This window comes from Ambystoma mexicanum, chromosome 6p, assembly GCF_040938575.1.
Source record: "Ambystoma mexicanum isolate Mex_15411 chromosome 6p, UKY_AmexF1_1, whole genome shotgun sequence".
NCBI classification, from domain to species: Eukaryota; Metazoa; Chordata; class Amphibia; order Caudata; family Ambystomatidae; genus Ambystoma; species Ambystoma mexicanum.
Window position 1 is genome coordinate 426744748 of NC_090935.1, and position 72089 is coordinate 426816836.

Below are 72089 nucleotides of genomic sequence, written 5' to 3' on the forward strand. Positions count from 1 at the left end.
CAATTTCTATAAAAGTAAGAGAATCAGATCAGGGAATTTGGCCAATCAAGAATTACTTCCTGGACATTAGGGATTTCCGGTAGAAGTGGAATATGGACAAAATAAAAAGAGCCCAGTTGCTCAAGGACTAGCAGAGTTGCATGATTGTGCACCCATATGTGCATCTGATGACACAGAGCTAGAAACAAGTTTGAATGAATGTGAGCAATCCCCACATAAAGCATTCAATGAAGAAATATGTTGGGATTTACCAACTGTGTATGTAGATGGATGCGCATACCATGTAGAAAATAATGCAGAAAAAGAGTTTTTAGCAGTAATAGGACACATTTGGTTCAAAGGTGATAACATTCCAAGGTTAAGCATGATGATAGGTCCCAGAAGTAGTCCCGTGGCAGAATTGGCCCCTATTTATAAGGCAATATCTACAGCAGTAGAATATAAACTCAAAGAAATAGTTCTAGTAACTGATTCTTATTATGCGCTGAATAGCTCTGCAGAATCTTTACCTGCTGGAAAGTGAAAGGCATGTTCACCTAAAACAAGGAACCACTTAAACATGGCAAGATGATTCAAGCCATAGATAAACGTGCGTCAGAAAATGATTTGATAATACATTGGAGAAAAATACGTGGTAATTTGAAAACGCCAGGTGAGGACATAGAAGGGAATGACAAGGCAGATCAGTTTGCCAATATTGGAGCTGTAATGGCAGAGTTATATCCTATTGAACAGGCAGATGTAATACCACGCTCCAAGATTCCAAAAGCAGTTGAGCAGCCTGTGGCACAATGGCGTTTTGATACTCCAGATCATGATCTAATCAAAGCACAAAATGAGGCCCTTATTCTAGGCCTATTTTATAACCTTTTGTTAGATGCAGAACAAAATCCTCTGACTGAAGACAACTGCAAAGGGAAACAGGAATTGAGAGTGTTACTAAAAATCAAAAAGAACATTAAGTTACAAGATGGACTGATGATTAGAGAATCAGTGACAGGCCAAATTCAATGGGTAGTACCTTTATCATTTTGGGAATTGATGTCCACAATGCCATAACTGCAGGACACAGAGCTTCACATAAAACTTTGGACATTTTAAAACATTATGCTTATTGGCCACACATGTCCCAAGATCTTGAGCTATACACCAGACGGTGTCTAGTATGTGCACAGTTTCAACCTGTGTCACCTGCTCATATAGTAGCATTGATGAAAAGGGGTTTGACACTCCCATGGTCTGATTTGCAAATAAATCGACTATGTTGGGCCTGTAAAAAGATCAGCAAGGGCAAACAGGTACATGTTAACAGTAACTTGTCTAATGTCCAAATGGGTGGAGTGGATTCCAGCCCCGGATTGCAGTGCACAAACCGCAGCCACTTTACCGGTAAATCATATTTTTTCAAGATCTGGTTTACCTAAAAGAATAGAGTCAGACCCTGGAAGTCATTTCACTAGTGCATTCATGACATAAATATGGCTAATTTTGGGTGTGAAGGGGAAACTACATATTTTTTGCTGGCTGTCTTCTTCAAGGGGAGTGGAACGGTGTAACAGATCAATTGTTGATATGTTACAAAAGTTTGTAGCTAAAACAGGTTCTAGTTGGGATTTGTGGCTCCCATTGGTACTAATGGCTATCAGGTCGACACCCGCTAAATCGACAAATCTCAGCCCTCATGAAATATTGACAGGAAGACACTTACTTTACAAAGCAAATGAACAAGTCCTTGTAAATGCGTCCACAATCTATGAATATGTGGAAGAGTTGAGGAAGCATTTACAACATGTATTTGCATTTGTGCTGTGGAATTTGGAAAAGGCAGCTGATGGTGCAAAAACATATTATGATAGGAAGGCATCTGTGAAGAAATATGAAATAGGTAACTAGGTATATAAATGTAACTTCGGGAAGGGGAAACAAAACAGAAAATTGCTAAATTTCTTGCACATGGCAAGGGCCATATAGAATTTTAGATAAGGCTTCACCTGTGGTCTACAGAATTCCTAAAAAGGAGGGTGATCTAACAGTGCAACAGTGTGTCCATTTTAATCAAATCAAATCTGTTCACTTGAAAAATTAGATTAAAAGGTTAGCGCAAGTTGAAACTAACTGAACTAACTGAGAGTAAGAAAATTAGAATCGCCATAGCAAATGGTTAGGGGTAGATAATGCTATTGCACAAAAGTACAAAGGGGCTCGTAACTGAAAAATACTATGGCCCTCATTACGACCCTGGCGGAAATCGAAAAACGATGGCGGAAATGCAATACCGCCATCGAATAGCGCTCGGTGCGATTATGACCCGTCACCGTAAAGTACGATGCCATTAGCGACACCGTAGTGAATGCCAACGCTAACTGCACCAAGTACGCCCACGCGCGCCATGCCAAACCGTAATTACCACCATGGCGCAACGGTACGCGAATTCTGACCCTAGCGGACATGTACCCAACGCCATCAAGCATGGCGGAAAGTACCATTCCGCCATGGTGAGAAGTACGGCATCGCGAATCAACTGTAAACGGCCCTACTGAGTGCCTGTACACCACTCCCTGGCCACATTGCACAACTCCTCGTAGGTGCAATGAAGTCACACAATGCAACCAGTGAAATGTACAAGTCACCCATGCATGCCAACAAACAAATGAATCTAGGGGCTCCAAGTGCCTTGTGAGTGGCCATCCATATTTGCCATGGCACCATTGCCGCACTGATGCAGCACAGGCATGTGAAGGTTCAAGTACAGCAACATGAGCAGAAAAATGAGACAAACAAAAACAGGCCCCCCCCATCGACTGACACCAGTGTAAGGCAACATTCAAAGCAGTATCCTGAGGGAGACTGCACCAGCCCTGTACTCCTGCCAGTAAACAAACCAACCATCAGCATAAGCATGTACCACACAAGTTGGCAGAGTGACTGAGCAGCCAGGCTCATCTCAAGAGGGGCCAATGGGAGCTGCAGGGCACAGATGGCACGAATACAGAAGCTATTCCAATGGACATGACCTCAGTCTCCCTCCAAGAAACGCACGCAAACACAGGCACCTGTGACCAGCCATATTCTGATAATCACATCATTCCACCAATCCACCTGGCTGACCGGCATCTGTTACACAAAAGCTAATCCCCCGCCCCAGAGCATGACATCATTAAAACAGTCATAATGGTAGCCCCTATCCCTGACCACACTGGGCTTCGTAGGCAAACGCGCCCAGTACAGTACCACGCAACTATACTCAGAAGCCGGAACCCAATGCAGATCTTCTCACAATACATCGCTCCACAAATAGGGATATGCTACATTACTTGCAAAGAAGAACGCTACACGGTTAATATCAGAATAGAAATTTAATGCACCACAAAATCACCAAGCCCATACAGCCATTAGGTCATGAACTCCAAAATATATTTCATTATTGTGGGCTGCATCCGCAATAAATGACCAGCTTCTTCTTGTGTGACGCCCTGTTCCTTCATGGTACACAGGGGCTACATTCACGTTCAAAAAGCCAACATGGAAGCGCCTAGAACCGCAGGGCCGTCCCATTAGGTAGGCACTAGTCCAGCTGAAAGGTCGAAATGTTGCCACTAGTACTGCGTAAGGGCATGTGGCCCATTGGCGATCGTCCCATAAGATCGTAATGGTGCTCCACTGATTAACTCGGAGCAGCAGGTGTCGGGAGTAAAAGCCATCTGCAGGAGTGGCATACAGATGGCAGCGGCAAAAGGGGAGGAGATACCTGTCACCCAAATGAAATGAAAAAGAATAGTATGGCCATCAGAACTTGATTTGTATTACTCACTTCAATGATCACACTAAATCTACAGCCATATGCATGCTAGCCCACTCCAAAGGATTATTCCCACCCAAAAATCACTTGCGAATCATAACTATAAAAATCGAGGTGAAAACACTATTACAAACGAGTGTTTGTGTGCATGCGTCTGTCAAAACAGAATCCATTCGATGGGATTAGTAACGTGCATAGACACAAGTTTTTGAAGGCGCGTCGAGACAGGGAGGGTTCAACAAGGGCAGATAGACGATGGTCCCACTATGGCAGCTCTGCATCACATAGCGCAGGGGAGGTGGATAGATTCCAAAAAGCCCTGTACATGGCAAACTCTCCATCAAATCATCTGTCCATGCATCCATACATCATTCCCTCATCCCGGTATGAAAACGCTGGATTATTTACTCACATAACATGTGAAATTTCCATTGAGTCTGTGCGTAATGCAGTCTGCAAAATCCACTGTGCTCCTGCCCGGAATTCCAGTGTTGTGAAGTAACATGTATTTGGGAACGTCCTGCCTTATCGTCCACTACGCTATTGCGCATCCCATACTATTCATATCAATCATTGCATTCTCGCCATGGCCCCTGTCTCAAGGACATTAAACAATAGAACGTAATATTTGCAGTCAGACCTGTGGGCGTCTCCTCGCCGCTAGCTGAAGACCGAAAGCGCCGTCCTTCGAATTCCTCATTTGCAACATCACGTCGAAAAGGCATCTGTGACTGCTTGAAATCACAAATTCATCCATGTAGTGCGGCAATGTGTGAAAATGCAAACTGGCTTCACTCACAAATGGGACGCCCCGCCCGTCGGTGAACCGAGGTACAGTGCTGCATGAGGGTCCACCGTTAATCGAGTACTACATTCCACTGACCCTTCACAAGTTTGTTTGCGACTGCAAAGATAGTATGTGAAACAATGGGACCATAGCAGAATGAACATATGAACCAATATTTCACTGCCATCGGGATCAAATACATGATTGTAATAGCAAGATGGCATGCGTCAAATTGCAGCGTTGTGTGCGGGACGTCCTCGCCCAAAGGGGATTGCAGCTTGCACAGGTGGAATGAATCACCACAGGTGGAGGCAATACAGCTTGAAAACACATAAATTGCACACCCAACCCCCTCCCACAACCACACCCACTCCAAAATGCTACCGGCAGGACTAGCGATGTTGGCCCTGGGGGACCTGATAGCACTGCAAGTACTCCAACTTCAAGAAGAAGACGAACACCAACTACTACAACAACCGGCCGCACAGAGGAGACGCAGGAGGAGGAGGAGGGCAAGGCAGGGCCAGCAAGGCCCGCCAGCACAGCCACTACCACCACGCAGGCAGCCCGCAATCCCACGCCTCAGAGCTCATCCGTTCAACCTCACTGATGAGCAGATCCACACCCTCTACCGTTTGGACCGGGACACCATAACCGCCATTGTGGACATGACACAGGCTGACCTTGTCAGCATGATAGATAGCCCAACCGCCATCCCACCCCTACTGAAGGTGGTGTCTGTACTCCACTTCCTGGCCACAGGCACCTACCAGCACACAGTCGGACAGTTGCATGGCATTTCACAGCCAGTGTTCTCACGGACACTAGTGCTCGATGCCCTCCTGAAGCACGCAGACGACTACATCTCTCTACCACGCTCGGAGCAGGAAATTACGAACACAAAAGTGGGATTCCATGCACTTGGCGGCATACCGGGTTGCATTGGTGCCATCGACTGCACCCATGTGGAATTGGTTGTCCCACAAGCCATGGAGGCCCAGTACCGCAACCGAAAACAATTTCATTCCCTCAATGTACAAATGGTGTGTGACTCCAACAGGATCATTACACATTGTTGTGCCCGATTTCCTGGACCAACCCATGATTCTATGGTCTTGAGGAACTCTACAATACCACGCTACATGGAGCGACATGCAGGGAACAGATCCTGGCTACTCGGTGAGTCTCATTTCATGCATGATAATGTGGGGTATGTGATGCGGCAATGACCTGGCAGGAAGGGGGGGGGTGCGTATGTAGCAATGTCATTCCACAAACATCCTTTATTGTCCACATACAGGTGATGCCGGGTATCCACTGAAGAGATGGCTCCTTACACCACTCAGGAACCCAGAGAACCAGCATGAGGAGGACTACAACCATGCCCACTCACGTACCCGTGTAGTCATAGAACAGGCATTCGGCCTACTGAAGACTCGTTTCCGCTGCCTCAGCAGGTCTGGCAGGGCACTCCTGTACCGCCATGAGAAGGTTGCAAAGATGGTCATGGCATGTGTCATGCTACACAACATGTGCGTACGTAGAAATGTGCCCATGCCCCCTGACGCAGAACTGCAAGCACCTGAAGATGGTCATGATGAGGGTGGGGATGTGGCAGCACCTCAAGGAGTCTGCGAGGCACAGGAGGGCCGTGACATTCGTCAGATTCTCATAGATTCATGCTTCTAGCACTCACGCCTGGTGGCTGATACATGGACACGGGACTTGTGGCACTGTGTGTGTCTGGAACATGCACAATATGGACTGTACGCCTATAAAGGCCTCGTACACAAAGATCAATGTCCACACATCTCATTGGATGATTGTGCAATGTTTATAGCATATGTGAAATTATGTTAAACACCCCATCGACCCGCCACCCAAGTGAGCCCAACACACCCCCTCCACCCTCCTACCTCCCCCCGAACACCAGTGTCCAAAGATGCTCATTGTCAGTGGGCAGACACTATTGCAAGCCCCCTCTCCGGGTATCAGGGGCACCCCTGCCTGTGGAGCACAGGTTCCTCCCAGATCTACGTTGGGGGCTGCCCTGGATGGAACTTGCAACGGATGATGTCTCTGCCTGCTCACGTCCATGCATGTCCCTAAGGGTTTGTGAGAGCTCAGTGAGCACACGGCGCACAGCGGCAAGTTCAGCACATACGTCTTTGGACGTCGCATGCAGTTCCCCCCTCAGGCTCTCGGTGCTTCTCTCCATTTGTACTCTCAGGCTCTCGGTGCTTCTCTCCATTTGTACTCTCAGGCTCTCGGTGCTTCTCTCCATTTCTGCCCTAAGTGTCTCAGTTGATGTTTCTATGGCTGCCTTAGTACCCCCACATTCATCAGCATGGTCCTTGAGGAGCGTGGCCAGTTGCTGCTGTTGCACGATCACCTGGTCGAGGGACTGTTGCCTCTGCTGTGCCATGGCCATTTGCGGTGGTGTCACAGAGGGGCTGGTCACCTCATGTTGCCTTGCCACAGGGCTTGTGGGGGATGGCCAGTCGTCGTCTTGTGGGTGCCCCTGCGTGGTATCCTCATGGTGTACGGGATGAAACAAACAGGGGGATTGAGACAGGTCATGGATGGATCTTACTTCGACATCCCCGTTTTCTGTGTCGGAGCATGCTGCCATTAATGCAGTGTCACCTATGGTGCTGCTGCCACCAGAAGCAGTGCCTTCTGTGGCATCCATTGGGGGGACCTGTAGTGGTGCTGTTGTGGGCATGCTGGCTGCTGGGGTGCCTGTTGAAGTTCCCTCCTGTGTGCTGCCACTTGATTTGTGCTGCTGCCGTGTCTTGATGCGTGCAGCTGAGGCGGAGGGTCTTTGGCCGTTGGTCTTGGCCCTCTTTGCAGGTGTGCTGGTAGGGGTGTCCTGGAGCTCGTCGTTTGAATCGGACCCTGTGGTGGAGTAAAGGAGGGCGAGCGTTATTACTGGGTCTGTGGAAATTGGAATGGCAATGTATCACATGCATTGGGGTGGTACCTGAGGGTGATTTGGGTCGGGGCCTTGGAGGTGGTTTCATTTTTGTGTGGATTGAGGATGCAGTTGTTTTGCAGCCTGCAGTTAGGGTGTGCCTGCTGCACGTGTAGAGGGTGTTTTTAGGATTTTTAATTATTTATGTATTTAATGTGAGTTTTAAAGTGCGCTATCAGGCTAAAGTATGTGGACGTTCTCCTGGACATGTGTTACTGTTGCACTATGTGGACACATGGTTCTTCACATGATTGGACATTGTGGATTTATCATTGTTTTATTTGGGCCACCTACCTGATTTTTCGGATGTCTGCACTCCTTTCTCCATCCCTCCGACTCCCTCTATACTCTCCATTCCAATGGTGGAGGCACAGATTTCTTCCCAGGGGGTCAACTTGATGGGTGATTCCGATCCTCCCCCGGTAGCTGTGGCAATGTTACGGTTGGCGGATAGTATGCTCCGTACGCGTATCCGCAGGTCGTCCCATCGCTTTCTGCATTGCTGTGGGTTGTGGGTTGCGGGGTTACCGCACTTACCCGCTGTGCCACCAGGGCCCATATGGCCTTCTTGTTCACAAGTGCCATCCTGGTCATTTGCGTCGAGAAGACGACGGCAGCATTCTCCTGGAGGGTCTCTGTGAGCACAGTGAGTTCCTCACGGGAGAAGTGGACCTGCCGCTTGCGGTCGCACGCTTTTTTCGCTACTTTTCCCATTTTTATTGCTTTCACTAGGGTGGATGACGGGTTGGGATGTGTCTCAGGGTAGTATTTTTTATGGTTGTGTGGGAATTCTGATTTTATAGGTGTACGGCGTGCTGTTTCCCGTTCCGGGACCATGTTTTTACTTCCGTTTCCGTATATTTACGGTCACCGTACTTTCCGATTGCCGCTCATTACGGTGACCGCTAAGATGGGTGGCGGAATTGCACCTAGGGCGCCGTACGACGGCGGTGAGGGGCGTTTTGGGGACATTTCCGCCATCGCGGACTTTGCACTTCCGCCATGGCGTAGTGCTCGTGCCCGATGGGTCGGAATTAGCCGCACTTTGCTCCGTCGTGCAATGGCGGAAACACTATTTACGCTATGGCGGTCAGGTCAGTCACTTTCCGCCAGGGTCGTAATGAGGGCCTATGTGATTGTTGTGTTTTATTTCTATAAGTTGTATTTGTGTACATAATCAAATTTGGTTTCAGATGCTCCAGTGGAAAAGGAAATTAAAGGTTTAATGTTTTTGATACTTAAAGTGTCTTTTCTTTTTAATCTAGAAAAATGATTGTTTCCCTCGTCAGCACTGGATCCTTGGAGTGCTGGACACCTGAAGGATACACTGTATTGGAGTCCCCTGAAAAGCCTCCTGTAACAAAGAAGGGGGTGAAGGTGAGGACCCCAAAAGATATGGAGATGACACTAAAAGACACTAAAAGATATGATAAAGAGATGACACTAAAAGATATGGAGATGACGACCCCGAAGCAGGTCCCATGGAGTCCCGGAATTGAGGAATTCCACCAACAAAGGTTTCCTGAGTTTTTTTTTTACCATGAACTGCTATTTACAAAGTCTATTTCTATTAGAGACTGGTTTACTATTCCTGTCACAAACTATTTATTGCAGGAGGTATTTATTGCAGACTATTCCTCACAGACTGATTTATATTTTGATTTTTACTGGTTTTGCATTAGATTAAATGACACCGTTGTGTTGGATGTATATTCTCTGAAAATGTTAATGATTTGATTTTTGCTTTAAAAAAGAAATTGGATCACCAATTAAAATAGATCAAAAGACTCAAAGGTGATCCAAAATTTTTTTAAAAAATAAGATCTAAATAAATCTAAACAAATCCAAAGAAACAAAAAAATTAAAATGAAAATAATATTAAAAAGAAATAGATCACCAATCAAAGAAAAAAACAAGCAAAAGGGAAAAAGATGAAGAGATAAAAGTGATAGAGATAAAAAGGAAAAGCGATTCAAAAAAAGATATACATTCTTCTTTTTAATTCCTTTTCAAAGATACTGCTGTTTATTATTGTGATTAAGAGTCATTATTTTACTCAAGACTGGAGATATGTACATAATGTTCTCATACCTGGATTTCCATTTATGTGTTAATAATTTTCAAGAACAGAAGAATATTCAATTGGGAGCAGCACATGCATTATAGAACATATATTTTCATTTTTTTCTACAGTGATTTTGGGTTGTATCCCAGCAGTAAAAAAAAGGAGGGAGTGTAGGAGTAGCTGGGGGCTTATCGTTCTAGTGTGGTAGTGCACATGTAGCTTATGTAGCTGTAGGACGAGTCTCAGACAGAAATGCAGAAATGTGGAAGGCACATGGTTGCCAATGCATAAGACGCATGATGGAAAATGCACAGAGCACAGAAATGCAGAGCACATGCTTATAAATGCATATTATTTCAGGATGGTATTTCAGTTGACTGACTTTAACAGACTAATGCTAATATATCAACATATTAATCCAACCCTAGAAACAGCTCCCCTTAATAACATATATTGCAAATTAGTCTATGTGGAAAGTTTTGGAAAATGCAAGATGCTTTGTAAAATTGATTTTTGTGCAGACTGAGTTGTTTGCAGTAAGTTAAACAAATAACAAGTTCTGCTCTACACAGGTGAAGCATTGTGTAATCAGGACACAGAAAAATAAACGTAACATTTATTTTTCAGAAATGAAGTTAGTACAATGGGGAAAATACGCACAGCAGATTGGGTGATGTGGGTGGATCTAGATGGGGAGGTGTTGCATTGACTAACAGAAGAACCTATGAAAAAGGCTGTGAATGGGTGTAATCAGATCAGACATCCTCAGACACTGCACTGAGAGAGAGACAGTGAAACAGGGGGATGACTGGAGAATAGAGTTCAGTGCTGGCAAGCTGCCTGGTGCCGTAGTAGTCCTTAACAGAGTGGCCGACCGTGAGTGAGACAGGCAAAAAAGACTGATGGGGATTCCCATGTTCAGCTGAGCCAGAAATATCATCAGCACATCTGGGTACATATAAATCTAAAGTTAGGAGTTGTTGGATAGTCTGTCGGGCAGTTAGTCATGGGGGTAGGTCATTACATTTTAGGTGCTTTCGATGTTAAATGTACATGTAATTGCGCAATTATATTAATTTCATTGCTTTTTTGTTTTCTCTTTCCTCAAAGTGTATTCCTTGCCAAGTTCCTCTCTTTCAAGGACAGATAGTAAGACTGGGCACAGATTATTCTATTTTGAAATGTGCCATTGCTCATTGTAATACATTCACACTGTAAAACCTGATGTATGCATAACTGTTGCCATGTGCAAATTACACATGTATCTGTTACAATAAAAATATCACATTATAAAGTCATTTGTAGATGTGGTGCATTTGTGTGGCAGTCAGTCATTTTATTTGACCTACACAAAGAGACATGTGCACAACCAGAAATATCCCACAGGGAAGTAACTGCTGTGAACTATCTAGCTAGAAAGTGAATGAATGTGCAGTATTTCAATTTGTTTGTTTTATAATTTTGAAACTCAGCCACAACGGCATATTGCAGTATTGCATATAAAATACTGCGAGAAGGGGGTATAAGTTATCTATCCAGAGTGTATCAAGTCCAACGTTTTGTTATGGTGAGTGGCACTGGTAAAAACAATTGTTAGGCAATATTCTGAAGTTAGTCCTACCACTGTAAAAGAAATACTCAAACGAATTACCACAACAGATAATACCACCATGAAATGTCACTCTTTATCACCATAGTTAAAAAAACAAAGTTAGGTACAACCCCAAAATATATCTTACACCTCATGTAGTGTGCTTCTTGACTTCTTGCTCTGAGACCATGCACACGTCTAAATAATTTGTTTTCTGTATATGTAAAAGTGTATGATCTTGTTTCTTTATGTACTTCAAAAATTCCTGGATATGTCAGGGATTTCCCTGCATCACATTTTGCTGCATAAATATATCCAACAGTAGTCAATGGGAAAGTTGGAACTTACACTTTCATTGCCAGATATCTCATCTGCTACACCTTTCACGACCTCCCTTCCATACAGGTGTTTTGGCCTACAAATACCATCAGCCCTAATCTACCTGCACAGAGTGATTACTGGTGTTGTAGGCCAACAGTTCTGGAGGCTTGTAGCTTGCCCATCACTGATCTAGTACAAAGAAAGAATAGAGCATGGCAGAAGTGCTGATTATTGTCATATGTACCTGGCTTTTTGATATGGCAAAACAAGTGTTCTCACTGCCTGTTCGCAAGATCAATTCTTCAAAACAAGCCCCATGTAGTGTGAAGCAGCTTATCCCATTGTTCAATAGCAACACTGAACACACACATGCCTATATTTTGATCAGAAGGGGAATGATACCGTAACCAGCACTCTCCTTGGGAATTTTCCTGGTAGATTTGTGAGACCCTATACCTGGCATGACTTCCCTTTGCACTAGACTGACTCACTTGCTCATAGATACCTATGTACACTGCCCATCTTGTCATCTATGGCCACACCTGCATGGCTGAACCATTTTCCCACCAATTCCAAGGGAAGGAGATTGCTAAGTGTCATGTCCTTTACTGTAGCTGGACATTGGATGAGGAGGAGGATAAAGCCCACAGCCATCCATGAATTGAGTCTCTCTGTGCCACACTGACATTAACTTATTTTTTTCCAATTTATGCCAGCCTCACATTATTTCTTTTTATTTTATTGGGCTTGTGGCAGTAGAATCCTTTACATAGAAAAGGTGGACTATAAACTGTTACAAAATATCAGACAATCTGAGATGCGTCATTTCCATTCATATGCTGTATGTTTAGTCATAGAAAAGAAACACACATAAATGTTGTTTTTACCAAACCCTAAACGTTCAATCTTTTCACCGATGTATCCTGTTTCTTCCCTGATGTTATAGCCTTTTATAGGTGATATAACGGTTCTAGAAGTCATTTGTGATGCCTTCCAGACTGCTCTGAGTGCTGGAAAGGGCAAGTTTAGGGCCAGTCATAGAGTAAGATTGATGTGACTGCGAAACTTGCAGGTACAGTGCCTTTGGCAGGATTCCAAGTAGACCTTTCAAAAGAACCCCTACAGATGTGCTAGGATCAGCAATAAGACCTGAAATAATCCTCGTCAATTAACGCCCATGTTACTGGATGGTAGATTTAGAGGGTGCTTGAATCTGAACAAAGACACACATTTTATGACAAAAACCCTAAGTATTTCCTGAAGATGTTTAGGGTTCATTTTTCTGTGTCTGAAAACACCTGCCCAACAGAGAAAATTCCCTCAAAGATTTAAATTACATTTTACAAAAAAACAAAGTCTGAAAGCGCATAATTTCTTGTTGAAGGTGATTTAAAGGGAGTTTTAAAGAAGTACGGCTCAAACATATGCTGTATTGCAAATGCAAAGATGAATGTTATCAATCATTTGCACAACACTTCTTGCACTGGTATGGCCTTGCAGGACTGTGCACTATCTGGAAGTACAATGTTGAGCAGATCTTGGTTTCTGTGATACCATATTGTGATACTGAATACTAATTGACAGTGCAAAAAAGAAGAAACATCAGCTGAGGACGATTTGGTAGGGGACATGTTTACATTGTTATTATTGATGAAAAATGAGTCTTGGGGAAATTTTCCTGTTTTCTGATCTAAATAATTTATTGAGGGGCGAGCTCGCTTCACTTGTGCTCTTAATTTGGATGGCTGGCCATTATTGGTGGTGGTCGCCGATCCCGTGGGTTATTTCTGCTCTGCCTCTGCTCCTTCCTGGTTCCTCCAACCTTCCACCCCTTCTGGGACCACTAATTGGCCTGCTGCACACTGTCTGAGGCACTGCTGGCTGCCTAGTCCACCCGTTCATTGCGAGATTCACATATTCTCAGGAAGGCTGCAGTTTGTTTCTTCTCCATCCCACCCTCCCACTATTAATTAAATTCTTGTGTGCCTTGTTTGCTTTGCTGCCATGGGGCTTGCCTTCCCCCGAACTCCTCTGCCCCAGGTCCTACCTGGTTCCTCCCTCCTCCCACCACTCCCCGGATCTCTGATTGGCCTGCTGCACACTGCCTGAGACATTGCTGAGTGCATAGCCCAGCCATTCGTTGCGCGGCTCACGTATTCTCTGGAAGGCTGCAGTGAGTTTTACCTCCATCCCGCACTACCGCCATTATTTAATTCATTAACTACTTGTGTGCCTTGTTTGCTTTGCCACCTCATGAATTGTCTTCCCCCGATCCCCTCTGCCCCTGCTTTTTCCTGGTTCTGAACCTCCTCCCACCCCTCCATGGACCCCTGATTGGCCTGCTGCACACTGCCTGAGACACTGCTGAGTGCCTAGCCCAGCCGTTCGTTGTGCGATGCACATTTTCTCTGGAAGGCTGCGGTGAGATTCCTACTCCATCCCGCACTCCTGCCCCTTTTTTGTTTACCTACCCCTGATCCCCTCTGCCCCTGCTCCTTCCTGGTTCTTCCTTCCTCCCACCCCTCCCCGGACCCTGATTGGCCTTACTGCCCACTTATTGGATCCCAGTAGGGCAGCCCCACTGCCCCTTGCAGCCCTCTGCGACAAAGCCCTTCCTTCAGAAGCAGCTCCAGATGGTGTCTGACTTTGTACTCCGTGGAAGCAAGAAGCCTGCAGTAGTCAACCTGCTTTGACTGCCAAAGTAAGTGCAGTGCGGTCAGGGGGGGCAGCAATCATGCACACCTCTAAAGTGACCCACCCCTCTAATTACTCTTATTTCTCTTATCGCACCACCGATAAGCATCTCAGTGAACTGTATTGTTTAGCCATCTCTCACATCTCTCTAGGAAATTCGTATTTTGCATTGCTGCTGTGTTACAAACTAAGCTTTTTCCCTCTTTTTAGGAAAGTCCCGTCTGGGTGTTGTTGCATTGCTGATTTGTTAGAAACTAGGCCCTTTTCCCTCTTTTTAGGAAAGTCGAATTTGGGTGTTTTTGCATTGCTGCCGTTTTATAGGAAAGTCGAATATGGGTGTTTTTGCATTGCTGCTGTGTTAGACACTAGGCCTCTCCCTCTTCTGGGAGGGTTGAATATGAGTGTCTCTTACAGTGCATTATCCCCCCCACCTGTCTTCCATCCACGCTGTTCCTGCGTTCCCCTGTGGTGTGCTAGCTGCTTGTGCCTCCTCTGTGACTCCTTCTGTTTGCACACTCCCCCTCTGGTGCTTCCTGTGGTGCGCAGCTTTGGGCTGTACTTCTTTTCCTCCCTCACTCTCCCTTCTTGCCTCCAATGACCCTCCATGGTGCTCTCAATCATTCCCATCTTCTCAATGTGCTACTCTATCTCCTATCCTATCCCTCTCACTAAGTCTGGAAGGAAAAAGTTGAAGAGTGATATCATGGTCTCCAACCCAGGCATCCCTATCGCCGATACCTACATCAGCACTTCCTCCATTCAGACTTTCAGTGACATCCTCTTTGTCATTGCCTCTCCAGACCTATGATCTCTGTTCTATATCATTTCTCCTCCTCTCCCATCAATAGTGGCACCCAGTGCAAGGTCCTCTTGGCTTCCTTCCAATCTTCCATGATCATCATCAATGTCTATCTAAATGGTACCATCATGGGCCAGGGCTCTCAGCCCAATCTCCTCCTTCTTGATAGGCATCTTCTGTATCTTATCAACTTCCTACATTCTCCTGCCACTTATTCTAACACCTCTCTGGCTCCACCTCTCTGGCTCCTCTGCCACCCCCTTCCTCCTCCACCGCCCCTCTGGAACCCACCTGCTCCTCTGCTCTGGCTCCTATGCCACCTCCGTGTACTGCCTCTGCCCACTCTCTGTCCCTTTTACTGCCTCCACTGAGTGTACTCCAGCTTCACATAGCTACTCTCAACTCCCGCTCTGCCATCAAACACTCCTCTGACATCTGCTACCTCCTCGAAGACCTTGATCTTGATGTCCTCGCTCTCACCGAGACATGGTTTAAGGGCTGCTCTGTCACAAGTTTTGACACTCTTCTATCTGAAGGCTACAAGTTCCTTTTCTACCCCAGAACCAACTGGCCTGGATGTGGAGTCAACTTGATCTTTCCGGAGTGTGTCCCTGCTTCTGTTATTCCTACACAGGCCTACTCCTCTTTTAAATGCCTAGTCTGCAGGTGCGCTCTCCCTCATGGACTCCCTCTGACTGTGACCACCATATACAGGCCACCTGGACAGGTCACCCTATTCCCCTCAGAATGGGCTGGCCTCTCTTCTTCTCACCATGCCTCAACCTCTCAACTTATTCTCAGAAATCTCAACATCCACCTGGTTGTTTCTAATTCCTCCTCTGGGCTCTTCTGCAACCTTTGTGACTTTCTCACCCATTCCATTCTACCTTCTGGTCCGACACACTCTGCCAGACAAACACGTTGGATGTTCTCATCTCCTCAGCCATCCCCCTCTCTAACCCTCTCACCACATTTGGACTGACCACTTACCACAGCACTGCCACCATCCTTCTCGGTCATTCGACCTATGAAGCGATTGCCAGTGGATGCCTCTGCCTCTACTTTCTCCGTGCCTCCTAATCCTGTGACTGACTCACACTCTGACACATCCCTCTCTAATTTGCATCTTTCTATCTCCAACACTTTGGATACCCTTGCCCCTGTCATGAGAATCCATCTGAAGCCTGCCTCCAGGGTGGCTGCATGGAAGTGGAGGGCTTCGGGGCATCCTCTGACAAACTGGCCTGCCACCTCTTCCAAAGGCAATGCAGACTCTCAGTCCTCTCCAAGAAGATGGTCCATATCCAAGCCCGTGTCTCTGGGGCCTCTAACAACACAGCCAAACTCTTTAAAATGTGCAAGGATCGGGCCAATTCTTCTGCTTTCTTCACCTCTCCTGTTCCCACCCAGGGCTTCTGTACGGCTCAGGCCTCTGATTTCACCACTAAAACTCAGGACATCCTGTCCTCGCGTTCCTCTTCCTCTCCATCTACCTCTCTCAGGCCCCCTTTTGCCATCTCTCCCTCTCCCCTCCTTGTTCCTCCTTCCCACTGCCAACACCTGACAATGTCTCTAGACAAGTCCAATCTATGAAAGTGTCATACAAGCAGGTGCTCCAGTGCTCTTCCAAAATCATCAAGGATCACATTGCCACACTTGCTCCAGCCTTGTCCTATTTCTGCAATCACTCTTTCGCCACTGGATTGTTTCCCTCTCTCCTCAAGCACTCCCTTGTGCACCCCTTCCTAAAAAAAGCCTTCTGCCGATCCTACTATTGCCCAATTTCTATCACCTCTTTCCTGGGCAAACTCCTGGAGAAGCTGGCCATCTCCAGGCTTACTCTACACACTGAATCTGTTGCTTGTCTCCATGACCATCTGTCTGGCTTCAGAGCAGCCAGAGGCATGGAAACTGCTCTCCTGAACACCTGTGGAGATCTGCTCTCTAATCTCAACTCCAGCTCTTCCTCTGCCCTCATTCTCCTTGACCTTTCCTGTGCTTTTGACATGGTCAATCTCTCCACCCTGATCAACCCATCCCTTGTGAACTTGGGCATCACTGATCAGGGCCTGGCATGGCATACCTCCTTCCTCCTCCCTCCCAGGTCCAACATTGGGTACTTCCTCTCCACCACCTCTATCTCCACATGTGGTGTCCCCCAGGGCTCTATCCTCTCACCCTGGCTCTTCAATGTCTACCTGGCCCCTTTGGCCCACCTGATCTCCACCTTCTCTTCTAACTTTCAGTGTTCTGCGGATGACATCCAGCTCTCTTTCGTCTTCCCTCAGGCTCCTCTCCTCCTTCGCTTATTCCTGACTATCTATTTGTGCCTCCAATGATCTTTGCCTTAATGCCAGTAAGGCAGAGACTCTTTTTATTGGGACCCATGCTCCTGCTTTCCCTCTCTCACTCTTCCCACCCTCCTTGGGCCCTCCACCCTTGCCTTCCTGTGAGGACAAAAACCTTGGTGTCTTCTTCGACTCCACTCTCTCCTTCTCTCCTCATATCACGGACCATGCCAAAAGGTCCACTTCCAGCTGCACCTCCTCAGAGGGTTTCTACCTCTTCTCACTTTCCCTCCGAAGCTCACTGTCTACAGATCCCTGGTTCTCTCCAGGCTGGAGTACTGCAACAGCCTCTTTCTCAATCTGCCTACCTCTACTCTTCTCCCCCTACAACTAATCCAGAACAGGACTGCAAGACTTATCCTTGACCTCAAGCCCAGGGAACGTATCTCTCCAGCCCTGACATCCTTCCACTGGCTCCACGTGGCTGCAAGGATCAAGTTCAAGACCCTCTGCATCATCCACAAGGCTTTCCGGGGCAGGGGCCTGCAACATATTTAACCCTTTCTTCCGAAATGCTTCCTTCTAGAGCTCTTTACTCAGCTACCTCCAACTCTCTGAAGGTCAGGCGCTTCTCCAGGCAGAAAGTGGGGGTAGATCATTCTACTCTGCAGGTGCCTCCCTCTGTAATGGCTTCCCTGCCCCTCTCAGACTTGAGCTGGACCACCTGAAGTTCAACAAGCAGCTCATGACCCTCCCTTTCTCCTCTGCATTCTCTCTCTCACTCTCTTGATAACTTACTTGTCTGCTGTACCAACTGGTTGATTGGTTCCCTCAGAGTCTCACTGGGTACCAGACTCCTCCATGACCAGTCTTCATTTGCACTGCCTCCTGGCCTACCACGCAGGTAGGGGCTGTAAATGGAACACTTACAGCCATCCTGCCTCAGTGTACTTACCCAGAGCCGCGCTGCCCATGATGCACTTACTCAGAGCCATGCTGTTCTGATCGCACTTCCCCTTATCCTCTAACTTGCACTTCACCCTCTCCTACCCCCTGCATTTCTTCTTGTTACACTTGCATGATCCGAATGACACAAGGCCTAGTAGAATAATTTGTCTTGTCCTCCCTATGTCTTCCCTCCCTTGTTGGGGTGCCTAGAAACACTTCTGTACAGGCGCAGTATAAATGCCATATTCAATCATAACATATAACCTATCATATCATATCCTGTGCGGGTGCTAGGGTGTAATTTAAAAAAAAAAAAAGAAACTTACCTTCCGGTGCAGTGTGGCGCAGCACCATGCCTATGTTTATGAAGTGCTTTTTCTATGTTGATGACGGTGACATCATCAACAAGGAAACATACTTCACTAACTACGGAGTGCCATGTCACAGCAAGGTATGTTTCTTTTTTTAAAATTAAACACCTTGGTGGAGTGGGCTGGGAGGTAGAAGCCGGGAAGTGAAGGTTTGCTAGCCTGGGCTTCCTGAATGCCCAGTCCACTTTCCAGGGTGCTAATGAATTGTAAAAAATCCAAATAAGAAGGGGAGAGTCAGCATTTAACTATATAACAACCAACAAGTTGAAGAAAACATCGACCTTGATATGAAGTGTACCAGGGCCTAGTGTGCATTATTCCTATGGATATCAATAATGTATGCCGTTATATAGCTCTTCATTTGAATTGATTTGATTTTTATTTACACTGCGCACACATTGACCCAGAGGCTTATAGACGCCAGACACACAGATACAAAGGCAAAACACAAAACAGAATCCACACAATTCCATTACAACTAAAAACATGTATTGTCTAGAATAATTCTTACATTGGAAGTAGAAGGACAGTTACAGAGTTTAGGAACAAAGGTAAATTACTCTGTCTGCATCCTACTATGACACAGTCAACATTGTTGTCTGTAGTCCACTCCTTCATTTGTGTCCTCCTTTGGAATCTGAGGTCCTGCATTCCGATACATACGGACCCCGCTCTTGTTTTTAACCAATGAACAAAAGGTATTTCTTAAAGACTGTCTCAATTCCCAATGTACGGGTCTATTAACACAAGTCAATATAAAGTATGGTCCAAAATACACTCCCTTTAGTTAGAGTCTTGAAACACCGGAATGCTCAGCTTCTTAATATATATTACCTTCTCCATCATGTAGCCTTGATGTTCCTGTGATGATTCTTGGTATCCATGGTTAATATAAGTTATCCCTAGTTAATTGTTGCATCAGACGCCATTAGGGCAGGAGCCCCCACTCCCTAGAAGCTGCAGGAACGGCTGGAATCCGCTGCAGTTCACCAGTGATCAGCCGCATGCTACGAGCTACACTTTACATCCCGATTCCACAGCTACTAGCTGGCACATACACATAGCCCACTCCTGTTGTGCAAATTGAGCAGCACCTTCACCGCAGAAGGCTCCTGCCTTGCCCAAGCACTGTTCCTCATGTTAGGCTGGGTTGCCTAGCAACCACCCCCAACGATGCTGAAATAGGCCTGTCTGGTCACCGGAGGCAGAAGCTGGCCCCACGCCTAAGGCCCTAGCCAGAGGCCAGAACCTGTCTGTTCCTGTCCCTATCCTACCCTATCCTGCTGCAATCTACGACACCGATCACCAGCCCCACCTCGGACATCGATCTCCGTCAGATCCGTCCGTGAGTCCGTCGCACAACTTCTGAACTTACATTCTGTACTGTCTGTTTGATGCACATGCCACCAGCTCCCATCTGCCTGCTTCACAGGGGGCGCTTGCTCACAATATAACTATTTCACAGCATACCGTTTTATTTCTGTACAGTAGTACTAACGGAATGCTCAGCTGCCGCCCAATGAACTGTGTACTTTAATTATGCTGGCACCCCCTGCAGCTTAGCATTGCTCCATATACCTTTATGTGCCTATTGTGTACTGTTTGCTGGATATACACTACAAATTGCCTATCCTCCCCCACAGTTGTATTACACTGAATATTGCACCCAGCCATATCCAGGCTTGCATATGCTATCCAATTTTGCTGCCCGTATCAATGATCAACAGGATTTGCCCAACACCCACATGTACTGGCTATCTATTATGATTCTGCTTGCTCGCCCTGTACCACCTATGAAGTAAGACCTAAACAGACAATGCAACTTATTATCAGCACCTGTAACTAAATACACTGTTTGATGCCCTAATGATCTGCTATCCACTTTTTGATACCTTAATTATCTGCTAGCCACTGCTTAATGCCCTAATGATCTGCTAGCCAATGTTTGATACCCTAATGATCTGCTAGCCACTGTGTGATGCTATAATGATCTGCTAGCCGCTGTTTGATGATGCCCTAATGATCTGCTAGCCACTGATTGATGCCCCAATGATCTGCTAGCCACTGTTTGAATTTCTAATGATCTGCTAGCCACTGTTTGATGCCCTACTGATCCACTAGCCATTGTTGATGTCCTAATGATCTGCTAGCCATTGTTTGATTCCCTACTAGTCGGCTAGCTGCCGTATGATGCCCCATTGATCTGTCTCTCCACCATCAACTGCATCACCTGACCCACATTTGCCAGTAATACGCTGCCCATAAAAGCATATTGCCCCCTGCTCTATTGGACACTCTCAGACCGGTGGCTCAGACAAGCCAGAATTGTACACCTAGCCCCTCCACTCCCTAAATCATCAATGCATCCCTTCATGCACCTCATCACTCACACGCACTCCCAGCAGATCACACACTACTCTACCCTGACAAGACACATCCTGCTCACCTCAATGCTCATTGTATCCACATTACCCCACTCCACACAATCTATAATACCAACCACCAACTCATCTGACCTTCCTCAACCCCCGCCCCATCTCACGCTCCCAGAGAGCAAAGCCTTCCCATTCAGCCCCACTGCCACACTCAGTCTCCCAGCCAATTTAGTCTCCAGGCTTACCAGGCTCAGGTCACGTACTGAACCCATACTAACACATAGCCTCCCTAGCTCCACGACTAAGAGGAATCTCAAGCTAGGCTCACACACCCCACATCTATACCTCCAAATGCACCACTACAGTGAAAAACTCTCATCCCCCACAAGAAATAGCACCCATCACTCTACAGCAAAGTACCTCTGCCCCACCCATCAAGTCACACCATCATACCACATGCACAACTCACGCACTAAGAATCTAGTCCACCCGCCATCCCCCCCTGGTACCGCCACCCTCCACCCCATAGCCTCCTGTGAAAAACACCCCCTCGCCCACCCTCAATTGCGCTCTCACGATCTCTCTCTGCCCATGCGCTGGAGATTAACAACCTCATCTCCCCACACAATCTTGTTCTACTTACTATCACAGAGACATGGCTCCACAAAGCATCCGGCCCAGCCATCTCCCTAGCCCTCCCACACAGTTACTCTATTCTCCAATCAGACAGACACCTGTTCAAAGGAGGGGGTGTAGATACACTGTTGATCAGGTTGTGCCACCACCCTTGGGAAGGTAATTCTAATCTTCTCTCAGCTAAACTAGCATTATCCCCTAACTGCACCATTAATATTCACCGCACATACAGGCCTCCTGGCTCAGCCCCAGACTTCCAAGATCATCTCCTTTACATACTAGGCAACAACCTAAAAAACTATCTTACTCGGCGACCTCAACCTAGGTCTGAGCGACCCCAAAGATAAAGCAGCATCTGACCTAGCTAAAAAACTAAAACACCTTGGGTTCATACAAAAAGTTACTTGCCCAACACAATGCAAAGGCCACACCCTCGACTGGGTAGCAGACCACAACTGCTCCACCTCCATCATCTCCAACGTTGCCTACCCATGGACAGACCACAATTGCATCCAATTCAACATCCCAACCTCACCAACCACAGAAACTCTCACCTATGCTCCTCCAGCTCAGGTCAGAAGTTCCAAAAAACATACTAAGGACAACCTCTGCCCCTTCTTAGAAGTCACTGAACTTAAGCCACCATTCTCGAGTGACCCTAGCATGCTCACAAACATCTACGCTGCCGCCCCCACTAGAGCTATCAATGCCTTAGCCCAAATTGAAAATAAAAAAGATAAAAAATCCATGCACACCAATTCGTGGTTCGCCGATGAACTTCAGGCCCTATGTACCAGCAACTGAATCGGCTTACCGAACGGGCAATCTAAGCCGAATGATTCCACTAAAGCAGAATTCAAAAAGATATGCAACTAGTACAAACATGCCATATTCCTGGACAAGTTTAACTCGCTTAACACAGAGATCACCAAGGCCAACTCACAATTTAAAGAAATGTTCTCCGTTTTCAAAGACCTCATCACACCCTCCACCAGCCCCGATGAGATCATTAAAGATAAATCCTTGTGCTCCCACATTCAGGCAGCCCTGGTCAGTAAAACTGAGCTACTCCAAAAAAAATACAAGCACAATTCAAAAGTCTAATGAAGCATGACTAACCTTCACGACCAAGCTCCCCCTCCCACAGCTATGCAGATCCACTCTTCTCTTTCCGTGATGTCACAGAAACTGAGGTCTACAAACTCTTCCAACACCTCAAGCCCTCCACTTGCAAAGGAGACATCTGTCCTCCAGCCATCATCAAAGAATGTGCCGATTCCTTAGCTTCTCTACTCACGGCATTCATTAATGACTCTTTTTTGACAGGTATTGTCCCCTCCAGCCTCAAGGAAGCATGGGTGCGACCGCTTAAAAAAAAAAACACCTTAGACCCTTCCTCCCCCAACAACTACCGACCTATCAACACTGTCCCATTTCTCCTCAAAATCCTAGATAAAGCAGCCCACAATCAGATCCAACACTTCCTTGAAACCAACGCCATCCTTGGTAAAAGGCAATCAGGATTCCGCAAAGGCCAAGGCAGAGAAACCGCCCTCCTGGAACTTAACAATCAAATAACCACAATTATGGACAAAGGTAAACCTGCTCTTCTTTTACTCCTGCACCTCTGGCCACCTTAGATCTCGTAGATCGTAAAAGCCTCACCTCACACCTCACCCAGGCAGCTTATTTCTCTAACAAGGCCTCCTCATGGATAACATCCTTCCTGGAAGGATGATCCATGAAGGTCTTCTCTGACCTAGCCAACGCAGAACCATCTACCATCCACTGCAGAATCCCACAAGGCTCCTGTAGAGCTCCCACTCTCTATAACTTGTTCACCATACCTCTCTTTGACAAACTAGACTCCTTCGGCATAGCTTACACCAACTATGCTGAAGATACGCAGGTACTCCTGCCACTCACAGGCTTGTAGGACCAAGACACCACAGCCCTCATGAGAATTTACTCCACCATCCAAGCCTGGATGGCAGCCAAAGGACTATGCCTAAACGGGGACAAAACTGAGATCATCATCATGGGCTCCAAAGAAACATTAGTCAAACTTGACCAACAATATTGCAACTTCACCATAGACAACTCCATTATCACTGTCTCCTCCTCGTTAAAACACTGGGGGTCTACTTAGATTCCACCGTGTCCATGACACATCAGGTCAGCACCATTGTTTCCGCGTCTGCCCACACTGCTAAACTCATAAACGCAGTAAAATCCTTCCTATCCAAGCAAAACTGCTCATCGATAGCTAGAGCCACTTTGAGGCTAAATTAGATTACTGCAATGTCCTCTTAGCAGGCACATCTGCAGAAAATCAACAGTGCCACAGCGATTCGTAGGGAGGGCTGGAGCCCTTCCTTTGTCCTCCGATCCAGGTTGATGCCCCCAGGAGAAGCGTAGCACCTTAACAGCCAAGCTACATGCGAAATTCGGCTCAATGACATCCCTGCTGCCATCAACGCTATCTGGATGCTGGGATCACCATGCAACATATGCACACTCTTGCCAGCTACTCTGCATGCTCCACGACTCTGCATAGCATTTTGATTGTGTTTGGAACATTCAGCACGCCGCGTGCTAGCTCGAAAATGGCTGCCGCAATGTTGATTATCCGTTGCTAAGCAACAGACCGGTGCATATGATTGGCCATGCTGCCGCATTTACCTGGCCCACCCTCACTGGAAGGCTTGAGCCGGCTACCTGGTAAAGGCACTCCGTGAAAGGCCAGGCTGCCCGAGTGTCCACACAGTGCCACAGCAATTCGTAAGGAGGGCCGGAGCCCTTCCTTGGTCCTCCGATCCAGGTCGATGCCCCCAGGAGAAGAGTAGCACCTTAACAGCCACGCTCCCTGTGCAATTCGGCCTGAGGACATTCCTGCCGCCCCCAAAGCTATCTGGATGACGGATCACCATGCAGCATATGCACACCCTTGCCAGCTCCTCTGCATGCTCCACTCTGCGACTCTGCAGAGCATTTTGATTTCATTCAGCACATTCAGCACGCTGTGTGCTTGCGAGAAAATGGCTGCCGCAATGTTGATTATCCGTTGCTAAGCAACAGACCAATGTGTATGATTGGCCCTGCTGCCGCATTTACGTGAAAGGCACAGGCCTGTCTGTGCCTGTCCATGACGAACCACTGCATGGGCTCATAAACTTCTTCAAGGAAGTCCTCTCACGTGAGTAGCCTGGACATTTCCCTGATTTATGACTGTGCGCTGTGCATCGTATCTTCTACTCACTCACGCCCGTCTTGTTTTCATATCCCAATTGTACAATTATCTGCCCTCAGACGTGTGCTCCCTGTACACCTATATTAATTGTTTGCCCTTAGCAGCACTCCATCACTATCCTGCCCACTATCCTGCCAGAAAGCCTTCACCAAGGGTACTACCCCACTCTTACCAACATGCGTGCGCGCCTCCAATCTAGGGGCCTCATTCCGGGTTTGGAGCTAACCATGGAGTAATTAGCTCCATGGTTGCCTCTGAAACCGTCCCAAATCCGGCATGGTGAATGTAGTAATTACCGGTCCATTCCAGGGTTGGAGGGACCGGTAATTCCCCATTCACCTTTTGCCCTTCCCCATTCCCATTTCTGCCCCATAGGGCTCAATGGGAATGGGGAAGGAGGTAATTACGGCACCGTAAATTACAGTACCGTAATTACCTCCGAAGTACCATTGCGGGTCCCGTACTTAACTCCTCCTAAAAGCAGGAGGTAAGGAAGACCCGCAAAGGGACCTCGGAATACGGAGGTAAGGGATTACCGGCATCGGCACCCTTACCGGTGCCGGTAATTCCTTACCTCCAACCTCGGAATGACCCCCTAGGTCCTTTGTGGCACTTCATCCAAGCCGCCCCGCATCCTTCAAACACAGCAATAGGCACATTGGCTGCAAGACAACCCCGGCCCACCAGGCGCACACCAGGACTATGAACAGAGGTCAGTACCCGTCAGCGAAAAACACGACACTGCCAAAAAATATAAAGGCTAACAATAGTAATGATACCCGCCTACATCTTGATGTAATCCCAAGCATTACTAACCATGCTGCCACTGTTACCGCTCACATGCCCCATGGCGTACTGCATAATAATGATGCTAATACTACATGTTTACCTACTGCTGTAACACCCAGTACTATCACATATGCTGCCACTGCTGTTAATGATGATGATGATGATGATACTACGTTTACCTACTGTTGTTACACCCAGTACTATCACACATGCTGCCATTGGTGTCGTATGACCCCCTGTCATACTGCCAAAAAATGATGGTAATGACTCTAAAGCTGCATGTATACTCCGAGCTGTGACATCTAGCACCATCAGCGCAGCTGACACAAATGCTGCCCATCTGTCTCATGATGCGACCTCCAGTAACAATACCAATGATACAACTACCACAACACGGGCACCCCACATTACCTCTGCCAACACCAAGGCCAAAAACAACCATATCAGCTCGCACCTCAGATGCTCCCTGATTAACGCTCACTCTATTAATGCGGACGGCCTAGATATACATGACCTCATCACCATCCACGACCTTGATATCCTTATGATAATGGAAACCTGGCTACATGAAGCTTCAGGCCCTGCGTTATCCCTTGCCCTTCCACCAGGATACACCATCATCCGACAGGACGGCCCCACCTGGGTGGAGGAGTAGCTCTGATAGCTAAAGACTCCCTCTCCATCAGAAAAACAGATGAAGATATAAACAACACCAGCGACTACCTCCTCACCAAAATCTACCTCTCCAACCACTGTACCATCACAGTAAACCTCATACTGACCACCAGGTCCTATAGGAGACTTCCAAACAGTCCTATCTGACCTCCTCTCTGAAAACCTGAAACAATCAACCAAAGCCATCTTACTAGGCAACCTTAATCTAGGGCCCAGTGACCATTGTGACCCCGCAGCCAAGGTACTCAAAGCTGCCCTTGAAACCCTTAGGTTCTCCAACACCATTAGCAGACCTACACACACACAAGGACGCTCCCTATACTGGTTAGCCAAGCACAACTGCCCCATCACCATCACAGCTTATACACCAACCCCTTGGTCAGACCATCACATCATTCACTTTAGTATCCCTACTGCCGGAAGCAAGAAGGTATCAGAGCCACCCCTGCCCTGAGCTCTCTCAAGAAGTTCCAGACAACTCATGAAATACTGCCTACTCCCATTCTTATCGGGACACGCTTTCAGGCCTCCCTTCTCGGCTGACGCTGAGACCCTAGCACGCACCTACGACAAAGCTATCAAAGCAGCAGTGGAAGCTATTGTGCCCCTCAAACTAAGAAAAGCCAAAACTACCAGCCACACTAATACTTGGTTCACCTCAGACCTCTTCGCACTCCGATCCAAGAAACGTGCAGCCATAACCATATGGCAAACATCCCACTCAGAGGAAGCCAAACATGCCTTCAAACTAAAGGCCAAAGGGTATAAAAAAAGCTATAATTCATGCCAAAGCCACCTCCTTTGAAACCAGAACCCACAAGGCCCAATCCAAAACCAAAGAGATATTCTCTTTCTTCAGAGATCTAGAGACCCCTACACCCATGACACAGAATTTCATCAAAGACAACATTTGGTGTGAGAGGATCCAATCGGCCATGAACGATAAGCTCAACAACCTCCAAGCCAAAATTCAGGCAACTAGGTAAGCACAACACCCCCGACCCCCTCCTCTACAACACCACACCGGCCAGGCACTACTAACTCCTTCTCCTTCAAGGAAATCAAAGAAAGTGACATTACTAATATCATGAAGTCCATCAAACCCTCAAATTGCAAGGGGCACATCTGCCCAGCCACACTCATCAAGGACTGTGCAAGCCAACTTACCCCATTCCTCACAGCTTTTGTGAATGCCTCCTTTGCCACTGGCAAAGTCCCACCCTGCCTTAAGGAAGCTTGGGTCCGCCCCCTCATCAAAAAACCTACCCTCAATCCCTCCACACCTAACAACTACCGACCCATCACTACGGTCCCCTTTCTCCTCAAGATACTGGACAATCGGCCCACTTGCAGGTACAACAATTTATTGAGGAGAACCACCTCCTCGGGCTGCGTCAGTCAGGCTTCCGCCCAGGGCAAGGGACTGAGACAACCCTACTTGACTAAAAAAAACAAATGGTCGACACAAGAGACTCAGGGAAACCCGCTCTCCTCCTTCTCCTGGATTTATCAGCGGCATTTGACCTTGTAGAACATAAGGTCTTATGCCACCACCTTTCGCCCGCAGCCATATTCTCTCCTATCGCCACCACATGGATCACCTCCTTCCTGCAAGGCAGGACCATGCAAGTATTCTCCGACATGGCCTCTGCATCACCTACTATCATCCTATATGTGTTGCCCCACAAGGATCGTGCATCTCACCCATCCTACGCCTTTACACGACCCCTCTTCCTCATTCTTGACTCTCTGGGTATCTCATACACCAACTACGTCGACGATACCCAGATCCTCCTCACACTATCTGGGGACTAAGACACTGACTCCAAGACACTGAAAAACATTTACAACACGATCCAAGCCTGGATGGCAGCCAATGGGCTCTGCCTTAACTCAGACAAGACTGAATTACTATTGGTTGGTTCCAAGGAAACTCTCAAGAGCCTTGACCCCAAATTCAGGCACTTTATGATTAACAGCATCAAAATCCACATAGCTAACTCAGTAAAAACATTGGGTGTCTATCTCGACTCCAACCTAACAATGATGAGGCAAGTCAATGCAATTGCCTCATCAGCGGCATTCCATGCCAAACTCATGATTGCAGCCAGACCCTTACTGTCCAAGGACAATTGCATCACCATTGCCAGAGCTATCACAGGATCAAGATTAGACTACTGAAATGCACTGTTTTAGAGACCTCCGCCAAAACATGGACAAACTACAAATAATACAAAGTAACGCTCTGCGTGCAGCCACAGGAATCCCTGAAAAGGAGCACATCACAGCCGCCAGGATACAGGCACATTGGCTCCCAGTCAGAGAAAGAATCCTCTTCAAAGCGCTTGCCCTCACTCATAAGTGTATCAAACACATTGCTCCACCCTACCTCTCTGAAAGAATCCAACCATCAGTCTCCCCAATACCGACCAGAACACCATAAGCAAACCTGCTCATAGTCCCCAGAGTTAAGAGGGCCTGAGTCGGATGTGCTGGCTTCCTTTACCTATCAGCTCTGCAATGGAACACACTACCACCACCCCTGCGGGGAGAAGTCTCCCACCTAGCATTCCGTAAAGCCATGAAAACATTACTCTTCACTTAAATCCTGCCCGGAAAACTCACTGACTGAAAACTGTACTAATCCCCATATCTATGAAGGATGTCAGAATATATGTACCTGTCTTGACTGTATGCTGTCTTATGCTCTCCTAGTATGCTCTGCCAATGTACTGCATTCCCTGTAACTATATAACTAAGCCTGACACAAGTAACAGCGCTGGGATGCCCCTGGGCTGTATGTGCGCTATAGAAATGCAAAAAATAATAAATAAATACATAAATCGACTTCAAATTGTCCAATACAACGCGCTCAGAGCAGCACTCAGAATCGCAAAAAGAGACCACGTCACGCATGCTAGGCGAACTGCCCATTGGCTTCCTGTAAGGGAAAGGATTACATTTAAAACTCTCACCTTAATGCATAAATGCTTAAGACTCTCAGCTCCGCCTTACCTCTCAGAAATAATTGCCAGAGACACCTCATCCCGTACCAAGAGAGCCTGCCACGCCAACAAATTACACATCCCGCATATTCTTAGAGCCAAAGCAGGGGGTATTTGGCTTCCCACACATTGCTCTGAAACTATGGATCTCCCTTACCAACACACTCAGAGCAGATACCTCCCTCTTAGCATTCCGAAAAATGCTTAAAACCACCTTATTCAACTAACACTGTCACTTCCTCCTCCCTCCTCCTCATGTACTGCAACTAAGTCTGTATTATGCCTTCTTTTGTATCCTGAATGTATATGCAATCAAGCTGTAACAGCGCCAGGATGCCCTCGGGCTGCTGCACGCTTTATAAATGTTAAATAATACATACATAAATAAATAAATAAATAAATAAATAAATAAATAAATAAATAAATACATAAGCTTCGTTTCACCAGCAGTCACTACTTTAGCTGACAACTTCGACATATTCATGACATATTCTTTCAGTTTCCCAACACTGGCATGGGATTAAAACATGCAAAGGTCAGGCCCTGCCATTCAGTGGTCAGCGCTTTTCCCATGAGGTATCCATCCAACTATCTTTATAATGAAAGCGTCTAAAGGTGTTGTCACATACACACGTTATATACCGTGCCTTTTCAGCACTAAAACAACCACTATTGAGAATGACCAGAAACCATTGAATTACGCACGAAAATGTGACTTTTCTGGGATATCAGTGTTGGTCTTGAATTTTCCGGGACATTTAAAAAAGAAGAAAGCAAATAGTTGTCTAAGTATTTCCATTCTGCCCAGCCATGGATAGTTTAGCATGAGTTGCTATCAGAGAATGCGAACATGTGGTTCAGAATTAGCTCATCAAGAGTGCCCGCCAGGCACTTGGTGGTTGTGGGTGCTGTGGCCGCACACGGATAATCCCAGCCTGCTGCTTGTTATCGTGCCAAAATGAAACACATAACAGGCTTACTGCTACCTAATTACAACAGCATTCAAAACAGGCTGTTCCGATTCAATCAATTGTGAACATGTTGTATTCCTAAATATGACTACATTGAGGCTGCGGGAAGGCAGAGGTCTACGTTTCATTGTGCACCAATTACAGAAGACACATTTCTCGGTCAATTACATCAATAAGATACAATCTAAAGGAAAACAGAAACATCTGCTAAAGTAAAGGACTATTTGTTAGTTCCACAGCAGGAAAGCTGTCAGCAATCAAGTGTGCCCTGTGTGCCCTGACCAGTAGGTGTTAATGCAGCATGGAGACCTTTCAGTGAGTGTTCTCCGTGCCCAGTGGGTTGTGAACCACAGGCTGTTCGAATAATGGTTTATTCTGTACTGCACGGACAAATTAATATGCCAAGTCAAGCGTGGACAAAATGAAAAAATGTCCTAGGAACTGAATAAGGCTGTATCAGTTAGGATGTGACTCAGTTTATCATACTCATTGTATGCTCAATAAATAAGGCAGCATCAGATAGGATGTGATTTATTAGGTTATCATACTCATTACATACAGTGCAAATATAAATGACTTATATCATATCATATATCATATCATATATAATAATGTAGAGGAGCAGCTCCTGTATGTTAGAAGCCTGAGATTGTGCCATGCTCGACACCAGCAGTTGTGACCATAACACAGTGAATATTTGGAAGAAGATACCCACTGAAAAAACTCTATCAGATGTATTCTCGGAGAGATGACAATTTGAGGGAGGAACTCCCTGAAGGAATATGAAAAAGAGCGAAAGAGGAGCTGCTGACATCACGAACGATGACGGTGATCCCCTGTGAATACTGGCTGAAGAGAATATGTGGACCTTATGGAAACTGATGATGAAGTAAAGAATCGAGTAAACTTTCATATGCGAGAAAAAGATTGCACCTGTGAGGAGCAGTGCAGAAAATGCAAGCCATTCAATAACTGCACAGACGCTGTAACGCAAGTAGATTAAGTAATCTTAGAAGCTCGCTATAAGTAGTGAATAGACTGCAGGGAATGCCACCATTGTATAGAAGCTGGATATCGGAGTCATGAATTTAGTAATCCCAGACCCATGGAGAAGAAAGGCTGAGAACTGTGTCGCAGTAAGAATTAGCTGAGATCGTGGACACGAATGGCGAGGCTGTTTGGCCTGGTATCAAAGCTGAAGCAGTCAAGACTGGTTATCTATTCTTGAAGGCGGTGAACGTGAGAAGCTGAATCATCCCTTGTTAAGGTTCAAAGAAATAACACCAGGTGTGTCAAGTTTTATTTATTACATTTAAATGCTGCAAAATGGACAAAATCGAGGTTTCCTGTCACGCGAGCCAAAGATGGAAATAGAGTTGAGCTTGAAGTTCGAGAACAACAAGAGTGTGTGCTCACGCTCCCTTACATTCCCAGAGACAACAATTCTCTGCAAGGCCAAATTCAAAGACACTCTTCATGGCACAAGGCATGGGTGATGAAAGATGATGGGCTAATTGGGTGGTGAGGTAAAGTCAAGTTCACCTCCTGGCTCCTGGGTCTGAGCATACGTGCAGCTAAGCGAATGTTCCAGACATGACATAAGCGTGTCAACCAATTGTAGAGGGCCATATAATAGAGGGCCTTATGGTTTGAGAGCCAATGATATACTGTGTAATTAATAATGTTGAAGATGACGTTTTAGGTAGGCATAAATTCTCCACCTGACAGTAGACATCCAATCACAATCCCACCCCTAATGGAATGTATACTTGGATGTCCCCCTTGAGCCTATCACAACCCCTTGTAGGTGTTTCACATTTTCCACATAGTATGACATCACGTATGACAAATATTTGGTATATAAATATGTTTTTATGTGAAATGTACTGAGAGCTCGAGAGTGCGTCCGTTGATGTCCGTTGTAACTCCCTGTTTTAGACAATTGATATTAAAACAGTAAACTTTACCATCTTGCTGAGTTGGTTTGATTATTTGGTGTCAGAGTTATTCTGCATCCACATACATTGCATGCATGTTATCCAAATGTCTCTAAGCTCACGTGATAACACTGCTGATGGTTCAAGATTCAAACTGGTTTGTCTCCAGAGTTTCAGACGATCGGGCATCCTCTGACATTAGCCGGACGATCACAGTTTCCTGTGGAGAGCGGCTGAATCAAAATAAACTTGCAAGAAGAACCGAGATGGTGGGCGGTCCCCCTTTGATGAAATCCCTGCATGGTTTCTATGAGCGCCCTGCGGATGGAAGGCGAAGTGGTCGGATTGAAGGAGGAGTCGATATCTAAGGACTTGAGTCAATTAACAAATGAATGGTGAGTACACTAAGGGGAATGGCAAACGAAAGGGATGGGGTTGTGATCAGTTTTGAGTAACGGGAAATATTGTGTGAAGAGAAAAAAAGCACCTAGCTCAAGGGAGCTCAGAAGGAGACGTCTTAAACTCCAGTGGGAGTAGAGTAGAAAAATATAATGCATGAAAAGGTTCACGCAAGGTGACGTCTCAAACCCTGTACAGGGTATTAAGAAAAGGCGAGAGAGAAAAAAGTGATCACTGTGTTTATTAATGTGTAAAGTCAACTAGTATGTGTGTTGTTTGTTGAGTAAGAATATCGAAGAGCAATAGAAGTTGTGAAGAAATTGGAAAAATTGAGGAGCTATAGTAACTACCCTAGCAAATAAAATGGTTGTTACCAATCCAAAGGTATAGATAGCTCATTAAGAAATTAGAGGCTGAAGTGGCTATTGATGTGCACGATTATATTTGTTGTTTTAAAGGTGTTGAAAAAGTTGTGATTTAAACAAAAGTATAAAGGTTTTCATAAGTCTGGTAAGTACTGAGAGTCAAATGAGACTTGTCCTTATGTATTTATTTATTTTAATTCTTATTAACGCACCAGATCGCCCTCAAGGAGCACACAAAGGACACATAAACAAACATAAAGAATAAACAATGATGCAGAATCAGTGAGCTGAGCAGAAAGTTGACCCAGGGGGTCCAGAAGAAAAAAGTTTTCAATTTCTTTTTGAACTCAGAAAGTGTTGTGGTCATTTTAAGATCCATGGGAATAGCATTCCCAGTGTCTGGAGCAAGCACATCAAAAGTTGTCTTCCCAAATTTGGCAAGGCGAAATCTGGGTTGGCTAAGTGTAGCCTGATCAAGAGACCTAAGAGTACTTGCCAGCACATACCTGTGATGCTCTCGGACAAATAGCTGGGATCTGGGATCTGCAGAGGTCAGACACTTAAAGGTAAGTGTCAAGATCTTGAAAGAGACACAGTGCTTGAGTTGAAGCCAGTGCAGGTTCCTTCAGGCTTCAGTAATAGACTGCTGTCTGGAAATGCCCAGCACTGCTCTCACTTCACCATTTTGAGTGACTTGAAGGGCAGAGAGATTAGATTGAGCTGAGCCCGCCAACAGGCTGATGCAAAAATGTAGCCTGGAGTTAATTAAAGCAGAGGCTAGAATGGACATGATTATGACAGACAGAAACAGGCGCAAAAAGCCCAGCTGCTTGTTGATCCAACCACACGAGACACAGGTTTTGGCTACATGTGGTCTCATGGTGATCTCGGCATCAAGTGTCACGCCAAACGTTTTGATGCTCTAGGCAACCGGGATGATGATGTTGGAGATTGAGAAAGAAGCGTATAACGGGGAGAGATTTTTCAGCATGGGATTTGACGCAGTGATGAGAATCTTGGTTTTGTCGGTGTTGAGAGCCATAGAGTTTGCAACCATCCAAGCGTGGATGATCGAGTAGATGGCATTAATGGCCTGCAGATCCTGGGATTAGGTACTTGAGAGCTCTAGAATGACCTCGGTGTCATCAGCATAATTGGTATACCGGACACCCAGGTTGTCAAGCAACAGAAGGAGAGGGAGAGGGAGAATGCAAATATTGAAGAGGGTGGGCGACAGTGAGGAACCCTGTGGGACACCCCATGTGAGAACAGTGGGACAAGAGGAGGCATCATGAATAGCGAATCGAGGGACACGTGGGCCCAAGAAGGAAACCAGCTAACTTGTGTTAAGATTAGTACAGCTGACGAGAGACCACAGCATAGATGCCAGAAACTCGTGATCGACCAATTCAAATACATCTGAAAGGTCAAGTAACAACGAGAAGTGCTGGATGACCCTGATCGATAATGGCTGTCACGTTGGACTTTAAGTCCACCATTGCAGTCTCGGTACCGGGTCAGGCACGGTAGCCAGATTGGCGCAACACCAGGATAGAATTCTCCTCAATAAATCTCTGCAACTGAAGATAAGCCACCTGATCCATGGCTTTAAGTAAAAAAGGAACATTAGTGATAGGGCGGTAATGCTTGGGCTGAAGAGGATCAAGGTTATCCTTTTTAAGAAGCTGAGTAATCCAGGCCTCTTTCAGGGTAGTAGGTACCTGTCCCTCCCGAAAGGATTGGTTAATGATGACCAATGACAGAAGGTATCCAGACACCCAATCAACAACCTGGAGGGACAGGCATCACCCTTGCATGTGGTAGGATTCAAGTCAAGGATAATCTTATTGACTTCCACCACTGTACAGTGAGTGAAAGAGGAAGTTGGCTTAAGAATGGGTTGCTGACTTTTGGGGACAGTGCGGGATGAGGGAGACACCGGTGAAGGAGCAGAAGTAGAAGTGTCAGGAGAGCTGCCAGGCTCATATGGGACAGTGGACTCCTTAGAGACGGTGCAGGATGGAGACAAAGAAGAAGAGGGTGTCAAGGTAAGAGCGTCATCTAAGACACTAGGCTCATGTGGAGTAATAGGCTCTAAGTGAGAAGCAACTTTGGCATTAAAGGCATCATGAATGGTTTGACACCATGCATAATCTTGAGGTACCTTGCTCTTGGTATGGGTGCTACAGTTGAAGTTCCGAAGGATCGCAAAGAGTTCCTTGGAGCTCGAATTGGCTTGTAAAATTATGTTATTGTAATATGTGGATTAAGCAGTGATCACAGCGACCTTAACATTTTTTACAGCAAATGTATATGCGACTAGAAGAACAGGAGATGGCTGCTTCTACCACGCGCGTTCAGCTGCTCTTCAGCAATGCCTGAGGGCAAGTATGTCCTCATTAAACCAGTGATGGGACACAGTTTCTGGCGTAATGCACCTGGTAGTAATGGGAGCAAGATCCTCTATGATCGAGTCAAGGGTAGATATTATATGTGTTGAAAGAGCTGAGGAGCTGACATGATTCTCCCTATCACCCAACCTACTGCTCAGTTCCTGCGAGAGTCATTGGGGGGTAAGATTTTTGAAAGATCTTGCCTTAATAGATTGCCTAGGAGTAGAATCAACTCTGATAGGAGAAAGAGGCAACTTGATGGAGAAACTAAGTAAGACATTATCAGACCAAGGGCACAGAGTGGTAACTGGAGTAGAGGTGGAAACTTGGTTCAATAATACCCAATCCAGAGTGTGTCCCCCTGAATGAGTGGGCACCATGACCTGTTGGATATAGCCGATGGTAGAAAGTTCCTCAAGTAATGAATGGGCAACATTATCTGATGGCACATTGGCCCATAGATTAAAGTCACCCAGTAACACAACAGGTGCCTTACCACTGCCAACCTTGCTGAGCAAATGCAAGAGTTGTTCCTCAAAGGTAAAGAGCGTTCTTGGTGGACGATAAATGATAAAGACTGTCACAGTGGTATTTTCATTGATCTTTATTTTGAACACCAATGATTCACATTCATCTAGTGGCTCGTGAGGTTAAAAGTGGTGCTGAAATGTGCCTTTAAGAAATAAAGCAACACCCCCCTCCTAGCATTTTTGCGGTCTGCCCTCAGTAATACATAACCAGGAGGGACTGCTAAGGTTGCCTCATTGGAGATGGCATTGCTGAGCCAAGAATCTGTAATCGCCAACAGATCATAGCTATTTTGTGTCAAAAGGTCTTCCGCTTCGACCCCATTTAGCATAAGAGACCGTGTGTTCAGGATGGAAGCCATCAATGGAGGATTGGGTAAGCCTCTATTAGAATGCAAATGCTTCGTGAGATTTAAGCAAGTTGCGTCACAAGTGTCAATTAAAGCAGCTTTAGGCCTGGGGCACATTGTAAAGCAGAGACCAGGATAAATGTAGCTCCAGAAAAAAATAAGTGACAGGGCAAAAAGGCTACCTGCGTTAGTAGAGTAGAACTGTAAGCAGACCAGACACAAGCCAGATGAAAATCAGCGATAACTGGCCTGACTAACGCGCCAGCGCTGATGCGCCGCCAAATTCCATTTATTGCTGTGGCAGGCTGGGAAATGTAGTTTGAGCAAACTACAAAAAGCTCTCAATTAGCTAACTTCTCAGACATTACAGCTGAAAGGCACACAGATATACGTGAACTAAACTAGCAAAAATCAGAGTAAAACTGACAGTATAACGGCCCAGAATGGAGTTTGCATGTAAATACAAATTAATCAGCTGTTGTCATTCAATATTAGGGAGGAGGGCGCAGACTGACGCATGCACTCTAATCATGAAAATGAAACACACTACAAATCAGGAACTGACAACAGGCACACAACAGATCAAAAGGGCAATGAAGAAATGCCCACCTTATATCCCTGCTTGCCTGACTAACGCGCCAGCTCTGACTTGCCACCAATGTCAATTTATTACCATTGCAGGCTGGGAAATGTATTTGAGTAAACTACAAAAAGCTCACAATCTCCCATGTTATGGGAGATACGCATCTGATGTACTTATGCAAGCTCAACCAGTATAATGTGGAATGGATGAAAGGCATGGCAGATGAAATGTCCATGCCGTGGCCACAAGGGGATCACTGTCAAAAGAGGTATTGCAACACATGACCACATACTTGCACATTGTGTACACGGGGAAGAAATTAGAGAAAATGTTAGCAATCCTAGAACTCTTGAAAATGTATCAGGAAGAGAGAGAAGATCCGCCACCTGAGGAGTGGATGCTTAGTCGGCGAAAGGAGAAAGGCGTTGAGCTTTCATCTTCCCTTACCTCACCTGAAGTAAAATGTGCTAGTACAGAAGAAATAGGGTTGTATCCTTTAAAGGAGTTGAAAGCAGCGGCGGGTATAGTAATACAATATACGAACCTCCCACTTATAGCAGCGATGGTAGTCCAGAGGAGAATAAGAGAAAAGAAGAGATCTGTAAGATCATGCAACACAAAGAAGAAACGAGTAAGCGGTTGAATGTGTCGACAGAAATAGAAAGGGAAATTAAGAGATGGAAAGGAGAGAAGGATAAAGCTGACGAGATAGCGCTCGTGCAGAACAAATGGATGAGAGGACATATATTACGTATAATTGACGGGAAAAGCATTGAGGATGTTAGGCAAAGAGAAGATAAGGACGAACAAGATAAAAGTGATAAAGAACGAGCAATGAGATTGAAATAAGACGAGCAGAAAAGGAAGTACAGGGAGCGACGAGAGCAGTTGTATCAGGAGGAGCAAGTGAAAAAAAAGAACGGACAGAAGAGAAAAGAAAGTATGGCAATAGAAAGAGAGCGTAGAAGACAGAGATAGAGGATAAAGGAAGAGAGAAGTGGAAGAAGCGCAGAAATAAAGGGACAAAAGAATACAGAGGTGAAGAGAAGAAGAAGAAAAAAGGGAAGGAGCAAGGAGAGAAAGATGAAGACAAGAGGAAGACAGAATTAGAAGGGATGTGTCAAAGCAAAGGGAACTAGATGAAGAACTAGAACGAAGAACGAGACAGCAAGATCTTGATATCAGTCTTATTCATAGGTAACCAGTAGGGCCAAGCCCAGCAATACAATGGGACAGAACAGAAGAGTTCCTTCCGATAAAGGAAGCAATGTCAGGGGCATCTAGAATAGTATTGGAAGAAGAAAGCTTTGATGCCGAGAACATCAGAGACAATATCGATAAGGCCTATCAAGAATTAAAGGAAGGTAGCAAATATGGAAGTCGAGGGAGAAGGGATCAGTCCCTGGCCTTCCAATTACAAAGCGAAGAAGAAATTACGTTCAGTCTGGCTAAGTCCTTAAGCAGATTGAACTTAGACAAGGGTGAAGGGGATGATAGTCACACTTCTTGTGGACAAGACATGTCAGACAAGGAAAGAGACTCCATCCTCGAGATAGGAAGAGGGAGCGGGTGCACCACGAAGGAAGCCTGCAGATAAAGAAGTGAGATGGCCGGATCTGGAAAAACCTTAGGAAAGGACACCATATCCCAGACCATATTCAGAGTGTCCCCAAGGACGATTGTATAGTGTGAAGGGGGAATCGCCACCATATGTGAGCAGGTTAAGGTCGCTACCATTAACGAGAAGGACAGGGATGATCGTCCCTGCCATGGCTAGACCGACGATGGGAGTCAACTGTGGGTTAGGGTTTACGCAGTTTCCCTTATTGGAAAAAGAGTGAGCAAGACCACAGTATATTCCATGGCCGCAGATGGACAAGGATAATTTAAGGTGTAAGCTCCTGAGTTTTACTTCGGTGCTGCGAAATGATTATACCAATTAGAAAAAATGACAGGAGGAAATATGCTGGCTATAGGGCTCATAAAAGGTCTCCTGGCAGCTATTCTTGGGGAGAGAGCTGGAGGAGAGCAGGGTATTCAAGTGTGACAGCGCATGAAGGAGTGCCATTTGATAATTATAGAGCAAGAGGGCTCTTAGGGTACAGTATCCTGACACATCAGGTATGGGTGCAAAATTATGACAGGTAAGAAGATGAAGACCCTATTGCTTACATTCAGGACATTCAAGAGAAATGGCAACTTGAAACTTGATAGCTGTGGAAAAAAATGGTGGCATTATTTTACCACATTTTATGCCAGGGGTTGCCTGAGCCTCTACAGAGGCAGATCAATAAACAATTGGGGATGGAAGCGAAGCTGTGGGCTGAGATACAGCTGACGATAGTTCATCACTGTCGGCTCTTGCAAAAGAAAAATAAGAAGAAAGATGAGACTAGGAAAATCAGGGAAGCCAAGTTAGTTGAGAAAAAATGGACAGAATTTGCCATAGAAGGGCTCGTATTGACAAGTGGAAAAGTATTGGGAATACAGGAAGTATTGGGAATACTCGCAGGCAAGTACACAGCGCCTGATGGACCTAGGTGGATATTGGTTTGTGCCACGAGGCAGAGGTATGGGCTATAGAGGAAGAAGAGGATTCCAAAATATTCAAGGTGGTTTTCAGAATGCACAGAATGAGAATCAGAGTACCCAGGGAGGATTTAACCAAGGTAGACTTATCAGCCGGACACCCCCAGTATGTTGGACTTGTGGGATGACAGGGCACATTGCATGTGTATATGCGAGTCAAGGGAATGTACAGAATGGCCAATTTCCAGGAGGGGGTACAACTTATCCTCCACCATATGGCATATGGCAAACTAGGGAAGGGTATGCCCAAGATCAGACATTGTATCAGACACAAGCGCCGCAAGTATAGAAAGTACAGCAGCATGAGCAAGTGCAAAAGAATCCACTGCAAGAGCAGTCACAACAAGCCCCCATGAAGACACAGCAGTATGCAAACACAGCTCCAGTGCTGACACCCAGAATAGGAGGTGTCACTGTGGTAGGAGGAAATCCTTTCACAGGGACGGGGATGAGTCTGTACCCACAATAGGACAGCTCACAGGGTGACTTGATGTGTTCAGTACTACCTGTAAACACCAGACCCTTAGAGGAACCAAGGGTCAATGTGATGATAGGAGGCAAATCTTTTTCTTTTTTAGTAGACACTGGAGCTACTCGTTCATGTATACGAGAGGGCAAATATCCAATTTCGGGAATTTGTATGAATGCTCAAGGGTTTTCTGGAGCTACAATTTGAGTTCCTTTTACAGACGAATTACTAGTCTCTATAGGAGAGTGTGACATGTGTGTTCCTTTCTTATATTCACAACAGACACCGGTTAACATTTTGGGAAGAGATTTGATGACAAAACTTAACATGACGATTTCATTCACTGATCAAGGGATAGTGTGCTCCACTCCAGTAATACACTATTTAAACACAGGTGAATTTAAATTGACATTCAAAGGGCAAGCTGCTCTGTGAGGCATTCTAGTAGATTCAGAGGTGTTTCTATATAGAGTGAGCACTCTACTGACATGGCTACTTGGCCTAGTGGGAAAGATTGTGAGGATACGTGAGGAGTTTTTGTTTAGACTACAACTACCTATGAATGAAGAGGAGGGACAGACTATCCCTATAAAATCAGAAGCAGCCATTGTATGAAGGGAAATGGCAATGCCCAAAGGAATGGACAATGAGGGTAGACCATGGAGAACAGTAATTGCTCGAGAGGAACGATACAGATTGATTGACATCACTGATGACGACATGTTTAGGGAAGACCGAACAAACGATGAAGTGGTGTTCTTTATGAGCATCACATATTGGATAAGAATATAAAAGAGGTAAAGAGGTAAGTCCCACAGCAAATGCCGAAAATACAGCAGTGTCCTGCATTTTTTCAGGAAGACTTAGAGAAGGTGCCAGGCCCTTGTGATGAAGGTGTATTAAAGGGAATAGGAGAAGTTAAAATAAAGTTGAAGCCAGGAGTGATTTTACCTTGAGCAAAACAGTACCCCATGTCTTGAGAGGCTGATGCAGGTATATTTCAGACTATTTCAGCACTGATGGAACAAGGGAGGTGCCATCAGAATCGTTGTGTAATACCATAGTGTATCAGATCAAAAAATCTAAAGGAGGGTCTTGGAGATTTATACAAGATATGAGACTGATTAACCAGATTGCAGATGCAGAGTTTCCTTTAGTTCCTAACCCGGCAATGATACTATGCAGTATCCCAGCGGAAGCTTTATATTTCACTGTGATCGATTTGAAAAATGTGTTTTTTCTCGATCCTGTTGCACAAAAACTCACACTGCAAACTCCACTGAAACATACTCGTTTTCCCCAGCGGTACTGTGAGTCCCCATCGATCTTTAAAAGAGTCTTACAGATGGATTTAGGCAATATTGATCTTAAAAGTGAGGTGATACAATGCGTAGATTACATTTTAATTTGTTGCACCATGCAAGATGACTGCAGACGAGACTATATTCAGTTGATGACAATTCTAGCAGACAAGGGATACAAGGCAGATAAGGAGAAGTTACAATACTGCCAAGAAGAGTTGTTATATATAGTGTGGGATATATTGACCCACTCTGCTGTGCTTTACCACATCACTAAGCTGCATTTGCACAAGAAACAGGAAAATGGCTGCGCTGGCTCCTGTGCGCACCAGTACCTCAAACTGCATTTTTGCAACAACCAAAAAAAAAGATGGCTGCATCATCCTGCCACACACACTTCAGGCAGGTTGAAACAGGGGACACACTGCAGGAGCGTGCCAGTGTACTCTGAAACATATAAATGGAATTAAGTCAAGAGGCAGCATTGCTTTGATGAAAACCCAATATTTCCCTTCAAAATGAAACCTTTTTCACTCTTTAAAAATGCTGTTTGACGCCAATTCCATCCATTCATCTGAAACCACTGTGATTGAAAAGGCCCTGCCATGCCCATTATGCCTCAGCAAAACCGGGCATAATTCCTGGATGACAGGCCCTGTCAAGTTAGCTCTGAAAATATTTTCAATCACACGGGAATGCACATTTATTTTTTTCACAATGTAGCAAACACCAGTAGTTAAAAGGAACTCCAACTATCTGACCCTGGTCAGTTTCATATATCAGTGTTCAGATAAAACTCCTGTCTTCAAGGAAAATGACTTTAGCTGCAAAGACATAATGGAAATCTAATGAAGCTGCCAAAACCAAATTAAAGAAAGAAATGTCAGCTTGGCACCACGTGTAAAAATAGCCTTTTGCAAAATAAAGAGAAACAAATGCTTGTGTTTTAGAACAGTACACTGGTAAATAAAAGCTTCACAGTCTTCAGCAATATGAAGGTGTTTGTTACTGGTGAGACTTTATCACATGTGTTATTTGATGCAACAGGCTTGTTTAATTCTGGATTGAAGATAAAAGGATGTTAAACCCAGGGTGGCTTAGGGTGCAAAGTTAAAAAACAGGTTTCTGCCAAAAGGGAGGGCTATCTCTCTCAGAAGATCCTGCAACTCCCTGATAATTATAGTGTGGAACAGACTTTCATCTCTGCTGGTACCCAGGACAATGAGAGGCAATACAACTTTAATCTGGCTGAGAAACCCCCCCATCCTGCTTTGAAGGAAATGCCAGTTGGTAGTTTTAACTTTCTGCACGACGTTAATAAGACTGCCGTCAATCCTGAAGCCGGTATACTCCTGGCCCAACTTGATTTGTGCCAGACGTGGGCCAAAAATCATGAGCTCGGTTTTTGTGGTTCAGGCACAGCCAATTGGTGGACATCCACTGTTTTATCAGTTGATAAACCACATTTACTGTGGATTGATCTGTATCATAATCGCCGGTGATGTTGAGGACCAACTGGAAGTTGTCAGCATAGTTACAAAAGAAGGTCTAAAAAAGATCTAATTCGTAGCAGAGTGGATAAATGTAAATATTGAATAACGATGGGGAAAGGCATGCCCCCTGGGGCACTCCACACGTTATAATTTGTGGCCCAGAGGCACTGTCCCCCCAGTGCACCTGTGACCGACGACCCTCCAAAAAGGCTCTCAACCAAACTATAGCATGATCAGAGAGGCCCCCAACAGTCTGCATTCTTTCAAGTAGAATTTTATGATCTAGCAAGTCAAAGGCTGCTGATAAATCCAACAACATCAGCAGCCCTGACTTGCTACCGTCCAGCCTGGAGAGCATATAGGTCTGTAGGTCCAGAAGAGCACTCTCTGTGCCATGGTAACTTCTGAACCCCGACTGCTTGGCATGCAAAATGCCTGCCATCTGATCATGGACCTGAAGCTGGATAGTTGCTATTTTATCTATAAGCTTAAGGAAGAACAAGGTGTTGGTGATTGGTCTAAGGTTTGCTGCATCAGTGGGATCAAGGCCCATTTTTTTTAGTAGCGGTGAAACTGCTACGTTCTTTATAGATTGAGGAATGACACCTGTTCGAAAGGAAGCATTGGCAAATCTTCAAAGAAAAGGCGCAAAGAGTTCCTTATGTTCCAAAATAAGTTTGGATGGAAGCAGTTCGCCCAGACAATTGGTAGGATGCATAGACTTGAGAATTTTCAAGATGTCAGCAGTAGTAGATGCTTGGAAGGTAAAACCTGCTACAGAACCTGGCAGAGTATCACTACTTGGTGTGACAGTTGACTGAGTTTGTAGCGTCTTTATACAAGTATGATGTATCTCCAAGGGTACCGAGATAGGTGTTGGTATCGGCGACTGGGCCACTAGTGCTTCTAATTTGATTTTATCTTGGGCTTTTGATAGTTTATCTGCGAAGGCCTTCTGTACCCGATCGCAATCATCATCTGTCGGTTTTATAGGAAGACAACAAGCAGTAGGTTTCTCCCAAGATCTAAAAAGGCAAAAAAGTTCCTTGGTCTCATCTCCAGCTGAACTAATTTGATTGTTGTAAAAGGTTTTCTTGGCCTCAACAATTTCTGCTTTATACTGTTTCTCTTTGCATTTCCAAGCTGACAAATTAGCATTAGATCTATCCCTCTGCCAGGTATGTTCGGCCTGCCTTTTGCTAACTCTAAGTTCTGCCAGGGAAGAGGAGAACCATTTGTGGCGATTTGGTAGATCTCTAACTAGTTTATCCTTCATTGGTGCATATTTATCAAGCATTTCAGTAATCTCCTGATTATAATTATTTATTAACATCTCCGGATCATCGGAGTCAGTTGTTTTAGTCATCAAGGTTTGCATATACATAACCAAGATGGGCAAGGTGATATTTATAAAATTACGGGCTTTGACTGTGTGTGTGGGTACATGCACTCTACGTGCTATAGCGGGAAGCAGCAAGGTACATGAAATAAAAAAGTGATCAGACCAAATACATGGTCTGGTGACAATGTCTCTAACTTGTATGTTATTACTGCTGATTCAATCCAATATATGGCCCTTATTGTGTGTAGGGTCCACATTGTTGATTATGACTTGGTGGTTGCTTAACATTTTTTCTAAAGCCAAAGCTTTTTTATCCCTTTTGTCCCCTTTCCAACGATTAAAATCTCCCACGATGTCCAAACCGTATTGGTGGTCATCATGGGTGCAATAATGTTAACAATGTCTTCATTAAAACTATCGGAACCTTCAGGAGGTCTATAGAGAAGGACTAAGTTCAAAGTAAAAATAGGATCAGAGGTCATCTTTACGTGTATAATATCACTACCAATGCATTCAATATTAGCCTCGTAAAAGCCTAATGATTTTTTGCATACAATAGCAACTCCGCCCCCAACAGTCCCTTCTCGATGTTTACCTAAGAAAACGTAGCCTGGTGGTGTTATCTGCTCTATAGTGGGCCCATGCGAGTCAGTAAGCCAGGTCTCATCTAGATTGTGTTCCTGAATGTAATCATGTATATCCAGTACATGTTTTACCACTGAGCGAGAATTCAACAAAGTAATAGTAATTGGGGAGGGTGCAAGAGACTGAATATCAGTCGTCTGAATAGATGAGGCATGATTATTATTTATATAAGGTACATGGCCCTGTGAAAAGCTAAAGGCCTTACTTGAGCTTTCCATAGCGCTTATGGAACTGGGGAAGTCAGAGAAGCGGTATGGCACGTCAGCACGTCTTTGTACGGACCCGCACAGACTCGCAGTTGTGTTCGCGCAGGTGCGTTCGCGCCAGACGACGGAATAAGTGGCGAGCACGGGAACTACAATCCAGCTGGGATTTGTAGTTCCGTGCCTCGTTTAGCTTGTGTGTAGTCTCGGGACCTAGCGCACACGTCTTAGGGCAAAAGCAATAAGTTCCAAGCAATTTCCAAAGCAAGTCAATTAGCAGCAATCCAAAATAGGTTAAAAACGTATTAAATGCAGTCAGATTTAAAATGTAGCTTTTTTTTTAAAAAACAACTTTCCTTTAGCCTATATTTAAACAATGAATCAGTAGAATCAAATAGGATCAAGTAAAAACCCCCAGCGTGCAATAGCTGCACTTATACTATCTCTGCTGATACTGTATTGCTGATCCTGCTTCAGCTAGGCCTCAATTCTAAAATAATCCCAATAACCTAGGGAAACGCTGTGGTGTTTTGGGAAGCATCCTGAATTAACCTGGCTTGCTGCTCACTAATTGCATGCCTACTGCAAACCTACCATCCAGCTGCTCTGTAGTATCCAGTGACCAAATGTGCCAGCAGTACCAATCCAGTGCCAGTCCAGGGCCAGTCCTGTGCCATCCAGTGACCAGAACTGCCCAGCTGTCTTGCCAGGTGCCTTGTCATGTAGTGACCAGAACCCTTGATGGTCCAATATCCTAAACTAGAGTGGACTGTAAGTATCACCCCAACCCCATAGAAATCCATAGTTTACTTGTCTTGTCTTTGATCCCTATCCCATCTCTATACCATCCTATTCTGACCACAAGATCCTGGTAAAATTGTCAGACGTATTTGTACAACTCTGCTTTGATTCTTAGTGGTAGTGCAGATTTTCTCTTCATTTTTGTCTTGCCTAGAACCTAAACCATTAGTGATTTTGATTATATAAAGTCATTTCCATAAAGGAAACGGGGTATACACTACATGAAGGGTTACAACTGCAGAGTAACTGTAGAGATTCATGGGTGGCATTCTCTTTTTCTTAGCCATTAAATCTAGTTTAAGTAAAATGCACATGTCATTTTAAAGCCGCTTTTCTGTTTTTCACTACCCGCTTTTTCCAAAAATGCACCTCATTCTATCTTGCCTATCTCCCTCGGTTTAATAGCTAGAGAATCAATTTCACTTCCAGATTTGTACCTAAGATCTATAGCTACACCCTAGCACACTCCAAATCACCCGTTTAAATCAAAAAGTGTTTGGTTAATTCCAGGCGGGAATCGAAATACTTGAAAAAGTTCCCACGTGTCATTTTGATTACAAACTGTTGTAAATCTTCCATTCAATTTCGAATTGTATGCTTTTGCTCAATCCATTTCTTGTGATTGTTAGTATCTTTCCAGTGTTGCTCCAATAAAGAATTGTTTTTGTTTCAAGATTTTTATACACATTCATTGTTTTATTCAGCCATTCCCGAGTGTCATTTTAACATTGCAAGTGTTTCAAATCCGTTTTCACTCTCATTTGAGGAGGGAAAGTTAGATTTGAATTCCGTTTCCAGATTCATGTTCCTAACTGCGTGCTGCTTCCTTATATCCATTCAGAAGTGATTATTTGTGGGTTGAGGCAACATTTCAGGGGGAAATCCTAACTTGAGTGCTATGTTTCTGAAAATCTGTGTTACTAAAGTATTGAATTAAGTTCATTGCCTACATTCCTATTGATATTATCATCACATTGGTGATTGCTGCTCCATTTATTAAAACGTGTATGATTTCTTTTGAATTTTTAAATAAATAAATAAATATTACCTTTACCCATCAGCCTGGTTCCTGGTCCATCGTGACCCAGTGTATTTGCAAAGGGGGTGTGATATGAGTGGTGTATCTCTCAAATATTGAATCTATGTATAAATAAATAAGCATTTCAGTCATGCGATGCATACTAGGCTGAGACCATGGTGTTTCGCCTGATTGAAATCCTTAACAATAGGGCATTTGATTTAACATGAAGGAAGGAAGGGACACCTGAAAAAGCTGAGGCGATTATGATTACCTCAATACACAATACAGTGAAACCGATGCAACAGTTTTTGGGGCTATGCAACTATATTAGAGTTTGGGGGTTTGATTACAGTTCATACACAAGACCCCTTTTGCAAGCTTGAAAGAAAGCATAAGTGGATAACATAAAAATAGAATGGACTGATGAAATGGAGGAAGGATTTGAGGAGTTGAAAAAAGCGATTTGTACAGCCCCTGTTTTGGGAATTCCCAATTATGCTGAGGAATTTTATTTGCTTTCACACACAAATAGCACAATCATGACAGTAGAGATTATGCAGAGAATTACTTTGGGGTACAAGTCTTTAGCATATTACAGTGGGCTTTTAGATCCAGTTATTAGAGGACACTTTCTTTGAGAACAGTCATTGGCAGCTGCCATGTTCGCAATTGAGAAGTCTACAAGTATTGTTATGGCCTGTTCTATGACTCTCATCGTGGAGCATGCTCTGTTTGCAATTTTAGAGAAACCTAAAGGTACATTGACATCCTAAAGAGCTTCAGCTGATGAGGTGATGATTTCCAATACGACGATTTTGATTGTAAAATGTGAAATAGTTAATCCTTCCACGTTTATAGCTGAGCCAGTAGCAGAAGGCATCATGTGCATGACTGTGCAAATTATGATAAATTGTATGATGATATACCATGTGTGAAAGAACATTTAGCAGGAGGGGAAATCCTCTTTATTGATGGTTCTTTTAAAATGTTTCAGACTACTGTGGAAAGGCATTCAGGTGCAGCAGAAGTGAGACACAGATTAAATGGAGAATTACAAGTTGTAGAAAGTGCAAGGCTACCATCTCACTCTTCAGCGCAAGCAGCATAAATAGTAGTACTTATGGTTGCGCTCAAGGAACATGAAGGGCAAGCAGTGACAGTGTACAGTGACTCCACCTATGTGACATCAACAGCCCTGTCTCTGAGCCCCTCCATTCCCCACTCCTGGACTTCGGAGGCACTGGGCCTCTCATCACTGCTGGAGCAGTCCTACTCATCAGGTGAGGCCAGGGATGCATTCCCACTATACTAAGGCCGCCGCACCTTCATGGACACTTTTCGTCCTGAGCAGATTTGAAATCTGCATTGCCCTCCAGAATTCGCTGCACGCTGCATGAAGACAGCGTTTTACAAAATATTCATCCGATGCCTGTGAAATCTGCTTTTGGCATCCTGACTCCACCAGCCTCCACGAGGCACTTCCCTTTCCATGATGGCCGCCCGTAACTTCGTGTGTGTAATTACAGCCTTCGGTAGGCTGCTTTTCCAGTGATTGGCTCTCTGCATCTACTTTAGCCAATCACATTCGCCGGCAGGCGAACGCCGGCCCGCCTACTAAGGCTGCCTAACAAGGCTGCCCTGTCCCTGAGCCTGTCCCAGCCGAATCCCTGCCGCCTGCCAGAAATGCTGCATCTCCAAACAGAGGATCACACTTCTCGGCTGCACCAACTTCAAAGGTACTGTCACGGAAAACCCTGCACCTTTACCTTATGTAATTGACACCCTGTCTATAGTGGCTACCGACTCTCAGACTGGCTCCCATATATTACCACGAGGCCAGTACAAACATTGCTTGACTGGCATTGCCAATTGTGATCTCATGTTACATGCCCAACCACTATACCACCATTGCCTATTATCTACTGAATGTGGGCATCCCCCAGCTCGCTACTGACTCACCTCTGCTCGTCTCTTACAGCATGTGCCGACATTGCACTTGTCGCCTCTCGATTTGTATACAAACAGTCCATTGTTGCCTACGCTTTTGTTGATGCTGCCTGTAACCTGCCTTAGAGCTTTTGATACACCCGTATATTGTCACACGCCCCATTAGCTAAAGGTAAACCCATGTCTAACGTGATTCACTCTAGAGCTTTATGTACACTGTGACTACTCGCCCGAAGCCAAACTTGCCTCGAGCACTTTGCCTTCCTTCTCTGCACCTCCTTCCGATATTTTAGCTTACGCAAGTAAAGATAAACACTGCCTATTGTGATTCTACACCTCGGCATTTGGTGCTTTCAGGTTTACTTAGCTAAAGCCATATCTACCCACTACGATCTGCATTAGTATATCTTGCTCACCTGTATACTGTGCCTCTGGGCATTTCAGCCAAGTCAAATCTACCCACTACGAATTGCAGCAGTATATTTTGCATACTTGTGTATACTGTGTTCCTAGGCTTATTCAGCCAAGTCGAATTGGCCCATTGTGATTTGCACTAGAGCATGCTGTAATTTCTGTGATGTGCATTAGAGCATTCGGTACAAGTTTTTTATTGTACTACAATCCATTCTAGCTAAAAGCTTAACCTGTTCATTGCGACATATCCCTGACCACTAACGTGCCCACATGATCCTAGCCAGTGCTTGTAGCCTAACTGCGTTATTTTAATTCTAGATGCCCTTTTGCACTGTGCCCATTTAATCCTTAGGACTGTTGATGATAGCCTAACTGCACTATTGTAAATCTAGATGCATCTCTGCACTGCACCCAAATGATCTGGTAGAACTGGTGATTGTAGCCTAACTGCATTATTGTGAATCTAGATTCCCCATTTGCACTGTGCCCAAATGATTTGGTAGAACTGGTGATTGTAGCCCAACTGCATTACTGCGAACAGAGCTGCTACCACCACTGCCTTGTTGCCAACAGTGTATAGTACACAGACATTGCCACATTAACTGTAACCCTTTCACCTGGCACCACACCTCAACCTTCTCAAGAACTAACAAGCCACGACATGCAGTCGACGCACACGGCTTGCTTCTACCTCACACACAGTCATCTTGGGTTCTCTACCCCTCACTGCAGGTAGTTTCCCTGCCAGCTTCCTTAAAATACACCACGACCCTCAACTCACTCGTCCTTCCACCATGCTCCACTGCTCAGACTCTGCATCGAATCCCTACCTCAACGACCCAACTCTATGGCTCAAGCACTTTGCAACTAAACCTACACCAAATCGCCCTTGTACACTACAACATAGGAATATCAGACTTAGATCTAGACTGCCCAGACCACCTTGTACTCAGCACAGTCATAACGCCCATCCACAGTCCAACCTACCCGTATCATCTAGCCCCCCCCCTGTCTACCCCACCTACCTCAGCGCTTAAGGGAGCACTTATTAATGCCAGATCCCTCACGGCCCATGCCCTTGAAATCGCAGACCTCATCACTGTCCACAACCTCGACTTCCTAGCCATCACCAAAACCTGGCTACATGATGCCTCTGGTCCACTCCTCGCCCTATCCCTACCCAAGGGTTATAACATTATCAGAAATGACCGTCATTCCAACCTGTCTAAAGGAGGAGTCGCTGCTTTCATACATAGCGACAAGATCACTATGAGAACCGCTGCCAACACACAATTCAGCTCTGCAGAATCTCTATCAGTGAAACTATCCCTCTCTCTCACCAACACGCCAACACTCCACCTTGCATACAGACCCCCAGGTCCACTGGGCTCATTTATTAATGATGTTGCTTCCACCTTGTCGACTAACACCAAGCCTAATTCCCAGATATTGCTATTAAGCGACCTCAACCTCGGCCTTTCCGACCCCAAGGACCACATGGCCTCTGAAGTTGACGCCACCCTTTCCAACCTAGGCTTCCAGCAGCGCATTCGTGATCCTACACATAACAAAGGCAGAACGCTCGACTGGTTAGCTGATCTAAACTGCAATATCAATGTAATCTCTAACGACGCCTGCGCATGGTCTGACCACCATGTTATTACCTTCCTCTTGCCAGCCACCAAACCCCAGCCCACAGCTACCATAGCCCCCGCTATACCCACCAGAAATAAAAAGGATATCACTAGAGAGAAACTACTCCCTCTCATCCTCCCTTGTTTGAACACTCTCGCTTCGCAGCATAAGGACAAAGACCGTACCGTCTTAGTAGACGCCTTCAACAGCTTAATGAGCAAAGCCATTGAGAGCATAGCCCCACTAAAAATCCGCAAAGCCAAACAACAGTCCCACCTGAACTCTTGGTTCACCCCGCAGCTTAACACTCTGCGCAAAGAAAAGCGCAAGGCCGAAGCCCTTTGGAAAAGCCATCCTAACTCAGCTAACAAAGCCTCCCTCCTAATCACCTCTCTCAACTATAAGGAAGCCATCCTTCAAGCTAAAAAAGAGACATATAACTCACGCATATCCCAAGCAGAATCCAATACAAGAGAATTATTTAAAATCCTCAAAGAATTAGAATCCCCCGCACCTGCCCCTGACGTGTGCTCCAAAGATAGCACTTGGTGCAATAATATACAAAACGCTCTGCTCAACAAAATAACCACCCTGCAATCTAAAATCAACGCCAAACAAAACTCACTCCACACTCCTTCATTTAGCAATACCCTGCCACCCAAAACAACCACCCCACATTCCCCGGTGCCATTCAGCTTCACACCGCTCACCGTTCTGGAGGTTGAAAAAATCATCTGCAACTTAAAACCCTCCAGTTGCCAAGGGGACGCATGCCCAGCCCCGATCATTAAGGAATCGGCTCATGACCTCGCTCCTTTTATTACCACTTTTATTAATGCCTCTTTTCAATCAGGAGTGGTCCCCAACAACCTGAAGGATGCTTGGGTCATCCCTCTACTAAAAAAACCTACTTTAGATCCGGAGGTCACAACCAACTACAGGCCCATCACGATGGTCCCTTTTTTGCTAAAAATCCTGGATAGAGCAGCGTATCTTCAGATACAGAACTACCTGGAAACTAATAATCTACTAGGCACGAGAAAATCCGGCTTCAGAACCAAGCACGGTACGGAGACAGCCCTCCTTGATCTTAAAACCCAATCGAGGACCTTAAAGATAAAGGTAAACTAGCCCTGCTATTACTATTAGACTTATCTGCTGCCTTCGATTTGGTCAACCACCAAATCCTCTGTCACCACCTGAAAACGGCAGCCCACTTCTCTGACAAGGCCACTAACTGGATTCAATCCTTCCTGGATAACAGACCGATGAGGGTATTCTCCCCAACCTCCTCTGCTGACCCGGCGCCAGTCCTTTGTGGGGTCCCTCAAGGATCGTGCGTATCCCCCACCCTCTACAATGTTTTCACTAAACCCCTGTTCGATGTGTTGGACTATCTGGGTGTCACCTACACTAATTATGCTGATGACACCCAGATACTCATCCCCATCACGGGCGATTACACGGTAGGCTCGAAATCTCTAAATGACATATACCTTGTCATTCAAACATGGATGGCCCAACATGAGCTCTGTCTCAATGACGATAAGACAGAGCTCCTCATCCTAGGCTCTCAGCAAAGACTTAACAAGCTGAACCCCATGTTCAGCTCCTTTAATATCGACGGAAACTCCATAAAAGTCTCTAAAGATACAAAAACTCTCGGAATCTACCTTGACACCAAACTTTCCCTCCATAGACAAACAAATGCAGTTGCTGCCGCCGCTGCTTACACCTAAAAGCTGATCACAGCATGCCGCCCTTTTCTTTCCACTCAGAACTGTACTATCCTTGCTAGGACCCTGGTCATGTCCAAACTGGACTATTGCAATTCACTATACCAAGGTACTAACCAAAGCAACCTTGACAAACTCCAGGTCATACAAAACAACGCCATCAGGGCAGCCCTCAATATCCCTAGATCAGCCCACATCTCGGAAACCAGGAAGAACCTTCATTGGTTGTCAGTCACCCAAAGGATCTCACTAAAATCGCTTGCCCTGACCTACAAATGCTTGAACAACCTGGCCCCCATCTATCTTTCCTCGCACTTCACACAGTATACCCCATCTCGATCGCTAAGATCTTCCCTCAACCAGAGCCTACTGATCCCCAGATACAAGCTCCAAACTGCCGGCGGGTCCAGCTTCCCAGTTCTGGCAGCCAAACTGTGGAATTCCATCCCCTTTACTATCAGAAACCTTCCCTCCCTGAATCTTTTCAAACACAAAGCCAAACTCTGGTTAGTCACATCAGATGACCAAGCTGCATTCTGAAAACTTGATGACCCATGTATTTCTGTATTATTACCAATGTGTCTGATTACTATGTCATTCTAAATGTTATCTGAAATGCCGTAATATTATGTAACCACTGCTTCCAAGATATGCGCCCGGTAGCCTCCGGGCCTGGTTTGCGCTATATAAATAATTAAAATACAAATACAAATACATGCAGAATTATCATGTTGAAAAAGGAGGGGCTACCATCGTACAGACAGCACTGCAGTGCAGCATGCATCCTTATTGGTCAGGCTTATTAAGGCACTACGATTCCCAGTGACCATAGCTGTCGTTAAATGTGCAGCGCACACTAAGAAAACAGATTTTATCTCTTGCGGGAACGAAGCCTCAGATGAAGAAGCCAAAAGGGTTGCATATTCCCCAGATATTCCAGATCCGCCTACGTGGCGTCAACCATACACGCAGGATTATCACGTTGGAAAAGGAGGGGCTTCCTCAGTGTGGAGGGCACGCCAGTGCAGCACACATCTTTATTGGACAGGCTTATTAAGGGTTGCATATTCTCTAGATGTGTCGAGCTTTGATACTGAGAGTATTAAAGAAAAAGTAGTTATAGCCATGTTAGTGCAAGAAGGGTTTAATAAGTTACTGATGACCCAATTAATGGAGATTCAAGGGAATGCACCGCAGGAAGAGAAGGAATAGTCTCGGGAGGATATCTCAAGGGCAACATGCTTGCCTTGGATGCAAGACGACGATAAATAAAAGATTGTCAAGACTAAATTGACGTTGAAGCAGGGATGGCTATATTGCCTACCCTGAGCTTTTTATGCCCTTCAGAATAAGCCAGGTTCAGACCATCACCTCACTCCTCATGAGTTAGTTACAGGGCAGTGCATGAGAATGCCTCTTATACCTTCATCGAGAAGTAGAACTGAGGCCCAGAGTGTATCTAAAACATTAGGTGATTGTTAGGAAAGATTCCCATTTATGTGTAATTTTCCCTCCACTTGTGTACCCCCCAACGTTTTGCTGATGTTAAACACCATAGTCGGACTTTACCAGAGGAGCCCAGCCTTCTGCTGCACTCCTCTGGGATTATTACTCACTTTTTATGGGGAAACTGACATGCCCTTAATACGTGGAGACTTTGTTTCCCTTAGTCCTTAACCATGTTGCAACTTTTCTACAACATGTAACACGTGCACAATATACCTTCTAGTACAGTGCACTGGGGTCTGTTAGTCATTTCCAAAGGCCCTAGATACTCTCAAAGGATTTTTTAGGAGAAGTGCAGGTGTGCCTTGCCATTTTGCATATTTTTAACCCTTTCCTGCCAGGTAAACCATGATTACCGTGTTTGGAAAAAACAGGTGGCATGGCTCCGAAAAGGCCATGCCACAAGGTTATTTGCCCTGTCCTTTGGCCATCTTGCCCCTTCACCTTCCCCAGGTCGAGCTGACCCGGCTGAGTCCTTAGTTGGGCATGTATTTTCCCTCAAAGCGCCAAGCTTTCGCAGGCTTCAGCATTCCTTGTATTTGTGCCTCCAGGATGTGGGCTGCAACGTCTGGTTCCAATATACATCCTAGGTGCCAGAGACTCTGAAGTGCTGTGAATGCCTGGACCACCATGGTCCGTGATTGCTCCACATATGGTATGCCTGTATGTGAGCAGATCTCCCATTGGGTCCTCTTCATTTTGGTGCAAAGGAGATTCTGGACAAGAGAAGGCCCCAAACACCCATACAATGTCGATCTCTGGAGTTCTCACTGACTGAAGGATAGGATCCAAGTATCCGGAAACTAAGAAGCTGATTCGAGGAACCGCTGGTGACCCGCTGGAAGGTTTGGCACCCTGAGCCCGCTGTCATCCTGTGGGACCCCTCTGCATTTGGTCATCCTAGAAGGTCTGCGAAGACGCTTCAACCATTGGAATAGTGGGACCAACTATTCTCGGCACCTTCATCAAACCCTGCAAGTAAGCTCTCTCGGAAGTGTTGCTGTGCCAACCAGTGGGCTGACTAGCTTACACAGACTCTTTGCCCTGATACTGTTGCCTTTTTGAGGAGGTCCTCGAAACTTGGTAAATCGCTAGCTCTCTGTTCACGGCAACCTTACACCAAATTTCATACACTTGGCCTTCTGTCAGTCCCCAGCCATCCAAGATGTCAGGCTGGAGCCAGGCCACTGTCGGGGGGAAATTCTGCCGGGGTCGGCCGGGCCGTCCGCAGACCTCCGGGCAGGGAGGCCCCAACTCCTCCCGTGTATATCTCGGATCGAGACAGAGTATGAGGCACACACAAGGAGCAAGGCAACTTCTGCTGTTTATTATGCAAACGGCAGGGATGGGTCAAGGAGCGTACGCGTTCGTCCTGACACACACACAATCGTGGGGCTCGCAGGCCCTTTTTACTGTAATATGACGCGCTACTTGCGTCACTTCAGAAAGTTAACAAAAAACCTATCGCCACTCTTAATTGGTTGCTCGAGTGGTAGGGTTAGTATAGTACACATATAGAGAATGATATTAGTGGTCAAGGTGTAGTCAGGTGGTATATCTGGGTTGTCCCTATAATTAGATACATAAGAATTGTTACATGAAGACTCCTGAGGATTGGCTAATGTTACTGACGTCTGAGATAAGAGCCCCATGTTCTGATTGGTGCATCCGTGAGCTCCCCAGCCTGGGACCACCGTTGTTCCCAGCTCTCGGTGTACCTGTGTTTGCAACAATGTTTCAATAAGGGTATGTGCAGACAATGTGAGGATTTATTCATAGGTGGAAGGCTGACCGCTCCCACTGTAGCAGGTGTCTATTGAGCCTTTCAAGTGTATCGGCCTATGTCTCGTAGCGAGGGACCCAGACGCCTTTTTTTCTCCTGGGCTTTGGCATCTCGTCAGGTTCGGCTTGGTCACGTGAGGAGGGACCGTGAAAGAGGCAGAATTCTGCACAATTAATATTGCTTTTCCACTGTGTGTCTGGTTTAATTTGTAGATATGACTTTAACGTTGGTACGCGGAGTGCGAGGTTGCAACATCGTGCCTTTGATGATTTGTTCTTGGATGTGGGTTTGCAACATTGCGACCTTGGCTGGTTGCTCCACCAGGCTCATTCTGCGGGATCAGCAACCTGACTTTTGCTTTGTTAATGTCCACGGGAACTCTTGCCTGAGGCCTACTTGGGCCTGGTGTATAAGTGATCCATTTCGGGCATGGGTGCTTTAGGTTATAGTGGCATATATTTCCATGACCAGTATCGTGTTTCTATTATACCTCTCATGGTGGTAACGGGTTTCAAGAGAAGCGTGAGCAAGCGGCGTTATAGATGAGTTCATGATGCATCTTGCGTTTCTGCATTCTGAAAGCCTATGTAAAAATAATAAAGATGCACGTCCGTGAATATGCCTGTCGCCTACGTCAGAGCACTGAGTATGTTCTTCGTGTAGATTGGTGTGGAAATGTTAAGTGTGTATATTTGTACAGATGTGCTTCCCGTTGTCTAGGTCGTCATGGCATCTCTAACGACGTGTGGTTTTTAGTCTAGCTGATCCGAGCCGCAGGTGTCGGCATGGCCAGTGCGGGCTGCTGGGCAGGCAGGTGGACACATCCGTATGTTCCTGTACCAGGGTACCTGGGCGTCTGGTAACTGGACAAACTCTTCTCGCGGCGGGTGTCTGGGCCGTGACCCTCTAGGCCAAGCGCGAGAGGTGAAGGACGGGAGCCTGGTCTTCCATTCTCCCACTTCAGTCCCCCCTCTGGTCGACTTGTCGACCACAAACATATCCTTCTCGTTATCTCCTCTTACCCTCCATATCTTAGTTATCCCTCCGAGATGTCCATAATGGTTTACATGATCTTCAAATGACCAATACATGTATTCACATGTTCCTCCAGGAGTACAGTATACCCATCTTCCTATGTAGCTCCTGGGGTTCCTTGGGTTCTCGATCTTCACTGATGGTGGATCTAGATGGTTGGTGATGATTTGTGTGCGCAGCTTCTCCCTCTCTTGTATTATCACCCCTGTATGCTGACCATCATCTGCTGGCATCAAGGGGTGCATTCCCACCATTTCCAGCAACTCGTCAGCCGTGCGTGCCTTTCGGGCTTTCCAAAATTTAATTATGATCAGAGTAGCTCCAGCCAAAATAGTACACCCCACTATTATTTTCAGTCCATCCGACAGCCAAGATGGCATCCATGACCATAATAGTGAGAACCAGCTCTTATCCTTGTTTACACCGTTACTCTCGTCCATCATTTTAGAGTGCATCTGGGCCAATTGTGAAACTGCTTCTGTCAGTGTACCATTGTCAGCATCGTTGGCAGGTATGAACGTGCAGCAAGATTGTCCTATCTTTGCACAAACTCCTCCTTCCATTGCTGTGAGAAGGTCCAGTACATATCTGTTCTGTAGTGCTACCATCCTTACAGCTCGCAGCTCCTCTTTAATTGCGTTGAACCCATTTACTGTTGAATTGATGGTCATCATTAGTTCCCATCTTGTTATTTGGAGCCATTTTGCGTTTGCGTATGCCTGCAGTCCCGGATGTATTATTGAGGAGAAAAACATTGCTGCTCTGCTCAATAGTCTGTGTTCTGGCGGTATTGACGTTAGTTCCGTTTCCGACCTTCCCCACAGGTAATTTCCTGTCAGTGGCTCTCCTTGTCGTTTTCTCCTATTTAGGACAGTATCCTCGCTGTTGGTCTTGTTCTCTTGCTCCTTCTGGAGTGGTGCAGATCTCTTTCGTCTCTTATCCCCTTCATCCATTTTAGGAAATTTCGCCACATTGACATGCTTCTTAGGTACCACTAGTGATGGTACATTGACGTGTACCATTGTGCACACGCCATTCCACAGGGGAGGCAGTGTATGATATGCCTTTTCTCCACAGGCCCAATAATGGTCCATTATTACTGCTGTTCCCGCACCCCCCTCAGGTAACTCCATCACACTTGCACAATTGGTGTTATATCCTACGTCCACCTCTCCTTTATGCTGGTAGCATACTTTGGGCGCAGTCAATGGTAATATTGTTATTGGGTCTTCATCTTCTTCTACCCACGTGAGCATTGGTACGTACTTGATCCACGTCGTCCAACATCGATGATTGTGTGTCTCGATGGTTGAGATAGTTTCTTTTGTTACCATGTTGCTGCCAATTACTCCTATCTCCCAGCTGTTGTCCAGATACACCTTTCCTGTTATCGTCAGTAGCGGCCTTTCCCAGCATCCTTGTTTACCCGGAACTTCAGTGGCGTACCAATCACATGGTAGATACTGCAGTGTTACCTTCTTTGTTTCTCCTTTTGCAGGGCCACTTGTTATGTACCTGAATGCTTCAGCATGTAAACTGGTCTTGTGATAACTCAGATAGGTCTTGAGGAAGTTGTTTTCATATGGGTATGAGTCTCGCGTTTTCCATGTCATGTGCACTACTGTTCCTTGAAATCTTCCTTTCGTTTGGAACAGGGCCAAATATATTATGCACTGTGCTGTTTTTTCATCTATTTCTGTGGCGACAAATGTTCGTGAAGCGCTCATGGCGTATGGTATTAATGAGCAAACGTAACAGCTATCCTCAGTTGTCTGCTTACCAATGCGGGTCATGTGCTGGTACCATATGTTGTTTGTGACGTGTGCTGAATCTTGTACATAATTATCAATACCTTTATTGTCTGAGTATGTGCTGCGTTTAACTCTATTTTGCTTGGGTGCAATGTTACTATTACCACCTGACGTAACACCTGTTGCAGCAGAGGGCGGGGGTATATTAAGTTTGGGTGCAGCAATAAAATCGATAGCATAGCTGTACTGCCAGACAGAGGCAGCCAAGAACCCGGTGATCATAAAAATCCCTATTATTTTTATTACATATGCTAATTTCACCGGCATTTTGCTCTTACCTTGCTGCAGTCCTGGCAGCTTATTCTTGCGACGTTACAGTTGCCCGCCTAAAAATTCTCAAAAGTGCTCGTTATTAAATGTTAGTTTTAAGCTCTCCCTATCAAGTAGTCATTCAGTGCCCAGGCGAAGAGCTGCTCCCACGCTACTCTAAGTGATGGGTCTCTTAAGACCGGCAAGTATGGGTGGAGGTGGGGCATGTGATATTCTATGGCCAGGAGGAAGGCTGTGTAGTAGACACGTACCCTTCTCCTTTTTAAGTATGTTGGCCTCTTTATTTCGTATACGAACTGGTGTGACAATTCTTCTGGGTAGTTATCGTCTGGCAGCACCATCTACACCTGCACACTGAATTTGTTAATTAGCTTTCTTAACAATACAATATTACGCAGTTCCTGTATGTGCGAGAGAAAAAAAGAGAACATTCACGTGTTTACATGTGTATTAGTGCAAGCATGTCCTTCAGTTTTAGTTACAACTGTACTTAGCAGTCAATGGGGGGGTTTGTGCTCAAATGGCGGAAGTATTTTTACTCTTTGAGCGAGTGATCATGGGGTGGGCAGTATGGGGATCACTCCCTTCTTCGTTAGTTATTGTCTCCGAGGGAACAATTGGGTCGTTGTCTGTGGTTGAACTTTCTTCCGCTGTAGGGGATGTGGTTGCTGTTCTTCCAATGGATCTGTCGTTGGCGCTGGGGCGGGTCTGCAGTTTGTAGATCTTTACGTCATGTTGGTGGTTCCAGGCACGCTTATCCTTTAGTTTTACTGCTCTTGTTGATACGTCCTCTACCAGATGGGGGCCAGTGAACCTCTTCTGGTTCCACTTCCTATTGAAATTGCGAAGTAATACGTGGTCACCTTTGGCAAGTTTGCACAAGTTCTCCTTTCCCAATTCTGTATTTTCGTCTTTTTCTTGGTTGCTGGTAGACCCGCCCCGTGTGCGCTCGAGCTGTTGAGACACAAACACGACACTAGTAATCAAAGAAGACACATATTGATACATTTCATCACCTAACACATTCGCTGAACTTTCGTGGTCGGTGAATGCCCTTGACGTTGGTGTTAGGGGAAGGCGCATTTGGCGTCCAGTAACCACTTCGTGTGGGGTGAGGTGGTGGTCGGACCCTGGCCTGTTTCTAAGTTCAAACAATGCTAACGGAAGGCAATACAACCAACTTTTCTTTGTTGTTTGTTGTATTTTAGCAATTGCCTCCTTCAATAAGCCATTCAGGCGTTCACATACACCATTAGCCTGTGGGTGGTATGCACATGCAAATTTGTGTTTAATGTTCAGCAGGGATGTGATATGCTGGAACATTTCGTTTGCGAAATGGGGCCCGTTGTCTGATCTTAACACCTCGCACACTCCCCACCTGGGGAAGACCTCCCTTACTATGAATTTGGCTGCTCTAAACGCATCAGGGTGTGAACAGGGCCCTGCTTCAATCCACCTAGAAAATGGGCATACTACTACAATCATATACCTATTACCTTGACATATGTTGATCATATCAACATAGTCAATGTGAAGGTGCCGAAAAGGTCCTTCTGGCCGGGGTATGATACCTCTTATCACTTTTAAAGTATGACCGGCCGTAAACTGTTGACATGTGAGGCAATTGCTGATAAAATTTGACACATGAGAGGTTAACTCGGGACAAAACCAATCTTCTCTAATTCGTGCTGCAATTATTTCCTTGCCTGTATGGGCAGGGTGATGTAATTGGCTCAGGGCGGTATTTAACAGTGCCAACGGTATTACAACTTTCCCAGTGCCACCCTGGCGCCATAGTGCGTCAGTTGGTGACATTGTGCATCCTCTTTTCACCCATACTTCTTTTTCGGCCATTGGTGCAGCCGCTTGTAGTTCCATAATCTGTGTGGCTGGGAGATGGGTGTACCCTTCTCTTATTAACATCTCCCTAGCTATTCCCCTCCCTCTCCCTCTCTGTGAGTCTGTGGGGTTCCATATCTCACCAAAATATGCAGCATATTTCGCATGTGCGTCTGCTGCTGCATTACCTTTTGATACGTAGTCTTCTCCATTTGTGTGTGCGGTGCATTTTACCAGGGCTAGTTCTTGGGGGTCGTTTATTACTTCAATTAGTTCAGCCAACAAGAGGGCATGTTGTACTGGAGTGCCATCAGCTCTCCTAAACCCTCTTCTTCTCCATTTTGATAGCCCTGAGTGGACAGTTGATGTAACATATGCACTGTCAGAATATATAGTTATTCTTTTATTAAAACTTTCCTTTAATGCCAATATTAGTGCAACGAGTTCCGCGGCTTGAGCAGAGTAATGCTGTGGTAATTGTACACACTTCATAGCCACACACACCGGCGCCTCCATCATTTTTACTACTGCTGCCCCAGTCCTTCGTATCCCATCTCCTTGATCAATAGTTGATGACCCATCAATAAACAAAAGCTCACCTCCCTCTAGTGCGTTTTCTTCAACTTTCCTAGTACATGAGTACATTTCAGTTACTTGGGTGCAGTCGTGGGCGTAATCTCCCTCTTCAATTACTTCTGCTAGGAACCTTGCAGGGTTAACCGTGCTACATCTAACAATTGCTAGTTCAGCTTTAGACAAAATAATCTCATAACCTGATGCCCTCTGTGTTGTTAGTGTGGACTTAGGTTTATTCAATATCGCAAATAATGCATGTTCCACAAATAGTGTAGTTGGACACCCCATAGTTACTGCTGATGCTTTTTCTACTGCAAAAGCAGCTGCAGCGAGACCTTGTTCACAAGAGAAGTGGCCTAACATTATAGGGTCTAAGTGACCGCTGTAAAATGCTACTGGTTTATAGCCCATGCTAGTTTTTTGGGCCAACACTGCTTTCATCACTGCTGAGTCGCAATGTGAAAATATAAAGAAGCGCCGCTCATAGTCTGGGGATGCCAGTACTGGAGCAGTTGATATCGCGTCCTTTAATTCGTCAAATGCCTCCCTCATTTCCATAGTCCATCCCAACTTTTTCTCCCCTTTATTTGCTTCCTTCAAACCCTCAAGCAGGGGTCCTATGTATGAGCTATAATCAAATACCCATGCTCTACAGTAGTTGCACAGCCCCAGAAATTGCTGCAGTTCTCTCACAGTCTGTGGCACGGGAGTGCTTGAGATGGCCTGTGCTCTTTGTGGTGCAATCCTTCTTCCATGTTGAGATATCAGTTGGCCAATGTAAAGTACCTGTTCCTGACAGTATTGTATCTTTTCCATGTCTACCTTATACCCCTTTTCAGCCAATATTGTCAACATTTTTAAGGAGTCCTCTCTACATTTACTTTCGTTTGTACTGCAAATTATTATGTCATCCACATACTGTAACACTGTGCTTTCCATCTCAACGTTACCCAAATCCATCTGTATTACTCTATTGAAAATTGAGGGTGATTCACAATACCCCTGTGGTAATCTGGTATGTTTCCACTTTGTATTTCGGTAAGTGAAGCTTGTCAAATCTTGTGAGTCTGGGTGTAATGGTATTGAGAAAAAAGCATTTTTAAGGTCAATCACTGTAAATCGTGATGCTTCTGCTGGAATGCCACACAATATTGTGGCCGGGTTTGCTGTTACTGGATACTCTGCTTCTACTATGTTGTTCAAGGGTCTGAGGTCCTGTATGAAGCGCCAAGACCCCCCTTTAGCCTTGCGCACCGGGTACACAGCTGTGTTACATGGTGATTCTGAGGGGACCAATATGCCATTGTTTATAAGGGCCGTTATGGTTTCATATATGCCCTCATCTGCCTCTTTTGACAATGGGTACTGTTTCACTCTTGGTAATATGGCACCTTTTTTCAATTTTATCCTTACACCCCCTATGCTTTTTATGCATCCCACGTCATAAGGGCTAATAGTCCATAATGATTTGGGCACCTTTGACATATCCTCCTTAAAAAATGGGACTGGGGTGCCTGCGGGTGCCTCAAGTGCCATTGCAATTTTCTGTGCTACTTGTTTGTGAGCCACTCTTAGCCATATTTCTACACTCATCATGAACACCATTTCATTTTCTTCCTTTTCTTCTGAGAACAGCTCTTCATCTGACACCTGGGTCAGCCTACACCCTTCTGCTAGTGCTATCACCGCCCTCCAGGCTCTCCCTTCTTTATCTTGGGCGTGCACAGCAACATAATCAGCTGTTGCAATAATGCTCTCAATGTCCACTGCAAACACCTTCCCTTCCAGTTCATTAGCTGGTGTTTCTGGTCGGAATAGATAGGCTGCTGGCCTCCTCCATATTTTCCCTTCTATCCCTGGCATCCATGCAAATGCCATGTCTGTGCCATATTGGAATATCTCGCCATCCAGTGGCTCCGCCCTAATCGCTGTCTGTCCACAGTATGCTTGCAAAATCTGTCGTGCTGCGAGCATGTTAATCCCTGGAGTAGAGCAAATTATGCCATCCTCTGTAAAGGAGATCGTCATATTCAACCTGTTCATTATGTCTCTCCCCAGTATATTTACTGGCGAGGCACTATAATACAAAAGTGGGACTGACAGATCATAATCTCCAATAGATAAGGGAACGTTATCAGTAAATGGAACCAACCCTTTAGCCCCAGAAAATCCTTGGGTGTTCATGGCTTCGCCTGACATCTTAAATTTACCTTCCCTTATGCAAGACCGGGTTGCCCCGGTGTCAACAAGAAATGATAATTTTTTGTCACCTATCGTTACCTCTATGCGTGGCTCCTCCGCACTATTAGGTGTTACTGACAGGATGGGACACACCAAGGCCGTCTGTGGGCTGGCCTATTGGGGGTACAATGATTGGCCATTCCCTGTATAAGGGTTGTGTCCCAACACCGACACCCCACCCAATTGTGTTCGTTCATTTTGGGGTGGTGGTTGTATTAACGCCACTTGTTGTTGTGGCGGCGTCAGTTGCTGTGTTATTTGTTGTTGTGGCAGTGAATAGGTTTGTTGCTGTCGTGTTTGTTGTGGTTGGTCACTCCCTTGTTGTGACATCTGCTGTTGTTGCATGCCCTGCTGTTCTTGTGAGGTCCTAGGTTGTGCTTGTTCATTCCATGCTGGTGTTCCTGGCCTGACCCTACATGTACGTGACATGTGTCCTAATAGTCCGCAGCTCCAACACACGGGTGGTTCCCTGTTTTGCCATGGGAAGCTCCCTGTGTTGTCCTGGTATACGGGTTGCCCTGTGGGGTAGTAATTTCTGAGTCCCCCCCCCTGTTGCTGGGTATTATATCCATATCCTCTCCCCCTCATAACCCCTCCTCTTCCTCTGTTATAACTATAATACCCAGTTCCTTGCATTGGGTACCCTCCTCCCATGTTCGGTGTGTGTAATTGCAGAGGCGGCACTTGCTGTATTACACCTTGTGGGGGCGCTATTTGAGCTGGATCTTGTGCAGCCACTACTTGCGTTGGGCTTTGGGCCATTGGTGTGGGCGTAGTTATTAGTGCCCCTTCCATTGTATATTTAGTAAGTTTTTTCTGTACTAATTTGGCCTCTTCTGTTTTCCTGTCCTCCTCCTTTTGTTTCATCTTTCCTTGCCATGTCCTGCAGTGATGTACTATAGTCAGTTGTATTTCTGGCCATGGTTTTGCTTCCATTCCTACTACTTTCTTTAGCTGTTTCTGAACTCCTTCTGGGAGCCCTTGTACTAGTATATGATAAAATATGGCTGGTGTTTTGTCCCATTGTTCTCTAGTTTCCATGCGCCACTTCTCTTGAATGTCCTGGATATAATCAACAGGATCCTCATTTTCACCCATCTTACGGGAAGTAATGGCTCCTATGTCTGAGGTGTCTGGGTATTGCACTCTCAGTGCCTGCCATAGCGCATGTCTGCAGTTTGCAAATGGTGCCCCATCATGCGATGTGTTTGTTATTGTTACCCCATGGAATCCCGCTCTTTTCCAAATGTCATCCGCTCTATCCCCTAATATTGATATTAACAGGCCCTTCACATCTCCTACTGCTAGTTTCTGTCCTGCGGTGTGTTTTTCCATTTCATATATCCACTTACCCGCACCTCCACTTAGTGATGGGAGCCTACATTTTATATTTTCCTTATCCGTATGTTTCCAAGGTACATACTGTGGTCTAACCCCTCCTCTCTCCAACAGTGGCATTAAATTCTGTCTTTTGTCACCCTTTACGCTCCATGATATTGAGTCTTCACACCCCTCCTCTTCCCCCATTTCTTTTACTACTTCAAATTCTTCCTTACTACCTCTGCCCCTACCTCCCTCTTCTTCCTTTCCCCTTCTTTCATCATTTCCTGTGTTCAATATGGGTATGTTTATTTGTCTGTCTTGCCTGCGACTAGGGAGGTCCCTAAGCCGACATGCATACGGTGTAAGTTCGTTCATGAAGGGCGCGAGCTTTATTCTGTGCAGAGAGCGTGCGGTGGTTGAACATGTAGGTAGTGACGTGGGAGGGCGGCGTGATGGAGATGTGGGTGGCGTGGTTTCATTGGTTTGTGTTTCCCCTATTCTTTTCGTTTCCTCCTTACTTCTCTCCAGCTCCTCCCCTCTTCTACTTATCCAGGGCGAATCTATGTTTGTTCTAGTGAGGTACAGTTTATCTAAGCTTTCCCTTTCACTCTCTCTTCCATCCTTCTCCACTCCTTCTTCCTCCTCACTGCAAAAATCATTTATAAATGACACCCCCCACTCTGCCTTTTTTCCTTTTATTGTTACTGTTTTTAAATCTATTAGGTCTCTTTCTCCCCTTTCGTTGTTACCAACTGTCCCCCCTAGTGCTGATGTCGTTGCTACCTCCCTACTTTTATATACATCTCCCCATCTTTCACTCTCCCTACCCCTCCCCCTCCCTTCTCTTCCTTCTTCCCTTCTCTCCTCCATTTACCTACTATTTTCCTCTCTTTTCCTTTTTAATTCCTCCATTACTTCGTTGCTCATCTGTTCCAATATCCTTTCATCCTCCCTCTTCCTTTCCCATTTCACCCTTTCTCTTTCTACTATACTCTCTATTACCTTCCCCTCTTCATATTTTTTAGCTGTCTCAGATATTATCCTCCTCCTCCATATTTCCATTTCTTTTTCCTTTTCTTCTTCTTCCTTCTTCTTCTCTCTCAGCACTACTCTTGATACCCTATCTGCTGCTGCTTTTACCCTTTCAGCTTCTCTCTTTTGTTCCTAGCTTCGTTCCCTTAATCTTTCCAATTCGTCCTTACCTTCTTTCCTTTTCCTCACTCTCTCTCTTTCCTCCCTCTCAAGTTGTTTGATCAGTTCATTCTGCTCATCCCTTAGTTTTGCTAATCTTTCCTCCAAAATCTCTTCCTTCTGCCGTAGTAGCTCCTCTCCCCTCATTTCACTCTCTCTGGCACTATCCTCGTTTGTTCTCCTTACCGCCTCCCTTTCTTCTCCAGTTAGTGAGCCTCGTAATTTCAACAATATCTGTGCAGCTACCCACTCATCGTCTCCTATCTCTACAGTCTGCTCTTCTCTAATCCTCCCTTCCCCCATTGGTATCTTCCCATGAGCCACATATGGTGGAGGGCTGTATGCCGGGTTTGAGTATCCTTCAGCCGCCCTTAACTGTCCTTCTATTTCTCCTAATTCTCTTAAAGGGTACAACCCTCCTCCCTCTGTTTTCACTCCCGGTGTTATGGGTATCTCATTGCTCGGTTCCTTTTTTATGTCGTCTGATTTATCAACCTTTTCTCCTCCCTTTCTTTCGTTCCCCGTATTTTTTGTGCTTTCGCTCTCCTTTTCCCCACCCGTTCCTTCTTTCTTAATCTCCTTTTCTTCCGGTGTTTCCCCCATAGTGAACATTCCATTTGGTCCTGGTCGAGACCCCTGGAACATCCTCCATAAGTTAAACACCTCCACGTGGTTTGCCAACTTCTTCCCTTTGTATGTATTGTGCAGATGGTTCAGTAGTGAGTGTTGGGCATATGGATCGAAACTACCATTAGGCGGCCATGGTTTTAACATTTTGTTGTCTGTCCCCTGGGTCCACTCTATGCTGTACTTAATTAACTTCTCCCTGTGTGGTGGCAGTGTGGTGCATATGTGCTGTAGTGGGGTAGTGAGGGTGTTCCCCCACCCTCCCGACCCTCTCCCGTATGACATGGTTGCACTCCCCTTGTTACCCTTCCCCTTACTAGCAGTTTACAATATACAACCTTGTATTGCTTACCTCGCCCCGCAAGTGTGGGGACTTACGACAATCCTTTGACAAATTATGCAATAATAATAAATATGATGTTATATTATATTCCTTCCCCTACGGCCCCCTGCGGCCGAAGCGCACGCAGCCCCCTGCGGCTGCGTACCCCTTACGACGATCTTATACAGTTGTCCTGTTTCTCCGTTCTCCTCCCCCTTTTACACTTGCCGTGGCCGGCGTTCTCCGTGCGCAGCCACGCCCCTTTCCCCTTCTTCTTTCGATCCACTGGTTTATAGTTTATCTCCGTATCAGCTCCTTTATCATGCTTCTCCTCCCCACCACTCTCAAACCCAATGTTCCTTGTGCTCGCGATATCCTATTAAATCCCTACTGGTGACGTCACCGATTTCTTCGAGCTACTGGTATATTCGTGTTATGTTCTTTAAATTCAAAATACACTTGCAATCTACCCCGCTAACCCTACAGCTGTCTTCCTGTCTCTCCTGGAACAAGGTAATCTCATCAATACTATAACCGGACTGCGCACGCTGCGTCGCCTCGCGTGTGATACGCCCCTCAACAGGAGGGCTTAACCAGCCAATTATCTTCCGTTTTGGGCAACTACGTAACTAGCCACCGCCCACAGGGAAACGTCATCTACCTATCGAGTTTCTTGCTCGAACAATAGGGAACCTCATCTACTCATTGAATAATAAATGTCAAATCGTAGGAAACCACACACCCACCCTCACACGTAGTCGCGATTTAGGCCAATCAGTGTCTTACGAGCGGCTGCACGTGATGTTTTCGTGCCCCGCCCCCCTCTTTCGCGTAACGTTAGCTCACTGTTACGAGCGGCTGCACGTGATGTTTTCGTGCCCCGCCCCCCTCTTTCGCGTAACGTTAGCCGCCTGCTCTCGCACTCGTTTCGCTACCATTCATTCCATTAGCAACACTCAGTTAAACCTTCGCCGCTTTACAATACCTCCCTCCTCCCTTATTTACTTCCTCCCCCTCCCTCACAATTTCGCATTGCTTGTTGTGCGTGTCATGCTCACCAAGTTCTCTCGATGCAGGGCCGCTCGACTGCGTGCACCCCTCCAAGCGGCTCGCCACCTCCCCTCGTCTGGACCACGTCTGGACACTCGCCGACCGCGGGCGGGATACTTCTCAACCGGCTCCCGAGGGCCAATATCCGGATTGCGCTGTCCGGTCCTCTCGCAGCTCCGCGATGGTCCTGTAGTCCTCAGAAGGGGGCAACGGCAGAGGGGGCCGCGCCGCCGGGCCTCCTCGCAACGGGAGTGCCTGGAAAAATTAAAAATAAAAGTCGATCTTAAACAGATCTCAGCAGTGCCTCCAACTTGTCGGGGGGAAATTCTGCCGGGGTCGGCCGGGCCGTCCGCAGACCTCCGGGCAGGGAGGCCCCAACTCCTCCCGTGTATATCTCGGATCGAGACAGAGTATGAGGCACACACAAGGAGCAAGGCAACTTCTGCTGTTTATTATGCAAACGGCAGGGATGGGTCAAGGAGCGTACGCGTTCGTCCTGACACACACACAATCGTGGGGCTCGCAGGCCCTTTTTACTGTAATATGACGCGCTACTTGCGTCACTTCAGAAAGTTAACAAAAAACCTATCGCCACTCTTAATTGGTTGCTCGAGTGGTAGGGTTAGTATAGTACACATATAGAGAATGATATTAGTGGTCAAGGTGTAGTCAGGTGGTATATCTGGGTTGTCCCTATAATTAGATACATAAGAATTGTTACATGAAGACTCCTGAGGATTGGCTAATGTTACTGACGTCTGAGATAAGAGCCCCATGTTCTGATTGGTGCATCCGTGAGCTCCCCAGCCTGGGACCACCGTTGTTCCCAGCTCTCGGTGTACCTGTGTTTGCAACAATGTTTCAATAAGGGTATGTGCAGACAATGTGAGGATTTATTCATAGGTGGAAGGCTGACCGCTCCCACTGTAGCAGGTGTCTATTGAGCCTTTCAAGTGTATCGGCCTATGTCTCGTAGCGAGGGACCCAGACGCCTTTTTTTCTCCTGGGCTTTGGCATCTCGTCAGGTTCGGCTTGGTCACGTGAGGAGGGACCGTGAAAGAGGCAGAATTCTGCACAATTAATATTGCTTTTCCACTGTGTGTCTGGTTTAATTTGTAGATATGACTTTAACGTTGGTACGCGGAGTGCGAGGTTGCAACATCGTGCCTTTGATGATTTGTTCTTGGATGTGGGTTTGCAACATTGCGACCTTGGCTGGTTGCTCCACCAGGCTCATTCTGCGGGATCAGCAACCTGACTTTTGCTTTGTTAATGTCCACGGGAACTCTTGCCTGAGGTCTACTTGGGCCTGGTGTATAAGTGATCCATTTCGGGCATGGGTGCTTTAGGTTATAGTGGCATATATTTCCATGACCAGTATCGTGTTTCTATTATACCTCTCATGGTGGTAACGGGTTTCAAGAGAAGCGTGAGCAAGCGGCGTTATAGATGAGTTCATGATGCATCTTGCGTTTCTGCATTCTGAAAGCCTATGTAAAAATAATAAAGATGCACGTCCGTGAATATGCCTGTCGCCTACGTCAGAGCACTGAGTATGTTCTTCGTGTAGATTGGTGTGGAAATGTTAAGTGTGTATATTTGTACAGATGTGCTTCCCGTTGTCTAGGTCGTCATGGCATCTCTAACGACGTGTGGTTTTTAGTCTAGCTGATCCGAGCCGCAGGTGTCGGCATGGCCAGTGCGGGCTGCTGGGCAGGCAGGTGGACACATCCGTATGTTCCTGTACCAGGGTACCTGGTCGTCTGGTAACTGGACAAACTCTTCTCGCGGCGGGTGTCTGGGCCGTGACCCTCTAGGCCAAGCGCGAGAGGTGAAGGACGGGAGCCTGGTCTTCCATTCTCCCACTTCACCACGATCACCTACATGGCCCTCTCCATTCCTCCAAAGACCCACTTGGAGTCAGACTTGGCGCTTGTGGCACCAGACTCACTCACTCCCATAGGATAACATTGGGGATTGGACTGGTAGTGCATTGATGGGGAAAAGATGGATGCCCCCACATATTTTGGTTCCCAGAACTGCATGTGCGGTCTAGTCTTTGGGTGTGGTTCAGCCCAGAGACATCTGGGATACCCAGAGACTATTTAAGCAACACCCAGGCTGAGAAACATGCTTTGCATTTTCTGCACCTGCAGCGTGACACTCACTGTGTTGGGATCGGTCTCCAGTAGGCCTGCATCTTTCTTCTGCGCTCAGCTCCTGCAAGAACAAGACACTGTTAGGAACAGCCTTACCTTGCGGCACTTCTGCCGATCATTCATCGCTCCTTCTGTTCTGTGGGCATCTTCGGCGGTGTCATTCCCATCCTGGCACACCGCTTCCTAAGAAAAAGGGAAAAGAACAGAAAAAAGGCATTAGTAAGCATTCCGCAAATCTTTCCTTATTTTTAAATACTGTACGAGCTTCAAACGCTTACCTGAATCCCAGCCGCTCTGGGGGAACTCTGTCTCTGGAACTTCTCATCCAATTCCAAGAGGGAAAAGACCCTCCAGGTTAGCGTGGAAACATCCAGAGGCGCCGCATACCGCGCTTACCCACCACATTTGTTCTTCATAACCTGCATCCACGCTGAAAACGTCGCGCCACCTAAAAGACACGGAAAACGAACTCAGTTCAATGCAAATACGAAAGGGGTGCATCGCGCATCGCGCTCTCACTCACCTTCAGCGCTACTCATCTCAGCAGCATGCCGCCCTCCCCGGACGCCGGCCATCATCTAAGGAAGGAAAGGAACGAAGTTAGAGAACTGTTCAAAAGACTCATTATACTTACCTATCGGACTCTTGCCAGTGAAGTAACTAGGCAGCAACGAGCCCACATCAATCAACGCGCCCTTGCGCTGAAAGCAGGACGGAGAGCACACTATCCAAGAAAACAAGGTGAGCTGTGGATCAAAGGGAAGGGTTGGACCTCGGGGAAGAAGGGGTTCAAGCACACATAGACAATAGGGAGTTAAACTCTACCAATCCTGTGTTTCAGGCCCAGTCTCCAGTCGAATAGCCTCCAGGGAAGGGTTCAAGGTCGTGAGAGGTCAGAACAGGCTGAGTGACGTCCCTGTGGGTACCAGGTGAGCGTTACACATTCCCATGTCTGAAGTGAAGTGAGTGTGCCAGAACCGGAGTATATGCAGTTACCGTGTCCCGCAACCATGGTGACGAACCTTGCAGGTGCACTACATGTGTGCCCCCCTTGCCCCTGAAGTCTGCTACAGTGAAACTGGCCTGATGCATCCACAAGGAGAAGAGAAATTGCCACTATCCCATTTGGGAATCATTGCTGTATCTTCGCTGCTGAAAGCTGCAGAGCCGTCAAATTGCCGCACTTGAACCTGCAAACGAAGTGGACATGACTGCCGAAGTTTGGTCCGGAGTGCACCGGGCTCAATGAGTAATTGCAATCCTAACCGGTGGCCACTAGTGCCTACATCCATTTTTACACATGTGTGGGCCCTGAGGGCTTCTCTCCTTTCCACTGCTAGTGCGAACTAGTAAACTATTCCCAACTCTTGGAATCGACTCTGCCCTCAAGTGGAGGCCCTCCTCGAATAGTGGGTACCTTTCCTTCATCGCCTCACCCACCTTCCTGAGCTTCGACAGCCCCATGAAGAGACCTCGTTTTTCCTATTTGAACTACCGCGTGCGCCAGCAGTGCAAGTACATTTGAGCAATAGGCTCCACTCTTCTTAGGGATTGGACTGCATCGTAGTTAGGAGTGTGTTGGATGCAGAAGGGGCTAAAAACTAGTTGCACTGCCAGTTTCCTACCTCTTTTAGGTTGTGGACCCATTTCGTGTATTAACCCTTTCGACCCCATTGGTCTTGTATAGATGTATTTTGAACGGATTGTGTTGGCTTAATAGTATTGCTGTGATTTGATTTGTGTGTTGAAACTCAAAGGTCTTTAAATAAATGTATTTGTATTTTTAATTTATATACACCTGACTGGGAGTGTTTTGTAAATGTCCTTTGCCATGTGTGCTCATTGAGGTCTTTCAGTCACTCTCCCCC